At 36.5% G+C, this 72,089-nt stretch overlaps 2 protein-coding genes across 3 annotated transcripts; one reads left to right on the top strand and one right to left on the bottom strand.

Moving 5' to 3' along the window:
* The first annotated feature begins 27,930 nt into the window (after window positions 1-27,930).
* Window positions 27,931-33,096, top strand: LOC112717569 (zinc finger BED domain-containing protein RICESLEEPER 2-like). 2 transcript variants are annotated; one of them, XM_072204864.1, is made up of 4 exons: window positions 27,931-28,288; window positions 28,446-28,527; window positions 30,891-32,865; window positions 33,004-33,096. In XM_072204864.1, exons 3-4 carry the CDS (start codon window positions 30,897-30,899, stop codon window positions 33,069-33,071), a joined length of 2,037 nt encoding a protein of 678 aa, XP_072060965.1. In that variant the 5' UTR covers window positions 27,931-28,288; window positions 28,446-28,527; window positions 30,891-30,896; the 3' UTR covers window positions 33,072-33,096. The 2 variants fall into 2 exon arrangements, with proteins under 2 accessions (XP_072060965.1, XP_072060964.1); XM_072204863.1 differs by having other exon boundaries at window positions 27,931-28,308.
* A 2,000-nt stretch (window positions 33,097-35,096) lies between these two features.
* On the bottom strand, window positions 35,097-53,201 carry LOC112717568 (putative F-box protein At5g55150). The gene is made up of 2 exons (XM_025769562.1): window positions 53,109-53,201; window positions 35,097-36,158 (listed from the first exon to the last, which is right to left on the bottom strand). The coding sequence occupies exons 1-2, from the start codon at window positions 53,199-53,201 to the stop codon at window positions 35,097-35,099; spliced, it is 1,155 nt and encodes a 384-aa protein (XP_025625347.1).
* Between the last annotated feature and the right edge of the window lie 18,888 nt (window positions 53,202-72,089).

Below are 72,089 nucleotides of genomic sequence, written 5' to 3'. Positions count from 1 at the left end.
CTTGCTGTCATCCACGTTTGGCTCAATGATGTGCGGAAAACGATCCGACACAAAACTCACCGGCAAGTATACCGGGTCGCATCAAGTAATAATAACTCACGGGAGGGAGGTCGATCCCATAGGGATTGAAGAATTGAGCAATTTTAGTTTAGTGGTTGATTTAGTCAAGCGAATTAAGATTTGGTTGAGTGATTTGTAATTTGCAGAATTTAAATTGCATGGAAAGTAAAAGGAATGGGTAAATTGCATGAAATTAAAGAAAACTGAAATTTAAAGTGCTGAATCTTAAAGTGCAAAAAAATTAAATGGCAGAAACTTAGAACGCAAGAAATGTAAATTGCAGAATCTTAAATTGCAAGAAATATAAATGACTTGAATTATAAAGGGAACTGGGAATTGGATTTGCAGAAATTAAACAAGGAAAAGTAAATTGCAACAAAAAGAGAAATAGAAGATGACTTGGATTGAATCGGATCTTAGAACAGAAATGTAAATGAGATTGAAAAGCATTAAACAGGGAATGTAAAATTGGAATTCAGATCTCAGGCCCCAAGAGACTAGATAACCAAGTCTAGATCTCAACGCCTTCCTAGATCCAACAAAAACAATTGCAAAGTAAATGAGGAATTGTAAATTGCAAAGAAAGTAGAAGAAGAAGCAAATAACAGAAACGGAAATTCAATTATGCAGTAAAATGAAACAGAGAGATCTTAGGATGAGATTGAAACAGAATTCCTTCAATTCTCCAACCAAAGATCCAAGACAATTGTAATTGAAATTGAAAGCAAGAAAACTGAGAGGAAGGGAATTCAATTCTCCTTCCCCGAGACTTAGAAATTAAAATTCACTCAACACCCAAAAGCTCTCCGAAAACTCTCAATGAAAACTAAAGAAAAAAAAAGCTCCCCTAAAACTTCAAATCCTAAGCTATTTATACACTTTCTTCTAATGATCTTTAAGCCTTGAATTGGGCTTTGGCCTTGATGGAGTTGGGTTGATAGTGGCCTCCGTTGATTGCTCTTGGTGTTGGGAAGAAATCCACTTGTGAACCGGGCCATGTAACTTTCACGTTTGAGCCAACGTTTGAGGTCAAACGTTGACTCAAATGTTGCCTTGTGAACAATGATGCAGAGGCCCAAAATGCTGTCATCCACGTTTGGCTCAACGTTTGAGGTCAAACGTGAGCTCAAACGTGGATCTCCCCATGCCTTCTTTTTGGCCAACGTTTGAGGTCAAACGTTGGCGCAAACGTGGCTCAATTAGCTCATCAATCAGGGGTGTTCTTCCATGCTCCTTTTTACCAAAATGTAGCCAACGTTTGACCTCACGTTTGAGGTCAAACGTTGGCTCAAACGTCGCTACCAGAAGCTCAATCTTTCTTCTTTTAGGTGCCAACGTTTGCCTCAACGTTTGAGGTCAAACGTTGGCACAAACGTTGGGAACATTGCCAGTTTCGGAAGCTTGAACGTGCTGTCTACCCCATACTATTATATATTGTTGAAAAGCCCTGAATGTCTACTTTTCAATGCCGTTGGAAGCGCATCATTTGGAGCTCCACAGCTCGAGTTATACTCCATCGAAGGTGCAGAGCTCAGCTGGCCTTACTACAGGTTGGTGTCATGTTTGTTTATGCACTTTTCGGGGCAGTTTTCTCCCTCAATTTTTATATCCACCATGTAGTGCCATATATGCTTGGAAAACTCTCTATTCCTTTTTTACAATGCTTTTGGAATCACCTCATTTGGAGCTCTGTAGCTCAAGTTATTCTCGTTGGACGTATACCCCTTCAGGCTGTGGGGAGCAACGTTTCAAGCAACATTGGAGCACCAACTTTGGCTCCAACATTGCTTTCCTTTGCTTCCTTTCATGGCCTTCTTGTTGCCTCTTGCTTCAACCTTCCTTCAAGCCCTTTTGGTTACCTATCATCAATCAACAATTGCATCAAAGCTATGCTATAATCATGAGAGTTCTTCTTCTTCTTGATATATAAGCAATTATTGCACAAAAACTCATGAAAATGCATCAATTAATCCATGGTTGATTGAATCTAAGAAAACATGAATTTCAACCCAATTGGCTTACTTATGGCTTAAGAAAGTGCATAAAACTAAATGAAAACAAAGAAAAAGACTAGTTAAACTAGGCTAAGATGACTCGTCATCACTCAACGTTTGAGGTCAAACGTGAGCTCAAACGTGGATCTCCCCATGCCTTCTTTGTGGCCAACGTTTGGCCCAGCGTTTGAGGTCAAACGTTGGCGCAAACGTGGCTCAATTAGCTCATCGACCAGGGGTGATCTTCCATGCTCTTTCTTGCCAAAATGTAGCCAACATTTGCCTCAACGTTTGAGGTCAAACGTTGGCTCAAACGTCGCTGCCAAGAGTGTTATTTTTCTTCTTTGTGGCGCCAACGTTTGCCTCAACGTTTGAGGTCAAACGTTGGTGCAAACGTCCCCTCCAAGAGTGCCATTTTTCTTCTTTGTGGCGCCAACGTTTGCCTCAACATTTGAGGTCAAACGTTGGCGCAAACATCCCCTTCCAGGAGCTTCTTCTTCAGCCAACGTTTTCCTCAAAGTTTGAGGTCAAACGTTGGCTCAAACGTTGGTTCTACTCCAGGGCATTCTTCATCTTCTTGCAACCTCCTTCCAAGCTTTGTTTCACCTATCATCAATCAATCAAAAACATCAAAGCTATGCTTCAAATCATGAGATTGTTTCTCTTCCAAAATATATGACAATTATAGCACAATATCTCATGAAAATGCATCATTTTATACATGATTGATTGAGTTAAAGATAACATGAATTTCAACCCAATTGGCTTACTTATGGCTTAAGAAAGTGCATAAAACTAATTAAAAACAAAGAAAAAAGACTAGTAAAACTAGGCTAAGATGACTTGTCATCATAACACCAAACTTAAAATTTGCTTGTCCCCAAGCAAGAAGAGAATTATTGAGAAGAAAGAGTGAAAGAAGAAGAGAAGGCTAATGTTAGTAGAGGATTATTGGTAGCTCATGGGGTTTTATGCAGATATGTGACTACTCACTTCTTATTGACTTATAGGCCTAGAAATTTTCCTCTAAGCATCAAGCAACACACTGCTATGACCTCTCATTATTCTTTTGTCCTTGTTCACTAAAAAATTTTTCTTTATAAGCTTTAATTCAGTGTCATGTGTGGTGGACGAAATTGTGATCCATATTCTTTTGTACTTGTATGAAATTATTATTGTGGCACCAGTTGAATTCACAACTCCGTTCAACTAACCAGCAAGTGTACTGGGTCGTCCAAGTAATAAACCTTACGTGAGTAAGGGTCGATCCCACAGAGATTGTTGGTATGAAGCAAGCTATGGTCACCTTGTAAATCTCAGTTAGGCAGATTAAATTGGTTTATGGGTTTTCGAAAAATAGAAATAAGAAAATAAATAATAAAAAGGGATAGAGTACTTATGCAGATTCATTGGTGGGAATTTCAGATAAGCGAATGGAGATACTATATGGCTCAAGGACGCCTGCTCTCCCACTGCTTCAACTCAATCCTTCTTACTCCTTTCCATGGCAAGCTGTGTATAGGGGTTCACCATCAGCGGTGGCTACTTTCAATCCTCTCAGGAAAATGATCCTCTGCGGCTGTCACTCGCATGGCTAATCGTCTGGAGGCATCACCCATGGTTGATGGCTACATCCCATCCTCGCAGTGAAAACTACGCTCACGCGCTCTGTCACAGCACGGCTAATCACTGGTTGGTTCCCGCTCCTACTGGAATAGAATCCCTTGATTCTTTTGCGTCTGTCACTAACGCCCAGCACTTGCGAGTCTGAAGTACGTCACAGTCATTCATTACCGGAATCCTACTCGGAATACCACAGACAAGGTTAGACTTTTCGGATTCCCAGGATCCTACTCGGAATACCACAGACAAGGTGAGACTTTCCGGATCCTCATAAATGCCGCCATCTATCTAGCTTATACCACGAAGATTCTGTTTGGGAATCCAAGAGATACACATTCAAGCTCTGTTGCATGTAGAACGGAAGTGGTTGTCAATCACGTGCGTTCATAAGTGAGAATGATAATGAGGGTTACTTATCATCACATTCATCATGTTCTTGGGTACGAATGAATATCTTGGAATAAGAATAAGAGAGATTTGAATAAAAGAAAGTAGAATTGCATTAATACTTGAGGTACAGCAGAGCTCCACACCCTTAATCTATGGTGTGCAGAAACTCCACCGTTGAAAGTACATAAGTGAAAGAGGTTCAGGCATGGCCGAATGGCCAGCCCCCATGTGGTCACAAGACCGAATGATCAAAGACCTAAAGTGATCAAAGATCTAAAGTGATCAAAGATCTAAAGTGATCAAAGATATCTAATACAATAGATAAATGTTCTATTTATAATAAACTAGCTCCTAGGGTTTACATGAGTAAGTAATTGATGCATAAATCCACTTCCGGGGCCCACTTGGTGTATGTTTGGGCTGAGCTTGATCAATCCACGAGCTGAGGCTTCTCTTGGAGTTGAACTCCGAGTTATGACGTGTTTTGGGCGTTCAACTCCGGATCATGACGTTTTTCTGGCGTTTAACTCCAGATAGCAGCATGTACTTGGCGTTCAACGCCAAGTTACGTCGTCAATCTCCGAATAAAGTATGAACTATTATATATTGCTGGAAAGCTCTGGATGTCTACTTTCCAACGCCGTTGAGAGCGCGCCATTTGGAGTTCTGTAGCTCCAGAAAATTCATTTCGAGTGCAGGGAGGTCAGATTCCAACAGCATCAGCAGTCCTTTTGTCAGCCTTCTTCAGAGTTTTGCTCAAGTCCCTCAATTTCAGCCAGAATTTACCTGAAATCACAGAAAAACACACAAACTCATAGTAAAGTCCAGAAATGTGAATTTAAAATAAAAACTAATGAAAACATCCCTAAAAGTAGCTCAAACTTACTAAAAACTATATAAAAACAATGCCAAAAAGCGTATAAATTATCCGCTCATCAATGTGTAACAAGCTTCTTTTCTTTATTTGTGCTTGACACATTATTCACTTTAGACACTTGGCTCACATGCCTTCTTAGAACATTGATGCCTAGCACCTCTTTGGGTTACTAAATGTCTTGTAGCTAGGTTGCTCTTGATGGTGGATTTTCAGTTGATAATCCCAGGTTAGTTAACCCAAGTTACCAAGTGTTAATGCACTCCAAAGAACTTAATAATCCAAGCAGATCCTAGTACAAAGACACCACAGGCATATACTCTAAGGTTCAAGCTATTGGTGTCTAGCTTTATTTCTTCTTTCTTTTGTTCTTGTTGCTGCCATTTTTGGCTTTTCTCATTTCATTTTTCTTTTCTTTTCAGCCAAGGACCCTTTTTTATTCACTTGAGATTCATAGACAGTGAGCTACTTTCTACTTAAAAAGAAAACATTCTATTCCTTTTATTCACTAAAAGTGAGTCACTACACAATCACACATACATACCTCCACTTACTATTATTTGACTCTTAGCTAACAATGAACCATATTACTTCCTGTTTCAAACATTTCTTTTATTGAATTGAAAGGGCTTAAGGACAGAGCATGCATCAGTTAAGTAAAAGTAAACACACAAGCACACACTTAGACTAGCTTACTTATTTTAGGAAAGATAAACATAAAGTAACACTTAAAATAACCACTAAAGATGCAAAGAGTACTTTAAACAGATAGGATGCATGCTTTTTCTTATGGTGATGAACAAGGAGCGAATCCACCTTTCATTTGTCATGCTTTTTCTTTCTTCTTGCATTTGCTTGGGGGGTGGTGCCCTCTGTGTCCAAGCCTGTTGTCTGCTGACCCTTCCAGAATCCAGCTTTATTCATTGTTTCTTCTACTCGATCTTCAAGGCTCATAGCTTTGCTTACTTCTATTTCACTTTTCTTTTTGAAGAATTCATCATAGGTTGGAAATGCTGGATCCATGTTGTGCAGATGTTCTCCAATATAATTCAATTTGATTTGGCTATTTATGTTATAATCGGCTTGGACTTCATATCTTGCATCTTGAAGGGTTGTGAATTCTTTGAAAGCTCTCATATTTTCAGCTTGCATTTGTGCCAACTTCCCAAATGATTCGTGAGATTGAAAAGCATGCTCCTCTTGCATTACAAAGAATTTTGATTCAAACTCACTTTGTTGGTTCATCATTTTCAGCTGCCATTCCTCTTGCTCTTGTTGGTGCTTCATGTATTGTAGATGGTACTCCTCTTGCCTTTCTTGAATTCTTGTGTACTGTTGTGACAACCTTCCAATTGCTTCTTGCATCTGAGTCATATCCAGATTGTTATATGATGGAATGTGTTGCTGTTCCTCTTCCTCTTCTTGTGACTCTTCTTCCTCCATTGGTTCATCTCTTTGCCTTCTTCTTTGTGGCCTTCGGCTCTGCTGTGTTTCAGTAACCATCATCATTCTTTCGATGGTTATAGGCATGCCCGGGACCAACCATGTTGGGTTTTCATCTTCCATTGGCACTTTGGCTTTCATGCACAAATGCATAATGGTACTTGGGTAGTATAGCCAACCTTCGGCTGAATTCTTTTCTGCAATCCTTTGAATGTCATTTGCAATGATTTCATGAACCTTCACTTCTCCTCCCATTATTATACAATACAACATGATAGCTCTCTTCTTATTGACCTCAGAAGTGTTCACCGTGCCCAAGATTGATCTCTTCAATAGCTCATACCACCCTTTTGCTTCAGGGGTGAGGTCTCCTCTTCTCAAGTATTTGTACTTGTTTTTAGTGGTTCCTACCCACTCCGTGTTTACCACACAAATTTCACTAGCAATCTCATCATAGTCTTGCTCTTCATTTAGCCTTTGATGGTATCCTGGCTCATCAAAATGGGTTGCCCTTAGTTTCAACACTTTAATGATAGTGCTTGGGCTAAAATCTACTTCAGTTTCCCGTACATAACTCTTGTAAGTTGAAGCTTGATTCATTTCTATCCTTGGGGTGTTAGTGTAGAATTCCCATATAATGTTTGCATTGATCCTGGTAATTGGTGAAATGAGCTCTTCCCACCTCCTCTTTCTAATCTTGGCGTTCATTTCTTGGCAATCTTCATCCTCCAAGAGAAGTGGAACTTCTGGATATATCTTTTTATCTCTCATCCATCCCCATTGTGTTTGATGGTACCACGTTTTGAATCTCCATTGATCAAATTCAGGGACACTTTCTTCGTTCATGGGTTCTTTTCCTTTCCTCCGTTTGGTTCTTGAAGAAGAGGCCATACTTGGTCTTTTTGAGGTTATGGTTGTATGTGGAAGGAGGTTAAGGTTTCGGCATATTTTTGGAAGAAGAGATTTGTGAAGTTGAGAATATATGATGAGTAATGATAAAGGGAATGGAGGTTGGATAGTTAGAATGCAAGGAGTGTACAACTTCTTTGGTTATGTGCATGGCTAGGTGGTGTTTTGTAATCATTTATTTAAACAATGAAGGGCTAGGATGCAAGTGGATATCTTGTAAATCTAAGGTGTGCATGTAAAGTTGTATAAGGACAAAGCTTGCCTCCTCAAGGGTTTTCAACGTACTCTTCCCAAGGATGTGCAGAACCACCTCTTGAAGCATGTGATGCATTCTTGTCCTCATGCTATGTCCTTCCTTGTCTTGTCCCTTTCATTGAATATTCTCTTGACCACCTAACCATCACTACAAGACAGCAAGAATAACTATATTTAAATAAGGGCAAGAGAAAGAGAAAAGAAATAAATGTAAACTATCATTCCTTATGCTAGATCAACCGTGATTTCTTCATGCATTGCCACGGGTGACACCAAACTTAATGTTTGGTCCTATGGTCCAAGATATTACTTCTTTAAACCATTGTTCTTTTGAAATTCCTACTTTGTTTTTGGTTAAATCTTTCATAAGGAATGCTTTATTAGATTGCCTTCTAACAATTATAGTTATTGTTAAACCTCCATGATATTCAAAACCTAAAAGACCATTGACTTTCATGACTTGTTCCCGTAAATTATTTAGTGTAACCCGTGGGTACACCAAACTTAGAATTCAATCATATACCCTCCAATGTCATGAATAATTGTCAAGTTTGTCCACAAAATTCTGAAATCATATTGGTGCAACAAATATTATTTATATTGAAATATTAAAGACAAGAAAATTAAATCATGGGTTGCCTCCCATGGAGCGCTCGTTTACTGTCACTAGCTTGACATTGAACCCTTCTTTTATGGTGGTTGATAACTGTAGTGCCTCAGCTTGTCCCCTCTGACTGTGAGCTTCTTCTTTGTCCCTTGGTGCTCGATTTCCACATGCTCAAGAGAGAGCACTTTGTTCACTGTGTAGTAATCTTGTGCTTCTTGCTGTTGGTATACTAATTGTACCTTGTCATTTTTAGAGAATCCTTCAGTTGGGATTTTTTTTTCCTTCCACCCTTTGTGAGCCTTTTTCTTGTTTTTCTTCCTTTTTCTTGTTAACCTTTCTTCCTTGACAGCAGCTTTGGTTGTGGTACCTTCCTTCTTGTTTATCATCCTGATTCCTTTTTGAGTTCCTTCTCCTCTTTGCACATGCTCATTCTTCTGCTCCCCTGTGTTGTTGGTTGCTTGCCTTGGAAAACAGTCACTGACTACCTTGCTTCCTTCTTCACTAATTTGTGGTTCTGGAAACACTTTCAGGATAATGCTTTCCTCATGCATCATGAGAGTTAATTCTCCTTGCTCTACGTCTATGATAGCCCTAACAGTGGCCAAGAAAGGTCTCCCAAGTATGATGGAATCACTTTCATCCGTATCTGAATCTAAAACCACAAAGTCCGCATGATATATGAATTTGTCCACCTTGACTAGAAGGTTTTCAATCACACCCCTGAGATGTACTATTGACTGATCCACCAATTCTAATGACATCTGTATTGGTTTCACCTTCTCTATGCCAAGCTTTTTCACTAAAGAGGATGGGATCAGATTTATGCTTGCTCCTAAATCACACATCCCCTTGCCAATAAATAGACTTCCAATGGTGCAAGGTAAGAAGAAACTCCCTGGATCTTTCAACTTGGGAGGGAGTCCTTTTCTGATGAGTGCACTGCATTCTTCAGTGAGAAGTACAGTCTCCTTCTCCAGCCAGCTTCTTTTCTTGTTGATGAGTTCCTTCAAGAACTTGGCATATAAGGGCATCTGTTCCAATGCTTCAGCCAGGGGAATGTTGATTTCCAGCTTCTTGAAAGTTTCCAGGAATTTGCGGAAGTGTTGATCTTTGGTTTCTTGGTTGAACCTCTGTGGATATGGCAGTAGAGGGGTGAGGTTCTTCTCCTTTTTCTGTTGTCCTTGAATCGCTTATTCTTCTTCCTTATGTGTATTGATTGGCTGGTCTTCTTCTCCTTTGGGGTTCTCTGTGTTCTTGTTTGGCACCATATCTTGATCATTGGCTTCCTCTGCATCTATTGGCTTTTTGCTACTCTCCACCTGTTTCTTTGTAGTGTCATTGTTGCTCCCCAATGTTCTCCCACTCCTTAACTGTATCACCTTACACTCTTCCTTAGGATTTGGAATTGTGTCACTTGGCAGGGAGCTTGATGGTCTCTCTGTCGCGAAGTGTTTAGAGAGCTGGCCTATTTGTCTTTCCATGTTCTTGATGGAAGCTTCTTGATTTTTGGCCGTCATTTCTTGATGTTTCCACAGCTTGTCTATCAAGGTTTCCAGGTTAGTGATTCTTTGAGATTCTGGAGATGTTTGTGGTTGGTTGTGAGATGTGGGTGGTTGATGATAGGTATTTTGGTTGATGGATTGGTTATGGGTTGGATAATGGTTAGAGTTGGGGTAAGTGTTTTGTGGTTTTCTGAATGAATTTTGGTTGTTGTTTTGCTGGTTGTTCCTTGGGACATTTTGAGTTGTGTTTCTTTGCCATGGTTGTTGGCCTTGGTTATGGTTATCTCCCCATCTAAGGTTGGGGTGGTTCTTCCAGGAGGGGTTGTAGGTCTCACCATAAACTTCATTCTGACCAAAATTTTGGTTATGCATGTATTGCACTTGCTCCTGTTGTTGCTCTTCTTGGCTTTCTTCATTCTGCACCCATACAGTTGATGGTTGGCTTGTGTTCACAGCTGCTACTTGAAGGCTGTCAATTCTTCTGGCCATTTGTTCAAACTGTTGTTGAATTTGTTGTTGCATTATCTTGTTTTGAGCCAAAATGGAATCCACTCCTTCCAGTTCTAGTACCCCCTTTCTCTGTGATGGTTGGCGGGTTCTTTGATGAGCAAAGAAGTATTGATTGTTGGCCACCATGTCCACAAGATTCTGGGCTTCTTCAGCAGTTTTCATCAGTTGTAATGAACCTCCAGCAGAGTGATCTAATGCCTCTTGAGATTTCAACGTCAAGCCTTCATAGAAATTCTGCAGCACATCCCATTCATTGAACATTTCTGGGGGACACTTTCTGATTAGAGCTTTGTATCTCTCCCATGCTTCATACAAGGATTCGGCATCTAATTGGGTGAATGTCTGCACCTCAGTTTTCAGCCTGACGATCCTTTGGGGTGGGTAGAATTTGGCTAAAAATTTGGTCACCAAATCGTCCCAACTAGTGATGCTTCCTTTGGGAAAAGTTTCAAGCCATTGTGTAGCCTTATCCCTTAATGAAAATGGGAATAACAGGAGCTTGTATGTTTCAGGATTCACGCCATTGGATTTGACAGTGTCACAAATCCTTAAGAAAGTGGATAAATGCTGATTGGGATCTTCCAATGGGCTTCCTCCATAGGAACAATTGTTCTGGAAAAGTGTGATGAGTTGCGGTTTTAGCTCAAAGTTGTTTGCATTGACATTGGGAGTGAGGATGCTACTCCCACAGTGTCTTGGATTTGCAAATGTGTATGAGGCCAAAACCCTCCTCTGTGGCGGATTATTGTTGTTGTTAGCTGCTCCCCCTGGTGGATTGGGATTAGATGAATCTCCTTCCATTTCGTGATATTCTTCCTCAGATTCTTCCTCTCCAACGATACCTTTCCCTCTTTCAGCTCTTCTTATTCTTCTGAGAGTCCTCTGATAAGCTTCAGATAGAATGGGAATAGCTCTCCCTGTTCCTGACATACAAACAGGACAAGAGAAACACACAACCAGTGATACTTCACTCTATTGCTAGAATGAAGTTTTAGTTAGCTTAAGCAAAAATTCAAACAGTTAGTGGGTTAGTCAAAATTAAAGAAAAAGTGCTTGATCTAAACTACCACCATACTTAATCATTGTCAATCTATTCTATCCCCGGCAACGGCGCCAAAAACTTGATGTGCAGAAAACGATCCGACACAAAACTCACCGGCAAGTATACCGGGTAGCATCAAGTAATAATAACTCACGGGAGTGAGGTCGATCCCATAGGGATTGAAGGATTGAGCAATTTTAGTTTAGTGGTTGATTTAGTCAAGCAAATCAAGATTTGGTTGAGTGATTTGTGATTTGCAGAATTTAAATTGCATGGAAAGTAAAAGGAATGGGTAAATTGCATGAAATTAAAGAAAACTAAAATTTAAAGTGCTGAATCTTAAAGTGCAAGAAATTAAATGGCAGAAACTTAGAACACAAGAAATGTAAATTGCAAAATCTTAAATTGCAAGAAATGTAAATGACTTGAATTATAAAGGGAACTGGGAATTGGATTTGCAGAAATTAAACAAGGAAAAGTAAATCGCAACAAACAGAGAAATAGAAGATGACCTGGATTGAATAGGATCTTAGAACAGAAATGTAAATGAGATTGAAAAGCATTAAACAGGGAATGTAAAATTGGAATTCAGATCTCAGGACCCAAGAGACTAGATAACCAAGTCTAGATCTCAACGCCTTCCTAGATCCAACAAAAACAATTGCAAAGTAAATGAGGAATTGTAAATTGCAAAGAAAGTAGAAGAAGAAGCAAATAACAGAAACGGAAATTCAATTATGCAGTAAAATGAAACAGAGAGATCTCAGGATGAGATTGAAACAGAATTCCTTCAATTCTCCAACCAAAGATCCAAGACAATTGTAATTGAAATTGAAAGCAAGAAAACTGAGAGGAAGGGAATTCACTTCTCCTTCCCCGAGACTTAGAAATTAAAATTCACTCAACACCCAAAAGCTCTCCGAAAACGCTCAATGAAAACTAAAGAAAAAAAGCTCCCTAAAACTTCAAATCCTAAGCTATTTATACACTTTCTTTACATGATCATAGAGCCTTCAATTGGGCCTTGGCCTTGATGGAATTGGGTTGAATTAGGCCTCTGTTGCTTGCTCTTGGTGTTGGGAAGAAATCCACTTGTGAACCGGGCCATGTAACTTTCACGTTTGAGCCAACGTTGACTCAAACGTTGCCGTGTGAACAATTATGCAGAGCCCATTCTTGCTGTCATCCACGTTTGGCTCAACGTTTGAGGTCAAACGTGAGCTCAAACGTGGATCTCTCCATGCCTTCTTTGTGGCCAACGTTTGGCCCAGTGTTTGAGGTCAAACGTTGGCGCAAACGTGGCTCAATTAGCTCATCGACCAGGGGTGATCTTCCATGCTCTTTCTTGCCAAAATGTAGCCAACGTTTGCCTCAACGTTTGAGGTCAAACGTTGGCTCAAACGTCGCTGCCAAGAGTGTTATTTTTCTTCTTTGTGGCACCAACGTTTGCCTCAACGTTTGAGGTCAAACGTTGGCGCAAACGTCCCCTCCAAGAGTGCCATTTTTCTTCTTTGTGGCGCCAACGTTTGCCTCAACGTTTGAGGTCAAACGTTGGCGCAAACATCCCCTTCCAGGAGCTTCTTCTTCAGCCAACGTTTGCCTTAAAGTTTGAGGTCAAACGTTGGCTCAAACGTTGGTTCTACTCCAGGGCATTCTTCATCTTCTTGCAACCTCCTTCCAAGCTTTGTTTCACCTATCATCAATCAATCAAAAACATCAAAGCTATGCTTCAAATCATGAGATTGTTTCTCTTCCAAAATATATGACAATTATAGCACAATATCTCATGAAAATGCATCATTTTATACATGATTGATTGAGTCAAAGATAAAATGAATTTCAACCCAATTGGCTTACTTATGGCTTAAGAAAGTGCATAAAGCTAATTAAAAACAAAGAAAAAAGACTAGTAAAACTAGGCTAAGATGACTTGTCATCAATTCTTAAAAAAAAATTAGGATTTCAAAAGACAAAATTTATCATTTTTTTGAATTTTTAAATTTTATAAATTTATTTTTTTCTTTAAAATAGCAAAATAAAATAAAGTCCAGTAAATTTAGGAAGGCAAAAAAAAGATGAAAATTTTTTATTTTTAAATTTTGAAACTAAAAAAATTAGTTTTTTTAACAAGAAGTATAAAAATAAAGAATTTTAACAATACCCAATAATAAAAAAATTTAAAAAGTTTAAATTTTTAAAATTAATTTATTCTATATTTGTGAAAAAATAGCGTTACTTGGTGAATAAAAAAATATATTCTTTAAAAAATCAGGATTTCAAAAGACAAAATTTATCATTTTTCTGAATTTTTAAATTTTATAAATTTATTTTTTTATTTTAAATAGAATAATAACATAAAGTCTAGCAATATTAGGAAGACCAAAAAAAGAGGAAAAATTTTTATTTTAAAATTTTGAAACAGAAAATATTATTTTTTACCAAGAAGTAGAAAAATAAAGAATTTCAACAATATCCAATAATAAAAAGATTTAAGAAGTTTAACTTTTTAAATTAATTTATTCTATATTTGTGAAAAAATTGCATTATCTGGTGAATAAAAGAATATATTCTAGAAAAAAATTTAAGATTTCAAAAGACAAAATTTATCATTTTTTGAATTTTTAAATATAAAAATTTAATTTTTTATTTAAAATAGAAAAATGAAATAAAGTCTAGTAATATTAGGAAGGAAAAAAACGATGAAAATTTTTTATTTTTAAATTTTGAAACTAAAAAAATTATTTTTTTACCAGGAAGTAGAAAAATAAAGAATTTTAACAATACCCGATAATAAAAAAATTTAAAAAGATTAAAGTTTTAAAATAAATTTATTCTATATTTGTGAAAAAATAGCGTTACTCGATGAATAAAAAAATATATTCTTGAAAAAAATTAGGATTAGAAATGACAAAATTTATCATTTTTCTGAATTTTAAAATTTTATAAATTTATTTTTTTATTTAAAATATTATAATAAAATAAAGTCCAACAATATTAGGAAGACAAAAATAAGATGAAATCTTTTTATTTTTAAATTTTGAAACAGAAAAATTATTTTTATTACCAAGAAGTAGAAAAATAAAGAATTTCAAAAATATCCAATAATAGAAAAATTTAAGAAATTTAACTTTTTTAAATTAATTTATTCTATATTTGTGAAAAAATAGCATTATCTAGTGAATAAAAGAATACATTCTTTAAAAAAATCAGGATTTCAAAAGACCAAATTTATCATTTTTTTTTGAATTTTTAAATTTTATAAATTTATTTTTTTATTTAAAATAGATTAATAAAATAAAGTCCAGCAATATTAGGAAGACCAAAAAAAGAGGAAAAATTTTATTTTAAAATTTTGAAACAGAAAATATTATTTTTTTACCAAGAAGTAGAAAAATAAAAAATTTTAACAATATCCAATAATAAAAAAATTTAAGAAGTTCAACTTTTTAAATTAATTTATTTTATATTTGTGAAAAAATAGCATTATTTGGTGAATAAAAGAATATATTCTTGAAAAAAATTTAGGATTTCAAAAGACAAAATTTATCATTTTTTTGAATTTTAAAATTTAAAAATTTAATTTTTTATTTAAAATAGAAAAATAAAATAAAGTCCAGTAATATTAGGAAGGCAAAAAAAAGATGAAAAATTTTTATTTTTAAATTTTGAAACTAAAAAAATTATTTTTTTACTAGGAAGTAGAAAAATAAAGAATTTTAACAATACCCAATAATAAAAAAATTTAAAAAGTTTAAAATTTTAAAATTAATTTATTCTATATTTGTGAAAAAATAGCGTTACTCGATGAATAAAAAAATATATTCTTGAAAAAAATTAGGATTTCAAATGAATAAATTTATCATTTTTCTGAATTTTTAAATTTTATAAATTTATTTTTTTATTTAAATTAGAATAATAAAATAAAGTCCAACAATATTAGGAAGACAAAAAAAAGATGAAATCTTTTTATTTTTAAATTTTGAAGCAGAAAAATTATTTTTTTTACTAAGAAGTAGAAAAATAAAGAATTTCAAAAATATCCAATAATAAAAAATTTAAGAAATTAACTTTTTAAATTAATTTATTCTATATTTGTGAAAAAATAGCATTATCTGGTGAATAAAAGAATATATTCTCGAAAAAAAAATTTAGGATTTCAAAAGACAAAATTTATCATTTTTTTGAATTTTTAAATTTAAAAATTTAATTTTTTATTTAAAATAGAAAAATAAAATAAAGTCCAGCAATATTAGGCAGGCAAAAAAAAAGATGAAAATTTTTTATTTTTAAATTTCAAAACTAAAAAAATTATTTTTTTTACCAAGAAAAAGAAAATAAAGAATTTTAACAATACCCAATAATAAAAATATTTAAAAAGTTTAAATTTTTAAAATTAATTTATTCTATATTTGTAAAAAAATAGCGTTACTCGATGAATAAAAAATATATTCTTGAAAAAAAATTAGGATTTCAAATGACAAAATTTATCATTTTTCTGAATTTTTAAATTTTATAAATTTATTTTTTTATTTAAAATAGAACAATAATATAAAGTCCAACAATATTAGGAAGACAAAAAAAAGATGAAATCTTTTTATTTTTAAATTTTGAAACAGAAAATATTATTTTTTTACCAAGAAGTAGAAAAATAAAGAATTTCAAAAATATCGAAGAATAAAAAAATATTCTTGAAAAAAAATTTAGGATTTCGAAAGATAAAATTTTTCGTTTTTTTTAATTTTTAAACTTAAAAATTTAATTTTTTATTTAAAATAAAAAAATTAAATGAATCCAACAATATTAGGAAGACAAAAAAAAGATGAAAACTTTTTATTTTTAAATTTTGAAACCAAAAAATTACTTTTTTACCAAGAAGTATAAAAATAAAAAATTTCAACAATCCCCAATAATAAAAAATTTAAAAAGTTTAAATTTTTAAAATTAATTTATTCTATATTTGTGAAAAAATAGCATTCTCTGGTGAATAAAAGAATATACACTTGAAAAAAAATTTAGGATTTCAAATGACAAAATTTATCATTTTTTTGAATTTTTAAATTTAAAAATTTAATTTTTTATTTAAAATAGGAAAATAAAATAAAGTCCAGTAATATTAGGAAGGCAAAAAAGAAGATGAAAACTTTTTATTTTTTAAATTTTGAAACTAAAAAAAATTTATTTTTTTACCAAAAAGTAAAAAAATAAAGAATTTTAACAATACCTAATAATAAAAAAATTTAAAAAGTTTAAATTTTAAAATTAATTTATTTTATATTTGTGAAAAAATAGCGTTACTCGGTGAATAAAAAAAAATATATTCTTGAAAAAAAATTAGGATTTCAAAAGACAAAATTTATCATTTTTCTGAATTTTTAAATTTTATAAATTTATTTTTTATTTAAAATAGAATAATAAAATAAAGTTCAGCAATATTAGGAAGACCAAAAAAAAGAGAAAAAATTTTTATTTTCAAATTTTGAAACAGAAAATATTATTTTTTACCAAGAAGTAGAAAAATAAAGAATTTCAACAATATCCAATAATAAAAAATTTAAGAAGTTTAACTTTTTAAATTAATTTATTTTATATTTGTGAAAAAATAGCATTACCTGGTGAATAAAAGAATATATTCTCGAAAAAAAATTTAGGATTTCAAAAGACAAAATTTATCATTTTTTGAATTTTTAAATTTAAAAATTTAATTTTTTATTTAAAATAGAAAAATAAAATAAAGTCCAACAATATTAGGCAGACAAAAAAAAAAGATGAAAATTTTTTATTTTTAAATTTTAAAATTAAAAAAATTATTTTTTTACCAAGAAAAAGAAAATAAAGAATTTTAACAATACCCAATAATAAAAATATTTAAAAAGTTTAAATTTTTAAAATTAATTTATTCTATATTTGTAAAAAAATAGCGTTACTCGATGAATAAAAAATATATTCTTGAAAAAAAATTAGGATTTCAAATGACAAAATTTATCATTTTTCTAAATTTTTAAATTTTATAAATTTATTTTTTTATTTAAAATAGAACAATAATATAAAGTCCAACAATATTAGGAAGACAAAAAAAAGATGAAATCTTTTTATTTTTAAATTTTGAAACAAAAAATATTATTTTTTTACTAAGAAGTAGAAAAATAAAGAATTTCAAAAATATCGAAAAATAAAAAATATATTCTTGAAAAAAAATTTAGGATTTCAAAAGACAAAATTTTTCGTTTTTTTGAATTTTTAAACTTAAAAATTTAATTTTTTATTTAAAATAAAAAAATTAAATGAATCCAACAATATTAGGAAGACAAAAAAAAAGATGAAAACTTTTTATTTTTAAATTTTGAAACCAAAAAAATTACTTTTTTACCAAGAGGTAGAAAAATAAAAATTTCAACAATCCCCAATAATAAAAAAATTTAAAAAGTTTAAATTTTTAAAATTAATTTATTCTATATTTTTGAAAAAATAGCTTTCTCTGGTGAATAAAAGAATATATACTTGAAAAAAAATTTAGGATTTCAAATGACAAAATTTATCATTTTTTTGAATTTTTAAATTTAAAAATTTAATTTTTTATTTAAAATTGGAAAATAAAATAAAGTCCAGTAATATTAGGAAGACAAAAAAGAAGATGAAAACTTTTTGTTTATTAAATTTTGAAACTAAAAAAAATTATTTTTTTACCAAAAAGTAAAAAAATAAAGAATTTTAACAATACCTAATAATAAAAAAATTTAAAAAGTTTAAATTTTAAAATTAATTTATTTTATATTTGTGAAAAAATAGCGTTACTCGGTGAATAAAAAAATATATTCTTGAAAAAAAATTAGGATTTCAAAAGACAAAATTTATCATTTTTCTGAATTTTTAAATTTTATAAATTTATTTTTTATTTAAAATAGAATAATAAAATAAAGTTCAGCAATATTAGGAAGACCAAAAAAAAGAGAAAAAATTTTTATTTTCAAATTTTGAAACAGAAAATATTATTTTTTACCAAGAAGTAGAAAAATAAAGAATTTCAACAATATCCAATAATAAAAAATTTAAGAAGTTTAACTTTTTAAATTAATTTATTTTATATTTGTGAAAAAATAGCATTATTTGGTGAATAAAAGAATATATTCTTGAAAAAAATTTAGGATTTCAAAAGACAAAATTTATCATTTTTTTGAATTTTTAAATTTAAAAATTTAATTTTTTATTTAAAATAGATAAATAAAATAAAGTCCAGTAATATTAGGAAGGCAAAAAAAAGATGAAAATTTTTTATTTTTAATTTTGAAACTAAAAAAATTATTTTTTTACTAGGAAGTAGAAAAATAAAGAATTTTAACAATACCCAATAATAAAAAAATTTAAAAAGTTTAAAATTTTAAAATTAATTTATTCTATATTTGTGAAAAAATAGCGTTACTCGATGAATAAAAAAATATATTCTTGAAAAAAATTAGGTTTTCAAATGAATAAATTTATCATTTTTCTGAATTTTTAAATTTTATAAATTTATTTTTTTATTTAAAATAGAATAATAAAATAAAGTCCAACAATATTAGGAAGACAAAAAAAGGATGAAATCTTTTTATTTTTAAATTTTGAAGCAGAAAAAAATTTTTTTTACCAAGAAGTAGAAAAATAAAGAATTTCAAAAATATCCAATAATAGAAAAATTTAAGAAGTTTAACTTTTTTAAAATATTTTATTCTATATTTGTGAAAAAATAGCATTATCTGGTGAATAAAAGAATATATTCTCGAAAAAAAATTTAGGATTTCAAAAGACAAAATTTATCATTTTTTTGAATTTTTAAATTTAAAAATTTAATTTTTTATTTAAAATAGAAAAATAAAATAAAGTCCAGCAATATTAGGCAGACAAAAAAAAAGATGAAAATTTTTTATTTTTAAATTTTAAAACTAAAAAAATTATTTTTTTACCAAGAAAAAGAAAATAAAGAATTTTAACAATACCCAATAATAAAAATATTTAAAAAGTTTAAATTTTTAAAATTAATTTATTCTATATTTGTAAAAAAATAGCGTTACTCGATGAATAAAAAATATATTCTTGAAAAAAAATTAGGATTTCAAATGACAAAATTTATCATTTTTCTGAATTTTTAAATTTTATAAATTTTTTTTATTTAAAATAGAACAATAATATAAAGTCCAACAATATTAGGAAGACAAAAAAAAGATGAAATCTTTTTATTTTTAAATTTTGAAACAGAAAATATTATTTTTTAATAAGAAATAGAAAAATAAAGAATTTCAAAAATATCGAAAAATAAAAAATATATTCTTGAAAAAAAATTTAGGATTTCAAAAGACAAAATTTTTCGTTTTTTTGAATTTTTAAACTTAAAAATTTAATTTTTTATTTAAAATAAAAAAATTAAATGAATCCAACAATATTAGGAAGACAAAAAAAAAGATGAAAACTTTTTATTTTTAAATTTTGAAACCAAAAAAATTACATTTTTACAAAGAAGTAGAAAAATAAAAATTTTAACAATCCCCAATAATAAAAAAATTTAAAAAGTTTAAATTTTTAAAATTAATTTATTCTATATTTGTGAAAAATAGCTTTCTCTGGTGAATAAAAGAATATATACTTGAAAAAAAATTTAGGAATTCAAATGACAAAATTTATCATTTTTTTGAATTTTTAAATTTAAAAATTTAATTTTTTATTTAAAATAGAAAATAAAATAAAGTCCAGTAATATTAGGAAGGCAAAAAAGAAGATGAAAACTTTTTATTTATTAAATTTTGAAACTAAAAAAAATTATTTTTTTACCAAAAAGTAAGAAAATAAAGAATTTTAACAATACCTAATAATAAAAAAATTTAAAAAGTTTAACTTTTAAAATTAATTTATTTTATATTTGTGAAAAAATAGCGTTACTCGGTGAATAAAAAAATATATTCTTGAAAAAAAATTAGGATTTCAAAAGACAAAATTTATCATTTTTCTGAATTTTTAAATTTTATAAATTTATTTTTTATTTAAAATAGAATAATAAAATAAAGTTCAGCAATATTAGGAAGACCAAAAAAAAGAGGAAAAATTTTTATTTTCAAATTTTGGAACAGAAAATATTATTTTTTACCAAGAAGTAGAAAAATAAAGAATTTCAAAAATATCCAATAATAAAAAAATTTAAGAAAGTTTAACTTTTTTAAATTAATTTATTCTATATTTGTGAAAAAATAGCATTATCTGGTGAATAAAAGAATATATTCTTGAAAAAAATTTAGGATTTCAAAAGACAAAATTTATCATTTTTTTGAATTTTTAAATTTAAAATTTAATTTTTTATTTAAAATAGAAAAATAAAATAAAGTCCGGTAATATTAGGAAGGCAAAAAAAAAAGATGAAAACTTTTTATTTTTAAATTTTGAAACTAAAAAAATTATTTTTTTACCAAGAAGTATAAAAATAAAGAATTTTAACAATACCCAATAATAAAAAAATTTAAAAAGTTTAAAATTTTAAAATTAATTTATTCTATATTTGTGAAAAAATAGCATTATCTGGTGAATAAAAGAATATATTCTTGAAAAAAAATTTAGGATTTCAAAATACAAAATTTATCATTTTTTTTGAATTTTTAAATTTAAAAATTTAATTTTTTATTTAAAATAGAAAAATAAAATAAAGTCCAGTAATATTAGGAAGGCAAAAAAATAGGATGAAAACTCGATGTGTGGAAAACGATCCAACACAAAACTCACCGGCAAGTGTACCGGGTCGCATGAAGTAATAATAACTCACGTGAGTGAGGTCGATCCCACAGGAATTGAAGGATTGAGCAATTTTTGTTTAGTGGTTGATTTAGTCAAGCAAACAAGAGTTGATTTGAGTGGTTTGTAATTGACAGAAGCTAAATTGCATAAATTGTAAAGGGAGAGGGAATAAGTGCAGTAAATTAAAGAGGTAAAGAGGTAAAAGTGCTGAATCTTAAAGAACAAGTAAGGTAAATGACAGAAACTTAAAGTGCAAGAAATGTAAATTGCAGAAACTTAGAGCGCAAGAAATGTAAATTTCTTGAATGTAAAAGGGATTAGGAAGCTGGGATTGCAAAATTTAAACTAAGGAAAGTAAATTGCAACAAACAGACAAGTAAAAGATGAATTGAATTGATATAGATCTTAGACAGAAAAGTAGAGTTGCTTGAAGAAGCATTCAGCAAATGGGAATGCAGATCTCAGGGGTTAAGAGACTAGAAAACCAAGTCTAGATATCACTACCTTCCTTGATCCAATTCAGAAATCAATTGCAAGAGAATTAAAGATCAAATAGTAGAAGAAGTAAATTCAAATCTCAATTTCTCAAGTGGTGCAGTAAAACAAAAACAGAGAGAGATCTCAAGGTGAGATTGAGACAGAATTTCCTCAATTCTCAACACCCAAGACTCAAGCAAAGTATGTAGAAAAGAAGACAAGAAAACCAGAGGAAGAGAATTCAATTCTCGTTCCCAATTCTCCCAAAAACTCTAAATCTCAAGAACAACAATGAAAAGTAAAATTGAGCTCCCCACTGAAGTCCAGTAAAAATCTCTAAATAGAAAAGCTCTCCCAAAACTTAAATCCTAAGCTATTTATACACTCTCTTCAAATGATCATTAAGCCTTGAATTGGGCCTTTGGTCTTGATGGAATTGGGTTGACAATAACCTCCGTTGATTGCTCTTGGTCTTGAGAAGAAATCCGTTTGCACTTTGGACTTTGGGATCATTCACGTTTGAGTCAATGTTTGAGGCAAACGTTGACTCAAACGTCTTCGTGAAGGCTTTATGCAGAACGGCCATTTTGCTGTCAATCACGTTTGGGTTCACGTTTGAGGTCAAACGTGAGCTCAAACGTGATCTCCTCCAAGGCATTCTTTGGCCAACGTTTGGCCTCACGTTTGAGGCAAACGTTTGATGTGTGAAAAATGATCCAACACAAAACTCACCGGCAAGTGTACCGGGTCGCATCAAGTAATAATAACTCACTTAGAGTGAGGTCGATCCTACAGGGATTGATGGATCAAGCAACTTTAGTGGGTGATTAGTTTAGTCAAGCTAACATTGAGTGAATTGTGTGAAGTGTAACCAACAGAAAGGAAATTGCAAGGAATTTAAATTACAGGAAGTAAAGTGGCAGAATCTTAAAGAGCAAGAAATGTAAATTGTAGCAAATGTAAATAAGCAGAATGTAAATTGGACAAAAGCTTAAAGAGCAAGAAAAATAAATTGCAGCAAAATATAAAGGGGGACTGGGTGCTGGAAAGTAAAGGAAGCAGTAGATCAAAGCTTAGAGTAATTGCAGAGGAATTAAATTGTGCAGGAAATGTAAATCAAGCTCAGTATGAATGGAAAAGTGAAATTGCAGGAGAACAAAATTGGAGATTTGCAGGAAAAGTAAATTTGGATCTCAACAATTTCAAAATATAAAGTTGCAGAATGTAGAAGAGTAAATCAAGCTCAAAGGAAACTAAATTGTGAAAGTGCAGAAGAACAGAATTTTAGGAAAGGAAATTTGCATAAAGCTGAATTGATTTCTTTTGAAATGTAAAGAGTGCAGAAAATTTAAAAGTGTTTCAAAGGAAGCTCTCTATTCTACTCTACTCCTAATGCTCTCTAGCAGAGCCAGCCTTCTATCTAAAATGAAAATGATGCCTTATATAGGCTTTTTACAAAATAAAAATGAAAAATGAAAATAATATTTACAAAATGAAATTCCTAATCTAGCTTTTCTGTGTGCCTTTGAGTCTTGTGGGCTTTGCTTGCTTTGGAGTGGAATTGGATTGAAGATGGCCCCAATTGATCGTTCTTGGTCTTGAGAAGAAATCTGCATGCAAATTGGGCTCTGGAACATTCACGTTTGAGTCAACGTTTGGGTCAAACGTTGACTCAAACGTCTTCGTGTAGTTTATTCAGAACCAGCCAGCTGCTGTCACTGGCGTTTGACCTTACGTTTGAGGTCAAACGTGAACTCAAGCGTGGGCTTCCTCCAGGGCTTTCATCAGCCAACGTTTGACCTCACGTTTGAGGCAAACATTGGCGCAAACGTGAGCTCCTCCCAGGCAGCCATTCACCAGCCAACATTTGACCTCACGTTTGAGGCAAACGTTGGGGTTCAAGTCTTGGGACGCTTCTTTGTCCTCTTGTCATCGTTGCCAATTTCATGTCCACTATAAACTATTATATATGGTTGGAAAGCTCTAAATGTTAACTTTCCAACGCAACTGAAATCACCTCAATTGGACATCTACAACTCAAGTGATGCCCCTTTGAAGGGGACAGGGTCGCTGGCGTCGGTGTGCAACGTTTGAGGCGACGTTAGCACTCAAATGTGGTCGAAAACGCCAGATTCTGGAGGCTCAAACGCATTGTCCACCCCATACTATTATATATTGTTGGAAATCCCTGAATGTCTACTTTCCAATGTCATTGGGAGCGCGTAGTTTGGAGCTTCACAGCTCGAGTTATACTCTATCGAAGGTGCAGAGGTCAGCTGGCCTTACTACATGTTGACACCATGTTCATCTATGCACTTTTGGGGCAGTTTTCTCCCTCAGATTTAGTGTCCACCATGCAGTGCCATATATGCTTGGAAAGCTCTAGATGTCTACTTTCCAATGTCACTAGAATCATCTCATTTGGAGTTTTGTAGCTCAAGTTATTCTTGTTGGAATGTGAAGAGGTCACGATTGTAAATCCTCTTTGCTTAACTCATAGGCCTCTTTGAGTTTGTTTCCAACTCTTTTGCCACCATGGGAGTATGATTCTTCTTTTTAGTTCTTTTATTGCTTCTTCTTCTATTATTTCCTACAAATTTTATAAAATTAAAAGATCAAGGAAATGTACAATTTAAGCATAAAAGAATGCAATATTTAAGCACTAATTATCAATTACTTGTATGAAAAAGCATAGAAAAATGTGACATGGTAACATGTCATCAACGTTGGCACAAACGTGAGATCCTCCCAGGCATCAATTCATCATCCAATGTTTGACCTCACGTTTGAGGCAAATGTTGGCGCAAACGTTAGCTCCTCCTCCAGGGTATTCCTCTGCCAACGTTTGACCTCACGTTTGAGGCAAACGTTGGCGCAAACGTGGGCACCCTTCCAGGGCATTCTTCTGCTGTCACTCATGTTTGAGTTCACGTTTGAGGCAAACGTGAGCTCAAACGTGAATTCCTCCTTTCCAAGCCCTTTCTTTAACCTTCCTCCAAGCCTTTTGTTCACCTATCATCAATCAACAAATGCATCAAAGCTATGCTACAATCATGAGACTTCTTCTTTTTCTTGACATATAAGCAATTATAGCACAAAACCTCCTGAAAATGCATCAATTCACTCATGGTTGATTGAATCTAAGTACACATGAATTTCTACCCAAATGGCTTACTTGTAACTCAAGCAAGTGTATAAAACCAAATGAAAACAAAGAAAAAAAATAGTAAAACTAGGCTAAGATGCCATGGCATCACAACACCAAACTTAAATATTGCTTGTCCCCAAGCAAGTATTGAATTATTAAGAAGAAAGAATGAAATGGAAGGGAATGTTCATGTCAACAAAGTATTATTGGTAGTTCATGGGGTTTTGTGAAGATATGCAACAACTCACTTTTTATTGACCTTTAGGCATAGAAAGTCTCCTTCAAGCATCAATTAACACACTTCTATGACTTCTCATTATTTACTTGTCCTTGGTAATTACTTTTTTTTTATTTTCTTTTTCTGTAAGCTTTAGTTCAGTGTCATGTGTCCAGCAAATTCTTTTTTCTTTTACTTTATTTGTGCTTGACACATTATTCACTATAGATACTTGGCTCACATTTCTCTTAGAACATTGGTGCCCAGCACCTCTTTGGGTCACTAAATGTCTTGTAACTAGGTTGCTTTTGATACTGGACTTTCAGTTGATAATCCCGGGTTAGTTAACCCAAGTTACCAAGTGTTAAAGCACTCCATAGAACTTAATCATCCAAGCAGATCCTAGTACAAAGACACCACATGCATGTGTTCCAAGGTTCAAGCTATTGGTGTCTAGCTTTATTCTTTCTTTCTTTTGTTCTTGTTGCCACTCTTGGCTTTTCTTTTCTCTTTTCTTTGTTATTCTTTTCAACCAAGGACTTTTATTTGCTTGAGATTCATAGATAGGGAGCTACTTTCCACTTAGAAAGAGAACAATTTATTCCTTTTATTCACTATAAGTGTGCTATCACACAATCAAACATAAACACCACCACTTACTATTATTTTACTTCTAGCTAACAATGAACCATCTCACTTCATGTTTCAAACATTTCTTTTATTTAATTGAAAAGACTTAGGTGACAAAGCATGCATTTAGTTAAGTGAAAGTAAATACACACAAGCACACACTTAGGCTAGCCTACTTATTGCAAAGTGAAACAGATAAGATGCAAGAACTACTAAACTAAAATGACTACCAACTAAACAAGCATGCTCTTTCTTTATTGAGTGTGATAAGCAAGGAGCAAGTCCACCTTTCATTTGTCTTTCTTTTTCTTCTCACTTGCTTGTTTACTAGTGTTTCCCGTGTCTATGTCTGTTAGCTCTTGCCAGAACCTAGCTTTCTTCATTGTCTCTTCCACTCTGCCTTCAAGGAGTATTGCTTTGTCTACTTCTCTTTCACTCCCCCCTTGAAGTATTCATCATAAGTTGGAAATGCTGGTTCCATGTTGTGTAGATGATCCACAATATAGCTCAACTTGACTTGGCCATTCATGTTATAGTCAGCTTGAACTCCATACCTTGCCTCCTAAAGGGTTGTGAATTCCTTGAGAACTCTCATGTTCTCAGCTTGCAGTTGGGTCAACTGGTTAAATGATTCATGAAATTGGAAAGCTTGTTCCTGTTGCATCACTAAGGATCTTGACTCATAATCCGTTTGTTGACTTATCATCCTCAACTGAAGCTTCTCTTGTCTTTGTTGAGATCTCATGTATTGTGAATGGAATTCTTCCTGCTTCTCTTGAATCCTCATGTATTGTTGTGACAGCCTCTCAATTGCCTCTTGCATCCGAGCCATGTTCATATTGTTCTGTGGTTGGAATTGTTGCTGTTCCTCCTATTCTGCTTGTGGTTCTTCTTGTGGTTCTTCTCTTTTTCTCCCTTTTCGTGGCCTTCGACTTTGTTGTGCCTCTGTGACAATCATCATCCTCTCGAAGGTTACAGGTAGGCCTGGATTCAACCATGTTGGGTTTGCATCCTCCATTAGCACTTTAGCCTTCATGCATGGCCGCATAATGGTACTTGGGTAGTGTAGCCAAGCTTCAGCCGAATTCTTCTCTGCAATCCTTTGAATATCACTTGCAATGATCTCGTGAACCTTCACTTCTCCTCCCATTATTATACAATGTAACATGATAGCTCTTTTTTTGTTGACCTCTGAGTTGATCACTGTGCCTAAGATCGATCTCTTTAATAGCTCATACTAACATTTTGCTTCAGGGGTAAGATCTCCTCTTCTCAAGTATTTGTACTTGTTGTTAGCATCTCCTACCCAGTCCGTGTTCACCACACATATATCACTAGCAATTTTATCATAGTCTGGTTCTCCACCTTTGGTGGTACCCTGGCTCATCAAAATGGGTTGTCTTTAGTCTTAAGACTTTCATGATAGCATTTGGACTAAGGTAATTAGTAAGGTAATTAGTAAGATAGTTAGGATTTTTGGATTAATATTAATTATGCCCACTTGATTTACTCTTCGATGTTAAGGGTTGACTAGGTGAGATTAATACATCATAATTATCATAGTTGTGGTTATGGCAAGGAAGAAATTCCATAACTCATCCTAAGTCAAGGTTCCATTTATGTTTTGAACCACATTTTCCTCACTTTAAAGCTTTACTTGTTCATATTACATACATAGTTCTTTTATTCCTTTATTACTTTAATAATTACAATTTTGGATCGTTCTTTTATTTCTTTATTGCTTGCTTTCATCATTGAAAACCCCTTTTGTTCTTGCAACCAAAATTGTGCGCTCTTAGGCATTAGTTCCTAGGGAGACGACCCGAGGTTTAATTACTCTTGGTTTATATTTGATTTGAATTAAACTTTGATGTTGGGATTTAATTGCCGGTTTGGACTATACTATCAACGAAACACTTAATTTCAATTGAGAAATTCTAAACCGGCACAAATCTTAACCATCAATGACAAATTGGGAGTAATCCTTGTAATTATCATATTGTGTAGTGATCCTTAACCATCATCCCTTGCCAAGACTTTTTTTTACCATTTGAGTTTTCTTTCCCTTGTTAGTTAATTGAATTTTACTTTCTTATTGTTTACACTTTTTGTCAATTGCTATCTCATCTCCGATTTCCTTCATAGCCAATAATTCAGCACTTGATTGCAATTTTTAGGGAGAACGACCTAAGATTCTACTCCTGGTTATTGATTTGTATTGTGACAACCTTTTAAACTTTGATTGAGGGTTAATTGTTAGTTTAGACTATGCTTACAACTAGGGGTGGGCAAAAAAATCCAAAATTTGGATTTTAAACCAAATCCAAACCAAACCATTTAAAAAAAACCAGTTTTAAACCAAAAAAAAAATCCAAACCAAACCAAATTTATTTTATAATTTGGTTTTAAATCCAATCCATCTAAATGGTTTTAAATCCAGATCTAGATCCAGATCCAGATTAAAATCCAAATCTCAAAAAAACCTTAATTCTTCATTTCTGATTTGGTGAACCAGTTTTAGCTCGCACGAAATCACCAATCCTTTTCTCCTTCGCCCCGCAGCCGGCACCGCCGCACCGGAGCAGGCAACTGGCACTGCAGTTTCGTAGCTGCCACCACCACCACAAGCGCGTCGCGCCACTGCTCTGTTCCGCCATCCGCGGTTCCGCCGTCCGCCTTTTCTCGCCGTGACCCAGCTCTGTTCTTCTCCGTTCTCTGGGTACCCTCAAGGTGCCGTCCGCCTTTTCTCGCCGTGACCCAGCTCTGTTCTCCGTTCTCTGGGTACCCTCAAGGCGCCGTCCGCCTTTTCTCGCCGTGACCCAGCTCTGTTCTTCTCCGTTCTCTGGGTACCCTCAAGGTTAGATAGGTTTACCAAAGGTTTGATTCCATGTTCTTTTCTGTTCTGTTCCATTCCATCAATTTGAAAAACTGAACAAAGTTTGATTGCTTATGCTGTTATGCATATCAAGTGTTTGTGTTAATGCCATTTTTATTTTGGGGTTTTTTTTTTACAGCAAGGTTGTGTGGTTGTCCTTTGATCAAGTGTTGACGGTGATTTCTCAGAAGAACCATTCGCAGAGGCTCACCAAGCACCAGGTATTTGCCTTGCGTTTTGTTTAAATTTTTTAATTAGCTTTGAATTTTGTTCCTGTTCATTCATCATGCTACTCTGTTGTTGATACATTGCACCAGGTTTCTCCAACTTTAACTATGGTTCATTCACTTTATACACATGCTAGAAAACCACATGATTTTACCCTCTTATTCAACTTTAATTATTCAGCTCAACTAACATTGGATTCAATTTGTACTCTATCAGAACTTCAATCTTTTGTTTTTCTCTTTCTTGATGGGTTCAATTAAAGCTCAAAATTACATAATTTGTCTGCATATTACGTATAAAAAAGATTGTTCCCATTGCATTGATCCCAAACGTGCAATAACTAACTGAAATGAAACTGTTGGTGAAATCAAATCTCTAATTAAGCTAAGTTTGCTTTGTTATTATGTTCCATCAACTTTGAAGATAGAACTTCTTCTCTGCAATAATTAACATGGAGTTTCAGTCTCCTCCAATTCCAAAGCTCTACCTTCTTTTATGCTTATCTTTCATCCTCTTACTTTCTTCTTTTCACGCTCATGCTAGTGGTTACAACTTCAGATTCTGTGGTATATATATTTCGCATCTTAGCTAGTCTTGCATAATATTAGTATTTAGCAAATGTTGCATGTGTTAGATGTTATTATTAGAATAAGATTTGAACTCTCTCTTACTCTACTCCATGTATTATTTGATATATTAGTTAACAGGGGAATTTGTGGTAGTTATGAGTATGGTGATTATGGTAGTTATGAAAATTTAATAATACTTGAAAAATATAGTTAAAATTAAAGTTATATTTTTTTATTATTTGACAATATTTTTTAATTTGATCATTCTTTATTTCTTCAAATTTGAGGTACAAGACAGTGATTTAGTGATGTGTTGGCTATTTTGAGGTACAGGACAGTGATTTAGTGAATTTTGTTGATATGAAACAACTCAAAATGCTAATGTTTCTTTTTCCATTTTATTCTATAATTTTCTTTCTTTTGATTGGATATCTAGATCTGAGATTTGAAATTCTGTTTGCTCTGTAAATTCTGTTGAGTCTTCTTGTTGTTGCTGTGGCTGAACATGAAAATCAAAAGTGGTTGTTGTTGAGCAGTTTGTTGTTGAAGTTCCTGATGAACCTGAACCTTGATTTGCAAATTGTTTTTCATAAAATTTTGCCAAAGATAAAATTTACTATTTATATTTATATTTATAGTCATTGAAACTATCCTAATTGTAATTGGGCTTGACCAATATTTTTACTCGCAACACTTAACTAAATTATTTAGTTCATGCAGTAATAGCTAGTATTGTAATTCATAGATATAAAACAGTAGAGTACGTAGCAGTAGCACTACTTGAGTGATATAAAATAGTATTGTACCTTCATGCCTATATATGATATAACACTGCTTCTCTCTCTTGCTGGATTAATATAATAATATAATATGCTACTTATGGTTAAGCAGACGGAAAGTAAAATAAAGTAGATAAACGAAGAATATTAGATACACATAAGATTCCAAATGGTATTAAACTTTCTATATATGGCTAGATCATTATATCATATAAGTATGAAAAAGTAGTGCATTATCACTCAAGTAGCAGTAGCACTACTTTGACCAATCTGTTATATTAAATGCTTTATCTTTATTCAATATTTCCTTGGTTGCATTATCATGTCTACACAGAATATCAAACATCAATATGAGATTTAACATGTAAACAAATTGGTAACTTATCAATTCAGTTTGCTCTTTAGTAGTATGTATTTCTGCTTGTTGACATTTGAGATATTTGTTTTTGCCACTTGAATTATTCATTGTTCATCAATAATGAAACCTTGTAGCATGTTGATATAATTGTTATAGTGGTGTATATGTATGACATTCAACATTATTTTATTAGGTACTTTATAGTTTTAGGATTAGCTTTTAGATATATTTTTATTAAATGCAATTCTGAACTTTTAAGCTGAGGTGTGGAATATGATAGCAAATGAAGACTTAAATATAGGATAGCAAATGAAGACTTAACTTGCTAGCTTCTATTTTCTTTAAACCCCTTTCTGAATGTGTAACAGAAGATGGAAGCTATTGCACTCTAAAATTAATAGGTTAAAAAAAGGGGATGGCTGAGATTCATGAGTAGAACTAGATATAAAATAAAATGCAGGAAATCAGGGACTAATTGTCTAATTTAGTTTACTAAACATATTCTGATGCTTGAGTGACTACTTTTTATAGGGATAAGGTAAAGTTAATGTTGAAGTTTTATTGGCTGCTGTTTCTTTGGATTAGTTTGTGTTAATTTTAGCATATTTGGCATCAAATTTTGAGTTACGTACACCTTGCTTTATATGCAGAGCAAGATGAATGAAAACAGTAATATTGAAGCAGCAGGGATGTCCGCTAGCACTCAACCATCTTCTCCACCGTCAAGTGTTCGTAAGAATCGGTCAGCTGTCTGGGATCATTTTGATGTAGAGAATGCTATCGAGAAGAAGGCTAAATGCAAATATTGTGGTAGCTTAATACAATATGGGAATGGAACTAGCTCAATGGGTGGTCATTTGAGAAGATGCAAGCAAAATCCTAATAATGATTCGAACAAAAGAAGAAAAACGATGACCACACCGACTATAGATGAGCGTGGTGTTTTAAATTCACCCAGTGCTTCCAAATTTGACCAAGAGGAGGCTCGAAGGGCACTTGTGGAAATGTTTATTGGGGAAGAGCTACCATTTCGCTTCGTTGAAAGCCCGAAATTCCGAAAATTTGTGCATGCTCTACAAGCAAGATTCAAAGTTCCTTCACGGACTACATTAGCACGTGACATTGGAGCTCTTTATGCTGAAGAAAAGATGAAGTTGCAAGATTTTCTTTCGACAAATTGTGGTAGAGTATGTCTAACCACTGACACTTGGACTTCAATTCAAAATTTTACTTATATGAGTTTGACAGCACACTTTGTTGATTTGGATTGGAAATTACATAAAAAAATACTTAAGTTTTGTCAAGTGACAAGTCATTCAGGAGAGGTTATAGGAGCAACAATTGAATCTTGTTTAAATAATTGGAATTTGAATCGGGTCTTTAGTGTGACAGTTGATAATGCCTCGTCTAACGATGTTGCAATTAAATATCTGAAGCAGCGATTGAATTCTTGGAATAGCATTATTTTGAATGGTGAATTTATTCATATGAGGTATTGTGCACATATTATAAACTTAATTGTAAAAGAGGGGTTGAAAGAGATTGATGAATCAGTCTTGAGAATTCGTAGTGCAGTAAAGTATGTTAGATCTTCTCCATCTAGAGCTAGTAGGTTTCAAAAGTGTGTTGAACTAGAAAAAATCCAATATAAAGGCTTGCCTTGCATGGATGTTGAGACTAGGTGGAACTCTACTTATCAAATGTTAGAGGTAGCTTTGAAGCATCGCAAAGCATTTGAGTTGCTTGCTTTGAAAGATAATGCCTATATAGGAGAGATGAATGGAGGAAAAGGGAAAGGTGTTCCTTCTGATTCAGACTGGGAGTATGCTGAGTCCATTGTACCATTTTTGCGAGTGTTCAGTGATGCCACTATACGTGTTTCTGGTACCTTATATGTTACCAGTGATATGTATATGAAGGAAGTATTTGCAATTGGACGATTTATTCGTCATTCTTGTGATTCTGTTGATTTTAGTACTATGTCAATGGCAGAAAGGATGAGGGTTAAGTATGAGAAGTATTGGGGCAATCCTGATTCAGTGAATATGTTGTTATTGATTGCTATCGTACTTAATCCAATGCAAAAGATTGAGTATGTCAATTATTTCTTGGATTACTTCTTTGGAGAAGAAAAAGGAGGCGAATTGAAGTCAAAGTTGTCCAAGTGCATAAAGTTACTTTATCAGCAATACCAAAGTTCTGAGGAAGCAAGTGAAGCTGATACGCAAGATGTTCAAGCCAACAACATTAATACCGATCTTCATGGCATGGGCTTTTTTCTGCAAGCAACCGGTCGCAGAACAAATACAAGATCTGAACTTGATAGATATTTACAAGAAGAATGTGAGCCATACTCCCATAAGTTCGATATACTAAACTGGTGGAAGGTCAACTCAACCCGATTTCCAATTCTTGGAAATATGGCTCGTGAGGTATTGGCTATACCTGTTTCTACGGTAGCTTCGGAGTCAGCATTTAGTACTGGAGGAAGAGTCCTTGATCCATACCGTAGTTCTTTAACACCTAGAATGGTAGAAGCCTTAGTCTGCACAGGAGATTGGCTTAAGGAAGATCTTTTCTCTGCTTTAGATGATGATGGTGAAGTTCTTCAACAAGTTGATCAAGGTATAAAATTTGTTTCTTATTTTTTCTCATTTTATTTTATTTTGTTTTTGTTATCTTTCTATTTTAGAATTTAGGTATTAGTTACCAATTAAAAGTTGTTGAATATAGACTTGATAATTAATTTGATTTCCTTTGTAGATATATTTTCCTCTAATGATGGTGCTTGTTCTATGGCGGCATCAATTGATAATCTTGATGATGACTAGGTATGCTTAATATTCTCATTTGGTTTAATACTTTCATTCAAAGATTTATTTTAAAAAATGACAAAGGTATATTTTGTTATTTGCAGATATATTTTTCTCAAAGGTTGTGGTTGTTTGATGATTTTGTTGGTAACTTGGCATCTTTGATATTTTGTTAGAGAGATATTTTGGTGGTATTCTTTTGATGTCTTGAGAATGATTAAATGTTATATAGATTAGCTATTGTCATTAGATTTATAAAGAACCAAATTCTAGTTGTAAGAACCTATACACTTTAAAATGACTTTAGTATTAATTTTACTTTTTAAAAACATTATGGTTTAAAAATTGAATTTCTAAAAACTGATTTTAAAAGTGGATTTTTTGTAAAAATATCTTGTTTAAAAATTGAATTTTTAAAAACTAGTTTTAAAATTGGATTTTTGGTTGAAGAAACTGGTTTTAAAACTGGATTTTCAAAAACTGGTTTTAAAACTGGATTTTGAGTTAAAAAATCTGGTTTTAAAACTGGATTTTATAAAAAAAACTGGATTTTAGATTTGGATTTAAAAAAAACCGAATTTAAAACCGGTTTACAAATAAAACCGGATTTAAAACCGGTTTGTAAATAAAACCGGTTTTAAAATTTAAAACCAGTTTAGAACCGGTTTTTGTTTTTCCAAACCGGTTTAAAATCGGTTTTGCTCTTCAATCCAGTTCTGGTTTGGTTTTCTAAACCATAAAACTGGTTCTGAAGTGGATCCAGTTTGGATTTTTAAAAATCCAAACCATGCCCACCCCTACTTACAACGAAGTTTTTTTGTTGTTGAGAAATTCTAGACCGACATCAATCCTCTATCAATTAATCGACACCAGTAAACTGTGAACCCGGTTAAATCGATCTCCTATTTTTAACTAAAATAGATCAAATAATATTATAATATTATTCAAACATCTCTAATATTAATATAATAATAATATTATATTACTATTTCTCTTCTCTTATAAATTGAATCTGCCTCGTCAAACTAAATCGAGTTTGGCTCGTCAAATATAATACTTTATATAATCAATAATTTAGAAAATTTAAAAAATATTATTACAAAGCAATCTAAAAGAAATAAGTTAACAAAATGTTTATCAAACTTCTTCATTCCATCATTGATAAGTAAAGATATGTAAACAAAAATAAGAACACATATCAGATAAAAAAATATTTTCCTTCTATAACAAATTGATGAGATAAAAAAACATTTTTTTTACATCAAATTGATAAGAAAAAAAATAGAACTATTTTTTAAGTGAAAAGTTTGGAATGAATTAAATGGATAGATGAATTACTGAAAATATAAATTAAATAAGCAAACTGAAGAGAGGAAAAATGTAAGTAGAAGTTATGCGTGAAATGGAATGAAATTTGCAACTGCAGTAAATGATGGCAATACAACACGATGGAGGCGATGCAATTGAGGGTGTTGAAGGAGAAACACATAAAAGTGTACATGAAAAATAAAATTGGTAGATTTTTCTAAAATGTTACAAAAGAAAAAAAAAAACTTTAATATAATTAAACAAAACATTAAGATGGTGAAAAATGTAAAGAAATTGATGTTCACTTAATCCATTTTTTGATTTATTAGCAATTTATTTTTTTGTTCATAGATGTGTTATCATGGTTATAAGAGTAACAAAACTGATTTTATTTTAGTGGGAGATTATTTGATTTTTTAAAATAAATTTTATGACTAATTTGTCCTTATAATTTGCTATATAAAATAATTTGTTGGAAGATAAATATAGTCCAAAAAAATTAGAAACCAAAAGTCATAGTCAACTCTTTGTATTAATTTTATATATTATTATACATAAGTTAACTTTGTATATCACACAAGCTTGTATACTCTTAATTTTAAAGAAAGGCATAAACATGCCTTGACCAAAGAATAAATTAAAAGATTCAATGATGAAGAGTCTGCAAAATGATCTAAACACAATACTTTGTAAAAACAAAAATTAAGAGTCTAAGATCAGAAAAGAAAAACAAAGTCAAGGAAGTATCCAAACAGGAGGATAAAAAAAGTTAACATCTGATAACACTTCTTGGCAACTCCCATCTTTTAAATTGAAGATGCCAATGTTATGATAATAAGTCTCTACTAACGATTGCTCTTCAACCAAGCTATCTGTAAAGTAGATTTGATTTCCTTTGGAATTTAAAAGATTGCCAGCGAACATTTGAACAGAAGCGTTAAATCCAATTACCAGTATATAATTTCCCAAACTACTAATCCTTGACCATGCATTTGAATTTTCCTTCAATTCATAAATATCGAATTTAGTAGTCTTGTAGGAACGTTCCTCTTCCTCACAAATCAAATTAATAAGATGTCTTACCACCATCAATAAACTTCTATCAGCAGTCACAATCAGATATTTTTGATTAATGTCTTTTGTAGTAACAGTATCAAAGGGAGTTGAGGGTTTAAAAATTGTTACCATGGGACCTGCTTTTGTCATTGTATCAAATCTGTATAGCTGCCCATCATATTCTATTGCAAATATCCACCGTTGAAAAAATATGACATCTTGAAAATATGGACGAGCCCTTGTTGGTAATTTCAGCCATCTCTTATTACTTGGCTTGTAAAAGGCCAATCTAGAAGATCCATATAAAGCCACCGCCATAAAATTAATGTCATCGGGAGCTGAATTTATAATAACCTTCCAAATTAGAAATTTATTTGCAAGGATGGTTTTCTCGGTAATCATGTAGTGTCCATGAAAGTAAAAACTACATTGATCTTCGTTATGAATTACATCCGGCAGATCTGAGATTGGAGGAAGATCCAAGAAAACTTTTGTCAATGGATTTAACATTCTTATGGTGCCTTCGTACATGGATACAATTATTAACCATCCATAACAAGAACCACGGATAAGTTGGTATTGTAATTCGGGAAGTGTGAGATGGTAAATCCCCTTCTCTTCAAGAATTTCTTTGTGAGTATCAACTTTGAAAGCTTCGTTAGTAGCAACACCGCCGCCAATAGGTAACAGCAGCCATGGAGCTTTGTTGCCATTGAGGATCTTCGGAAGGTTGAAGTTCCACTGTTTACAAACCAATCGAAGTTGAAGATAGTCATCGTATAAATGGAACCCCTTTGCTCACCAAAGAACTGGATGACTTGTCTAGGCAGAAACTGCCTCAAAAGAGACAGGATCCTGGGAAGTTTTCAATACCTTGTACCATAGGCACCATGACCTTCAAGAAGGCCTTGTGTGACTTAGGGTCAAGTGTAAACCTCATGCCTCTCTCTGTAATGGAGAAGCTAGGGATCTCTGAGGTGCAAGCTGCAAAAATCTCACTAGAGATGGCAGACAATTCAAGAAAACAAGCCTATGGACTTGTAGAGGATGTTCTGGTTAAAGTTGAAGACCATTACATCCCTACTGATTTTATAGTCCTAGAGACTGGGAAGTGCATGGATGAATCCATCATCCTTGGCAGACCCTTCCTAGCCACAACAAGGGCTGTGATTGATGTTGATAGAGGAGAGTTGATCATTCAAGTGAATGAAGAATCCTTGGTGTTTAAGGCTCAAGGATATCCCTCTGTCATCATGGAGAGGAAGCATGAAGAGCTTCTCTCAAAACAGAGCCAAACAGAGCCCCCACAGTCAAACTCTAAGTTTGGTGTTGGAAGGCCACAACCAACTTCTAAGTTTGGTGTTGAACCCCCACATTCAAACTCTAAGTTTGGTGTTGGGAGGTTCCAACATAGCTCTGAGCATTTCTGAGGCTCCATGAGAGTCCTCTGTCAAGCTAATGACATTAAAGAAGCGCTTGTTGGGAGGCAACCCAATGTTATATTTTATCTGTTTTCTTTTGTTATTTTATATTTTTTGTAGGTTGATGATCATGAGAAGTCACAAAATCAATGAAAAGAGCAAAAACAGAATGAAAAACAGGAAGAAAAATAGCACACCCTGGAGGACGCACCTACTGGCGTTTAAACGCCAGTAAGGTTAGCAGATGGGCGTTTAACGCCCAGTCTGGCACCATTCTGGGCGTTTAACGCCAGAAAGGGGCACCAGACTGGCGTTAAACGCCAGAAAAGGGCAAGAAGCTGGCGTTAAACGCCAGAAATGGGCACTAGCCCGGCGTTTAACGCCAGAAAGGGCTAAAAACGCAATTTTGCTTGCCATTTGGTGCAGGGATGACTTTTCCTTGACACCTCAGGATCTGTGGACCCCACAGGATCCCCACCTACCCCACCACTCTCTCTCTTCTTCACCCATTCACCAATCACCTCAACACCTCTTCCCCAAAAGCCCTTCACCTATCAAATCCCATCTTTCTCTTCACCACTCACATCCATCCTTCATAAAACCCCACCTACCTCACCATTCAAATTCAAACCACTTTCCCACCCAAACCCACCCATACATGACCGAACCCTACCCTTCCCCCACTCCTATATAAACCCTCCTTCACTCCTTCATTTTCACACAACATACACACCACTTCTCCCCTTCTTGGCCGAAAACAAAAGCCATTCCTCTCTCCTTCATTTCTTCTTCTTCTACTTTCTTCTTTCTTAATTTGCTCGAGGACGAGCAAACCTTTTAAGTTTGGTGTGGTAAAAGCATTGCTTTTTGTTTTTCCATAACCATTTATGGTATCCAAGGCCGGAGAAACCTCTAGAAAGAGGAAAGGGAAGGCAAAAGCTTCCACCTCCGAGTCATGGGAGATGGAGAGATTCATCTCAAGGGTGCATCAAGACCACTTCTATGAAGTTGTGGCCTTGAAGAAGGTGATCCCCGAGGTCCCTTTTTCACTCAAAAAGAGTGAATATCCGGAGATCCGACATGAGATCCAAAGAAGAGGTTGGGAAGTCCTTACCAACCCCATTCAACAAGTCAGAATCTTGATGGTTCAAGAGTTCTATGCCAATGCATGGATCACCAAGAACCATGATCAAAGTGTGAACCCGGATCCAAAGAATTATCTTACTATGGTTCGGGGGAAATACTTGGATTTTAGTCCGGAAAGTGTAAGGTTGGCATTCAATTTGCCCATGATGCAAGGAGATGAACATCCTTACACTAGAAGGGTCAACTTTGATCAAAGGTTGGACCAAGTCCTCACAGTCATATGTGAAGAGGGCGCCCAATGGAAGAGAGATTCAAGAGGGAAGCCGGTTCAATTGAGAAGGCATGACCTCAAGCCTGTGGCTAGAGGATGGTTAGAGTTTATTCAACGCTCAATCATTCCCACTAGCAACCGGTCCGAAGTTACCATAGACCGGGCTATCATGATTCATAGCATCATGATTGGAGAAGAAATAGAAGTTCATGAGGTTATAGCTCAAGAACTCTATAAGGTGGCAGACAAGTCCTCTACCTTGGCAAGGTTAGCCTTTCCTCATCTCATTTGTCACCTCTGTTATTCAGTTGGAGTTGACATAGAGGAAGACATCCCTATTGATGAGGACAAGCCCATCACTAAGAAGAGGATGGAGCACACAAGAGACCCCACTCATCATGAGATCCCTGAGATACCTCAAGGGATGCACTTTCCTCCACAAAACTATTGGGAGCAACTAAACACCTCCCTTGGAGAATTGAGTTCCAACATGGGACAACTAAGGGTGGAGCATCAAGAACACTCCATCATCCTCCATGAAATTAGAGAAGATCAAAGAATCATGAGAGAGGAGCATCAAAGACAAGGAAGAGACATTGAGGAGCTCAAGCACTCCATAGGATCTTCAAGAGGAAGAAAGAGCCGCCATCACTAAGGTGGACCCGTTCCTTAATTTCCTTGTTCTTTATTTTCCTGTTTTTCGAATTTTAGTGCTTATGTTTATCCATGTTTGTGTCTTGTGATCATTAGTGTCTTAGTGTCTATGCCTAAAAGTTATGAATGTCCTATGAATCCATCACCTTTCTTAAATGAAAAATGTTCTTAATTGAAAAAGAGAAGAATTGCATGAATTTTGAATTTTATAACAGTTTAATTATTTTGATGTGGTGGCATTACTTTTGTCTTCTGAATGTATGCTTAAACAGTGCATATGTCTTTTGAATTTGTGGTTCATGAATGTTGGCTCTTGAAAGAATGATGAAAAAGGAGACATGTTACTGAGGATCTGAAAAATCATTAAAATGATTCTTGAAGCAAGAAAAAGTAGTGAAAATATATATATATATATATATATATATATATATATTTTCGAAAAAAAAATGAGAAAAAAGAAAAAAATTCGAAAAAAATAGAGAAAAGAAAAGAAATAAAGTTGTGATCCAAGGAAAAAAGAGTGTGCTTAAGAACCCTGGACATCTCTAATTGGGGACTCTAGCAAAGCTGAGTCACAATCTGAAAAGGTTCACCCAATTATGTGTCTGTGGCATGTATGTATCCGGTGGTAATACTGGAAGACAGAGTGCTTTGGGCCACGGCCAAGACTCAATAAGTAGCTATGTTCAAGAATCATCATACTTAACTAGGAGAATCAATAACACTATCTGGATTTTGAGTTCCTAAAGAAGCCAATCATTCTGAATTTCAAAGGATAGAGTGAGATGCCAAAACTATTCAGAGGCAAAAAGCTAAAAGCCCCGCTCATCTAATTAATACTGATCTTCATAGATGTTTTTGGAATTCATTGCATATTCTATTCTTTTTATCTTATTTGATTTTCAGTTGCTTGAGGACAAGCAACAATTTAAGTTTGGTGTTGTGATGAGCGGATAATTTATACGCTTTTTGGCATTGTTTTTAGTATGTTTTTAGTATGATCTAGTTAGTTTTTAGTATATTTTTATTAGTTTTTAGTTAAAATTCACTTTTCTGGACTTTACTATGAGTTTGTGTGTTTTTCTGTGATTTCAGGTATTTTCTGGCTGAAATTGAGGGACCTGAGCAAAAATCTGATTCAGAGACTAAAAAGGACTGCAGATGCTGTTGGATTCTGACCTCCCTGCACTACAGAAGCCCAATTGGCGCGCTCTCAATGGCGTTGGAAAGTAGACATCCTGGGCTTTCCAGAAATATATGATAGTCCATACTTTGCCCAAGATTTGATGGCCCAAACCGGCGTTCAAAGTCACCCTCAGAAATCCCAGCGTTAAACGCCGGAACTGGCACCAAAATGGGAGTTAAACGCCCAAACTGGCATAAAAGCTGGCGTTTAACTCCAAGAAGAGTCTCTACACGAAAATGCTTCATTGCTCAGCCCAAGCACACACCAAGTGGGCCCGGAAGTGGATTTTTATGTCTTTTACTCATCTCTGTACACCCTAGGCTACTAGTTTCCTATAAGTAGGACCTTTTACTATTGTATTGAGATATCTGGGTAGTTATCTTTGTTTTGATGCTATCTTAGATCATTGGGAGGCTGGCCATTCGGCCATGCCTAGACCTTGTTCTTATGTATTTTCAACGGTGGAGTTTCTACACACCATAGATTAAGGTGTGGAGCTCTGCTGTACCTCGAGTATTAATGCAATTACTATTGTTCTTCTATTCAATTCCGCTTGTTCTTGTTCTAAGATATCACTTGTTCTTCAACTTGATGAATGTGATGATCCGTGACACTCATCATCATTCTCACCTATGAACGTGTGACTGACAACCACCTCCGTTCTACCTTCGATTGGGTGAATATCTCTTGGATTCCTGATACACGATGCATGGTTGATCGCCTGACAACCGAGTGCTCGCCTGACAAACGAGCCAGCCATTCCGTGAGATCAGAGTCTTCGTGGTATAGGCTAGAACTGATGGCGGCATTCAAGAGAATCCGGAAGGTCTAACCTTGTCTGTGGTATTCTGAGTAGGATTCAATGATTGAATGACTGTGACGTGCTTCAAACTCCTGAGGGCGGGGTGTTAGTGACGGACGCAAAAGAATCACTGGATTCTATTCCGGCCTGATCGAGAACCGACAGATGGATAGCCGTGCCGTGACAGGGTGCGTTGAACATTTCCACTGAGAGGATGGGAGGTAGCCACTGACAACGGTGAAACCCTTGCTTGAGCTTGCCATGGAAAGGAGGAAGAAGGATTGGATGAAGACAGTAGGAAAGCAGAGAGACGGAAGGGAAGGCATCTTCATACGCTTATCTGAAATTCCTACCAATGAATTACATAAGTATCTCTATCTTTATCTTTATGTTTTATGCGTTTATCACTATACCCATTTGAGTTTGCCTGACTAAGATTTACAAGATGACCATAGCTTGCTTCATACCAACAATCTCTGTGGGATCGACCCTTACTCGCGTAAGGTTTATTACTTGGACGACCCAGTACACTTGCTGGTTAGTTGTGCGAAGTTGTGTTTATGCCATGGTATTGAACACCAAGTTTTTGGATTCATTACCGGGGATTATTTGATTTATGAAAAGTATTGATCACAATTTCGTGCACCAGCACGCCCAGGGTCTGGCATGCCACGCCCTTGCTGCATGCTTAGCTAAGCTCCTCTGGAAAGTTACACTAGCGTGGCATGCCCAGGGTCTGGCGTGCCACGCCCCTTGTGAATGAGTGGTTCCTCTGTTTGGCGTGCCACGCCACAAACTCAAGTGGCACACCTTAATGCTTCTTTGCCCTCTGGATGATACTGGCATGCCATGCCTGGTCGCTTAAGTGGCACGCCTAAGTGAAGAATAGTGGGTGGCGTGCCACACCTTCGATACCAAGTGGCACGCCCTATGTAATTGGCCTTCTTCATCCTCTCTGGAAACTTATACTAGCGTGCCACGCCTGAAGATTGGCGTGCCACGCCTGAAGATTGGCGTGCCACGCCCATGATCTTGTCTTGTTCCAGTAGTTGGCGTGCCACGCCTTGGCCTTCAAGTGGCACGCCATAGTGAGATATTTGGGTTGCCGTGCCACTCCTTCGATACCAAGTGGCACGCCCAGTCTATAGTTGCCTTCAGCTCCTTCTCTGAATTAGTGTACCAGCGTGCCACACCTGGTTGCTTAAGTGGCATGCCCATGCAATTGTGGACTTCTTCAAGCTTGGCGTGCCACGCTTGGGCCCTCAAGTGGCACGCCCAAGTGACTTTTTGGAGCTGGCGTGCCACGCCTTCGACACCAAGTGGTACGCCATAGTAGAGGTTCTTCTTGTTGGTGAGTTGGCGTGCCACTTGGTGTACCATAATATTCATCAAATAATACATGAATTATACTGATCAAATGAGATTTATGCTCTTTTATGGTCTTCTTTATGCAAGAAAGAAGGGTAGATGATGCAAGTCATCACAACACCAAACTTAAGCTTTGCTTGTCCCAAGCAAATCAATGTGAGTAGGCCTTTATATCTTGAGGCCTTGGCTTCGAATGATTGCAATATAACTAAGAGTAAAACTGAGTGTTCACACATGCATGAATGTTTTTAATGTCATGAAAAGCTCTTGGATCCTTGAGGGTTCTCTTAGGTATAGGCTTCAGGGGTCCTTTCTATTGATTGTCACCTTGAAGTAGTAAGATTTGTTTTGCTTTCTTGACCATGACTCTAAGTGTTTTGTCTCAAGACAATCCTTTAATTAGGCTTTCAATTAGCACTCCCAAATCAGTTGGTTTCAGGGTACTAGGTGTTGAGACACCCCTAAGAATTTACTTGCCCAGGTCTCTTCTTGACACATCTTCACAACAAGCATCTACTAAGATCTTTAATTCTTTTTGAGCTTTTTAATGTTTCTTTTTCATCTCAGTAGTTGATGCTCAGAGCCTTGGGCCTTTATTGCTTACTACCCCTTGGTTCTATGGATATTCAAGGAGCACCCACTAGTCTTCCTTTATTATACCTTCTAGGACTAGTTGCTCTTCTATGACTCAATTTCTTTTTAGTTCATCCAAGGTTCTACACTTAGTTTCTTACTTCTTAGTCTGTTTGATGATCTCTCTTGGCCTTGGTCTCTCTTAATGTTTTTGCACAACTCACAATGACTCTTGTGGAGACAAGTTCTACTTTTATTTAAGTTGAAATGAAGACTTGAAATAAATGACATTTTCTTTCTTGTAAAATAAAAACTTCAAACAGGAATTAAAACTAAGCATAAAACATAAACTATCCTAGCATGATTATTCAAAAAGTAAATAAAGCAAAAGCTTAAACATAATTTAGAAATTGGAAAGTGTCAACCATGGGACTCAACAACCTTGAGTAGCTTCATCTTCAGTTCATTGGCCCTTTCCCTTTGTCCTTCTTCTTGGGAGGTGAGGAGCCACCTTCATCTGGCTTGGAGGAACCTTCTTGTGCTTTGGTTTCCTTGGGCTTGGGTGGTGGACGAAATTGTGATACAAGAGTTCTAGGCACTGTTAGAGAAGCCTTTTCTTTCCACAACTCCGTTCAACTTAACCAGCAAGTGTACTGGGTCATCCAAGTAATACCTTACGTGAGTAAGGGTCGATCCCACAGAGATTGTTGGTATGAAGCAAGCTATGGTCACCTTGTAAATCTCAGTTATGCAGATTAAATTGGTTTATGATGAGTTCGAAAATTAATAATAAATAGAAAATAAAAGGGATAGAAATACTTATGTAAAGCAATGGTGGGAATTTCAGATAAGTGTGTGAAGATGCTGTGTTCCTCTCGTATCTCTATTTTCTTATTACATTCATCCAATCTTTCCTACTCCTTTCCATGGCAAGCTGTATGTAGGGCATCACCGTTGTCAATGGCTACATCCCATCCTCTCAGTGAAAACGTTCCTATGCTCTATCACAGCACGGCTAATCATCTGTCGGTTATCAATCAGGTTGGAATAGAATCCCTTGATTCTTTTGCGCTTGTCATCACGCCCAGCCTTCAGGAGTTTGAAGCTCGTCACAGTCATTCAATCCCAGAATCCTACTCGGAATACCATAGACAAGGTTTAGACTTTCCGGATCCTCATGAATGCCACCATCTATCTAGCTTATACCACGAAGATTCTGTTGGGGAATCTAAGAGATATGCGCCCGGCCTAAGGTAGAACGGAAGTGGTTGTCAATCACGCACGTTCATAGGTGAGAATGATGATGAGTGTCATGGATCATCACATTCATCAAGTTGAAGTGCAACGTATATCTTGGAATAAGAATAGAAGAGAATTGAATAGAAAGTAATAATAATTGTATTGAAACTTGAGGTACAGCAAAGCTCCACACCCTTAATATATGGTGTACAGAAACTCCACTGTTGAAAATACATAAGTATAAGGTTCAGGCATGGCCGAATGGCCAGCCCCTTGAATGTGATCAATAGCCTCCTAAGATGAAGAATAAAACAAAACTGAGACCAAAGATGTCTAATACAATAGTAACTTATCCTATTTATACTAGACTAGCTACTAGGGTTTACATGAGTAAGTATTTGATGCATAAATTCACTTCCGGGGCCCACTTGGTGTATGTTTGGGCTGAGCTTGATCTATCCATGAGCTGAGGCTTTTCTTGGAGTTGAACTCCAAGTTATAACGTGTTTTGGGCGTTCAACTCCGGATCATGACGTTTTTCTGGCGTTTAACTCCAGACAGCAACATGTACTTGGCGTTCAACGCCAAGTTACGTCGTCAATTTCTGAATAAAGTATGGACTATTATATATTGCTGGAAAGCTCTGGATGTCTACTTTCCAAAGCCGTTGAGAGCGCGCCAATTGGAGTTCTGTAGCTCCAGAATTTCGAGTGCAGGGAGGTCAGATTCCAACAGCATCAGTAGTCCTTTTGTCAGCCTTTTTCAGAGTTTTGCTCAAATCCCTCAATTTCAGCCAGAAATTACCTGAAATCACAGAAAAACACACAAACTCATAGTAAAGTCCAGAAATGTGAATTTAACATAAAAACTAATAAAAACATCCCTAAAAGTAGCTTGAACTTACTAAAAACTACCTAAAAACAATGCCAAAAAGCGTATAAATTATCCGCTCATCACAACACCAAACTTAAATTGTTGCTTGTCCCCAAGCAACTGAAAATCAATTAGGATAAAAAGAAGAGAATATACTATAAATTTCAAAATATCAATGAATATTAATTATAATTAGATGAGCGGGACTTGTAGCTTTTTGCTTCTGAACAGTTTTGGCATCTCACTTTTTCCTTTGAAGTTTAGAATGATTGGCTTCTCTAGGAACTTAGAATTTTGGATAGTGTTATTGACTTTCCTAGTTAAGCATGTTGATTCTTGAACACAGCTACTTATGAGTCTTGGCCGTGGCCCTAAGCACTTTGTTTTCCAGTATTACCACCGGATACATAAATGCCACAGACACATGACTAGGTGAACCTTTTTAGATTGTGACTTAGCTTTGCTAGAGTCCCAGTTAGAGGTGTCCAGAGCTCTTAAGCATACTCTTTTTGCTTTGGATCACGACTTTAACCACTCAGTCTCAAGTTTTTCACTTGGGCCTTCATGACACAAGCACATGGTTAGGGACAGCTTGATTTAGCCGCTTAGGCCTGAATTTTATTTCCTTGGCCCTCCTATCCATTGATGCTCAAAGCCTTGGATCCTTTTTACCCTTGCCTTTTGGTTTTAAGGGCTATTGGCTTTTTCTGCTTGCTTTTTCTTTTTCTATATTTTTTTGCCATTTTTTTTTGCACAAGCTTTTGCTTTTCACTGCTTTTTCTTGCTTCAAGAATCAATTTCATGATTTTTCAGATCATCAATAACATTTCTCTTTGTTCATCATTCTTTCAAGAGCCAACAATCTTAACATTCATAAACAACAAGATCAAAAATATGCACTGTTCAATCATTCATTCAGAAAACAAAAAGTATTGTCACCACATCAATGTAATTAAATTAAATTCAAGGATAAATTCGAAATTCATGTACTTCTTGTTCTTTTGAATTAAAACATTTTTCATTTAAGAGAGGTGAAGGATTAATGGAATTTATTCATAGCTTTAAGACATGGTTACCACATACTAATGATCATGAAGTAGAGACACAAAACATAGATAAACACAACATTAAAAACCGAAAAACAGAAAGAAATAAGAACAAGGAATGAATCCACCTTAGTGGCGTCTTCTTCTTGAAGGACCAACAATGTCCTTAAGCTCTTCTATGTCCCTTCCTTGCCTTTGTTGCTCCTCCCTCATTGCTCTTTGATCTTCTCTTATTTCTTGGAGAATGATGGAGTGCTCATGATGTTCTACCCTTAATTGTTCCACATTGTGGCTCAAATCTTCTAAGGAGGTGTTGAGTTGCTCCCAATAGTTGTTAGGAGGAAAGTGCATCCCTTGAGGAATCTCAGGGATTTGTTGATGATGAGCTTCCTCATGCATCTCTTGAGAACCGTGAAGGGTCTCTCTTACTTGCTCCATCCTCTTCTTGGTGATGGGCTTATCCTCTTCAATGGAGATGTCTCCTTCTATGATAACTCCAGCTGAGTAACATAGATGGCAAATAAGGTGAGGAAAAGCTAGCCGTGCCATGGTGGAGGACTTGTCAGCTATTTTGTAGATTTCATTGGAGATAACCTCATGAACTTCTACTTCCTCTCCAATCATGATGCTATGAATCATGATGGCCCGATCCACAGTAACTTCAGATCGGTTGCTAGTAGGAATGATGGAGCGTTGAATGAACTCCAACCATCCTCTAGCCACAGGCTTGAGGTCCAGTCTTCTTAGTTGAACTGGCTTGCCTCTGGAGTCTATTCTCCATTGAACTCCTTCTACACATATGTCCATTAGGACTTGGTCCAACCTTTGATTAAAGTTGACCCTTCTAGTGTAGGGGCGTTCATCTTCTTGCATCATGGGCAAGTGAAACGCCAACCTCACATTTTCCGGACTAAAATCTAAGTATTTCCCCTGAACCATTGTGAGATAATTCTTTGGATTCGGGTTCATACTTTGATCATGGTTCCTACTGATCCATGCATTGGCATAGAACTCTTGAACCATTTAAGATTCCAACTTGTTGCATGGGGTTGGTTTAGACTTCCCAACCTCTTCTTCGGATTTCATGTCGGATCTCCGGATACTCATTTTTCTTGAGCTTGAAAGGGACCTCAGGGATCACCTTCTTCTTTGCCACAACATCATAGAAGTGGTCTTGATGGCTTTTGGAGATGAATCTTTCCATCTCCCATGACTCAGAGGTGGAAGCTTTTGTCTTCTCTTTTCCTTTTCCGGCCTTAGGTGCCATTGATGGTAGTGGAAAACAAAAAAAAGATTGTGCTTTGACCACACACCAAACTTAAAATATTGCTCGTCCTCGAGCAATAGAAGAAAGAAGAGAAGAAGAAGAAGAAGAAGAAGAAGAAGAAGAGAATATGGTAGAGAGGAAGAGATGTAGGTTCGGCCTAGGTGAAGAAGAAGGGGTTGTGTTGTGTGAAAATGAAGTAGAATGGAAGGGTATATATAGGGAGAGGGGGTAGTGTATGTTCGGCCATTTAGGGTGGGAATGGGTAGGAAAATGGTTTTGAATTTTGGAAGGTAGGTGGGGTTTATGGGGAAGAGTGGATGGATTTGAATGGTGAAGGGGGTGATTGGGAAGAGGAATTGAGGTGATTGGTAAAGAGTGTTGGGAAGTGTGACATGGGGAATACAAATCACAAAAATAGGATTAGGAGGTAAGGTGGGAATATAGTAGGTGGGGATCCTGTGGGGTCCACAGATCTTGAGGTGTCAAGGAATTCCATCCCTGCACCAAATAGGCATGTAAAATGCCTTTGCACTGGCGTTTAAACACCGTGTGGTGCGCATTCTGGGCGTTCAACGCCCATGTAAAGCATGTTTCTGGCGTTGAACGCCAGTTTCATGCTTGTTACTGGCGTTCAGCGCCAGCTTTTCTTCTCTAGGCACATTCCTGGCGTTCAGCGCCAGAATGTTACTTGTATCTGGCGTTCAGCGCCAGGTTGATGCTCTGTTCTGGCGTTGAACGCCAGCCAGATGCATCTTACTGGCGTTGAACGCCAGCCTGTGCGTCCTCCAGGGTGTGATTTTTTTTCTTCTGCTGTTTTTGATTCTGTTTTTAATTTTTATGATTTTTTCGTGACTCCTCATGATCATGTACCTAATAAAACACAAAATAACAATAAAATAATATATAATAAAAATTAGATAAAATTGGGTTGCCTCCCAACAAGCGCTTCTTTAATGTCAATAGCTTGACAGTGGCTCTCATGGAGCCACAAGGTGATCAGGTCAATGTTGTATAGTCCCAACACCAAACTTAGAGTTTGGATATGGGATCTTAACACCAAACTTAGAGTTTGGTTGTGGCCTCACAACACCAAACTTAGAGTTTGACTGTGGGTGCTCTTCTTGACTCTGAACTGAGAGAAGCTCTTCATGCTTACTCTCTTTTGTCACAGAGGGATGGCCATGTGCCTTAAACACAAGGTAGTCCCCATTCAATTGAAGGACTAATTCACCTCTGTTGACATCTATCACAGCTCCTGCTGTGGCTAGGAAAGGTCTTCCAAGGATGATGCATTCATCCTCTTCCTTCGTAGTGTCTAAGATTATGAAATCAGCAGGGATGTAAAGGCCTTCAACCTTTACTAACACGTCCTCCACTATTCCATAAGCTTGTCTCAATGACTTGTCTGCCAATTGTAATGAGAACAAGGCAGGTTGTACCTCAATGATCCCCAGCTTCTCCATTACAGAGAGTGGCATAAGATTTATCCCTGACCCCAGATCACATAGAGCCTTTTCAAAGGTCATGGTGCCTATGGTACAAGGTATTAAGAACTTGCCAGGATCTTGTTTCTTTTGAGGTAGAGTTTGCTGAATCCAGGTATCTAAGTCATTAATGAGCAAAGGAGGTTCACTTTCCCAAGTCTCATTACCAAACAACTTGGCATTCAGCTTTATGATAGCTCCTAAATATTGAGCAACTTGCTCTCCAGTCACATCTTCATCCTCTTCAGAGGAAGAATAGTCTTCAGAGCTCATGAATGGCAGAAGGAGATTTAATGGAATCTCTATGGTCTCTATATGAGCCTCAGATACCTTTAGATCCTTAATAGGAAACTCCTTCTTGCTTGAAGGACGTCCTAGGAGATCTTCCTCACTAGGATTTTCGTCCTCCTCTTCCCTTGTGCATTCGGCCACATTGATCACATCAATGGCCTTGCACTCTCCTTTTGGATTCTCTTCTGTATTGCTTGGGAGAATACTGGGAGGAGTTTCAATGACTTTCTTACTCAGCTGGCCCACTTGTGCCTCCAGATTTCTGATGGAGGATCTTGTTTCATTCATGAAACTGAAAGTGGCCTTTGACAGATCAGAGACTAGATTGGCTAAATTAGAAGTGTTTTGTTCAGAATTCTCTGTCTGTTGTTGAGAAGATGATGGATATGGCTTGCTATTGTTCAGCCTATTGCGTCCACCATTGTTAAAGCCTTGTTGAGGCTTTGTTGATCCTTCCATGAGAAATTTGGATGATTTCTCCATGATGAGTTATAGGTGTTTCCATAAGGTTCACCCATGTAACTAACCTCTGCCATGGGAGGGTTCTCAGGATCATAAGCTTCTTCAGAAGCTGCCTCTTTAGTATTGTTGGATGCATGTTGCCATCCATTCAGACTTTGAGAGATCATGTTGACTTGCTGAGTCAACACTTTGTTCTGAGCCAATATGGCATTCAGAGCATCAATTTCAAGAACTCCTTTCTTCTGAGGTATCCCATTATTCACGGAATTCCTTTCAGAGGTGTACATGAATTGGTTGTTTGCAATCATGTCAATGAGTTCTTGAGCTTCTGCAGGTGTTTTCTTTAGGTGAATGGATCCACCTGCAGAATGGTCCAATGACATTTTCGAAAATTCAGATAGACCATAATAGAAGATATCTAATATGGTCCATTCTGAAAACATGTCAGATGGACATCTTTTGGTCAGCTGCTTGTATCTTTCCCAAGCTTCATAGAGGGATTCACCATCTTTTTGTTTGAAGGTTTGAACATCCACTCTTAGCTTGCTCAACTTTTGAGGAGGAAAGAATTTATCCAAGAAGGCAGTGACCAGCTTATCCCAGGAGTCCAGGCTATCCTTAGGTTGTGAATCTAACCATATTCTAGCTCTGTCTCTTACAGCAAAAGGGAAAAGCATGAGTCTGTAGCCTTCAGGATCAACTCCATTCGTCTTTACAGTCTCACAGATCAGCAAGAACTCAGTTAAAAACTGGTAAGGATCTTCAGATGGAAGTCCATAAAACTTGCAGTTTTGTTGCATTAAGGCAACTAACTGAGGTTTCAGCTCAAAGTTATTGGCTCCAATGGCAGGAATGGAGATGATTCTTCCATCAAACTTGGACGTTGGCTTTGTGAAGTCACCAAGCATTCTCCTTGCATTATTATTATTTTCGGCTGCCATCTCCTTCTCTTGTTCGAAAATTTCTGAAAGGTTGTTTCTGGATTGTTGTAATTTAGCTTCTCTTAATTTTCTCTTCAGAGTCCTTTCAGGTTCTGGATCAATTTCAACAAGAGTGCCTTTATCCTTGTTCCTGCTCATATGAAAGAGAGAAAAAAACAAGAAAAGAAAGAGGAATCCTCTATGTCACAGTATAGAGATTCCTTTATGTTAGTAGAAAAAGAAAAGAGAGAAGAAAGTAGAAGAGGGGATTCAGATATTAGGTGGAGAGGGGTGAAGAGAAGTGTTAGTAATTAAATAATTAAATAGAATAAGAATAGAGAGGGAGAATTTCGAAAACAATTTTGAAAAAAAAAGGTTAGTAATTTTCGAAAATTGGAGATAAGATAAGATTAAAATTAAAATTTAAAACAATTAAAAAGAATTTTTGAAAAAGAGAGAAGTATTTTCGAAAATTAGAGAGGGATAGGTAGTTATTTGGTTTTGAAAAAGATAGGAAATAAACAAAAAGTTAGTTAGTTGATTGAAAAAGATATTAAAATCAAATTTTGAAAAGATAAGAAGATAAGAGGTTAGATAAGATATTTTGAAATCAAATTTTGAAAAAGATAAATTTTTTTTTTGAAAAAGATAAGATAAAAGATAAAAAGATTTAATTCAAAAATTTGAAATTACTTACTTCACTAACAAGAAACTACAAGATAAGATTCTAGAACTTAAAGATTGAACCTTTCTTAACAAGAAAGTAACAAACTTCAAATTTTTGAATCAATCACATTAATTGTTAGTGAGTTTTCGAAAATGTGATATTAAGATAAGGAAAAGATTTTGAAAATAATTTGAAAAAGAATTTTTGAAATTTTCGAAAAAATAAAGAAAATGAAAAAGATATAATTTTTGAAAAAGATTTTGAAAAGATAAGATTTTTAAAGTTGAAATTTTGACTTGACTTGTAAGAAATAACTAATTTTTAAAAATTTTTGACCAAGTCAACCCAAAATTTCGAAAATTTGGAGGGAAATAAGGAAAAGATATTTTTTTTATTTTTGAAATTTTTAAGATGAGAGAGAAAAACACAATCATGACCCAAAACATGAAAATTTTGGATGAAAACACTTAATGCATGCAAGAACACTATGAATGTCAAGATGAACACCAAGAACACTTTGAAGATCATGATGAACATCAAGAACATAATTTAAAAAAAAAAAATTTTGATGCAAAGAAAACATGCAAGACACCAAGCTTAGAAATCTTTAATGCATGGACTCTAACAACCAAAACATGCACATGAAAAACAACAAACAACACAAAACAAGAAATCATCAAGATTAAACAAGAAGACTTGTCAAGAACAACTTGAAGATCATGAAGAACACTATGAATGCATGGAATTTTCGAAAAAATGCAAGAAAAAATTTTAAAAGCATTCAATTGACACCAAACTTAAAAATTAACACAAGACTCAAACAAGAAACACAAAATATTTTTTATTTTTATGATTTTCTAATTTTTTTGTATTTTTATTTTAATTTTTTCGAAAAACATGGTTAGAAAAACGAAAAAGACAAGAAAAATTTTGAAAACGATTTTTGAAAAGAAAATTACCTAATCTGAGCAACAAGATGAACCGTCAGTTGTCCATACTCGAACAATCCCCGGCAACGGCGCCAAAAACTTGGTGGACGAAATTGTGATACAAGAGTTCTAGGCACTGTTAGAGAAGCTTTTTCTTTCCACAACTCCGTTCAACTTAACCAGCAAGTGTACTGGGTCATCCAAGTAATACCTTACGTGAGTAAGGGTCGATCCTACAGAGATTGTTGGTATGAAGCAACCTATGGTCACCTTGTAAATCTCAGTTAGGCAGATTAAATTGGTTTATGATGAGTTCGAAAATTAATAATAAATAGAAAATAAAAGGGATAGAAATACTTATGTAAAGCAATGGTGGGAATTTCAGATAAGTGTGTGAAGATGCTGTGCTCCTCTCGTATCTCTATTTTCTTATTACATTCATCCAATCCTTCCTACTCCTTTCCATGGCAAGCTGTATGTAGGGCATCACCGTTGTCAATGGCTACATCCCATCCTCTCAGTGAAAACGTTCCTATGCTCTGTCACAGCACGGCTAATCATCTGTCGGTTCTCAATCAGGTTGGAATAGAATCCCTTGATTCTTTTGCGCTTGTCATCACGCCCAGCCTTCAGGAGTTTGAAGCTCGTCACAGTCATTCAATCCCAGAATCCTACTCGGAATACCATAGACAAGGTTTAGACTTTCCAGATCCTCATGAATGCCGCCATCTATCTAGCTTATACCACGAAGATTCTGTTGGGGAATCTAATAGATATGCGCCCGGCCTAAGGTAGAACGGAAGTGGTTGTCAATCACGCACGTTCATAGGTGAGAATGATGATGAGTGTCATGGATCATCACATTCATCAAGTTGAAGTGCAACGTATATCTTGGAATAAGAATAGAAGAGAATTGAATAGAAAGTAATAATAATTGTATTGAAACTTGAGGTACAGCAGAGCTCCACACCCTTAATCTATGGTGTGCAGAAACTCCCTGAGTTGATTGACATCTTCCCTCAAGTGGTGTAAGTCTCCCTTCATTTGGTGTACATCTCCTTGCAATTGCTCCCAATTGAATCCCTCTAGAAATTGTTGATATTAGTAGTGTGGTGGTGGTTGAAGTGCCAGGAAGTGAGGTTGCTCTTCTACCTCTTCCTCTTCTTGTTGTTGTGGTGGTTCATGAGCATGAGCTCTCCTTTCTCTGGCCCTGTTGAGTGGGTGGACAGCCACCACTTTGGCCATCTTTTTTGCAGTTATGAACTTGTCTTGCTTCACAAGCACTTCATCAATGATCTTCTCAACTCCAGCTTTATCACATAGCCTCTGTATAATGCTGGGGAATGCCAACCTTGTGTTGTCACTGGTGCTTTTCAGTACTTTGTTGATGTTGTTGGCGATCATCTCTCCCACATTAATGTTTTCTCCTCTCATGATGCTGTAGATGAGCACAGCTCTCTCTTTGGTCACCTCTGAAGTGTTGGATGTGGGGATTAGGGACTTCCTCACAAACTCTAGCCACCCCCTAGCTTGGGGGTTCAAATCTCTTCTCTTCAATTGGTTGGGTATCCCATCCTTATCATTTATCCAACGCACATTCAGCACACAAATTTTAGTCAGAATCTCATCAAACCCAGGGTCTGGCTGCTGCATTCTTTCTTCATAACTCTGAGTGGAGTTTGTCCTTTTCACCATTAGCATTCTTTCTATGCTAGAGGGGCTGTAGTCAATGGACTTTCCCCTTACATAGCTAATGTAGCCATATTGTTGCCCTGGTTGAGGTACTGCGTTGTCATAGAATTCCCTCACCAAGCTCTCTACCACTTTTCTTGGTGGGTTGCATAGAAGTGACCAACCCCTGTTGTTGATCTCAATGTTGATCTCAATATGCTCTTTCCTCCCTAGTTGAAACCCAACTTCTGGAATGATTTCCCTCTCACCCACCCAACCATAGAATTGATTTTGGTTGAATTCAGAGAGGAACTTATATTCATTAAAAGAGCTTGAGGATTCAGAGGCTGGTTCCTTGGTTCTTCTTTTCTTTGAGGCTGAGCTTTTTGGTGGTGCCATTAGGTTGGGAGAGTGAGTATTGAAAGAAAATGGGGGTTGCAAGAAAGAGCAAGCAAAACAAGGTTTTGCTCCAACACCAAACTTAGGACTTGATTGTCCCAATCAAGAAGAAAGAAAGAAATGAGGGGATGAGAGATAGTAGAAGATGAAAAGAAAAGTGATAGTAAGGGGTGTGGGTGTTGTTGAAGTGGGAGAGGAGAAGGGGGGAAAGCTTTTATAGTGGGTGAATGGTGTGGTTTGAAGGGTGGGAAATAAAGAGGGTTAAATATTTTTCTACTTTGTGGAGTGGCGCCTAGCGTGGGAAGAGGCGCTAACTCTTTTCTCACTGTGTCTTCTGCGTGTGTTAAGTTCCAAAGTGCAAGTACACTTTGACTTCCTTGTTTTGTGAGTTTTTTACCATGTGGGCCCCATCTTCTCTCCTGAAATTGAAACTAAACCATTATTAATGACAAAAGAATCCCTTCACATTCCTTCTCATCAAGGATAAATTGGATTACAACTGATGGGTGTCCCTTGGGACACCAAACTTAATTCTTTGGCATCTTAATAAATTGGTTTTATCATTGTGTTTTTAATGTGTTCATAAGAGTGGAATAACATCAATCTTTTCATTTTCTTTTAATTCCAACTCCTCTAAACTCATTAAATCACATTCATGTTCTTGCCCAAAGCATTAAGTGCTTTCAAATTGGGTGACTTGGGCTGCTATGTGATCATTGGTGGTAGCCACACCAAACTTAATCTCTGGGCCTACTCTTAAAAATCAAACTATTAGTTGTTTGTAAGCCTAGATTAAGTGGTGAGAGGCCACACCAAACTTAGCACTTTAGCTAGTTCTCAGCCCTTTCACTCATCACTAGTTATGCATTCATCAAGTTGCAATTTCCAGATAGAAAGAAATAAAAGTTTGTAAAGAAAATATAGCTACTAATGCTAATATCAAATCTTCTAATCTACAATTGTAAAAATTACTGAGAATTGAACTATTTAAAGCAACATAATTTAAACTACTTCTAAGAAAAGCAATTAAATAAAAAAGGATAAAGTGTTGGGGTGCTTCCCAACTAGCGCTTCTTTATTGTCATTAGCTTGACATTCCTTCATCTTTAGATGAGCTTGTAGCTCACCCTCTGCTCCTGCAAGGAGCCTTCCAAGTAGTGTTTGAGTCTATGGCCATTAACAGAAAAGGTTCTCTGAGTCTTGTCCTCCATGGTGAAAGGTCCTGATCATTTAGACTTAAGTTTTCCAGGGAAGAACTTGAGTCTTGAGTTGTAGAGTAACACCTTCTGTCCTTCAGTGAACTCCCTTCTTGCTATCCTTTGGTCATGCCACATTTTTGTGTTCTCTTTGTAGATTTTTGCATTCTCATATGCTTAATTTCTAAATTCTTCCAGCTCATTGAGTTGCATTAATCTCTTTTCTCCAGCAGCTTGTTCATCATAGTTTAACATTTTTAGAGTCCAAAATGCTCTATGCTCAAGTTCAACTGGTAAGTGACAAGCCTTTCCATATACCAACTGGTATGGAGACATCCCAATGGGAGTCTTATAGGCTGTTCTGTAAGCCCACAGTGCATCATCTAGCCTCTTAGACCAATCCTTTCTTGAGCTTCCAACAGTTTTTTCAAGGATTCTTTTTAGCTCTCTGTTGGAGATTTCAGCTTGCCCGTTGGTCTGTGGGTGGTATGGAATTGCCACTTTGTGCTTTACTCCATATCCGAGGAGGAGTGTATCGAGTTGTTTGTTGTAGAAGTGTGTCCCTCCATCACTAATGAGAGCTCTGGGAACTCCAAATCTGCTGAAGATATTCCTTCTCAAGAAGCCTATCACAATCTTATTGTCATTTGTTGCAGTGGCTATGGCTTTTACCCACCTTGAGACATAATCAACAGCCACCAATATGTAGCTATTTGAGTAGGAGGTTGGGAAGGGTCCCATGAAATCAATCCCCCATACATTAATAGCTCTAGCTCTAGTATGTATTGCTGTGGCATCTCATTCCTCTTGGTTAGATTACTAGCTCTTTGACATTCATCACACCTTGACACCATTTCCTTGGCATCCTTAAACATTGTTGGCCAATAGAATCCGGATTGAAGCACTTTTGCTGCTGTCCTTTCTCAATTGAAGTGACCTCCATATGCTTACCCATGGCACTGCCATAACACTTCCTTCCCTTCTTCATGGGATATACACCTTCTTAGGACTCCATCAGCACACCTTTTGAACAAATAGGGGTCATCCCAGATGTAGTGTTTGGCATCCTTGATTAGCTTCCTCCTCATATGCCTATTGATGTTAGTTGGCAGCTCCCCAATAGCCTTGAAGTTGGCTGTGTCTGCAAACCAAGGGGCTACTTGAATCATCATCAATTGTTCATCAGGGAAGCTTTCATTTACTGCTACTTGCTGCATTTCTTCTTCTTGTGGGATTCTTGAAAGGTGGTCAACTACCTTGTTCTCTGCTCCGCTCCTATCTTTAATCTCAATATCAAATTCCTGGAGCAGCAAGATCCACCTTATTAGTCTGGGCTTAGATTCTTGTTTGGTAAGCAAGTATTTGAGTGCTGCATGATCAGTGAACACAATTACTTTTGAGCCAATAAGATATGATCTAAACTTATCAAAAGCAAAAACTATGGCTAAAAGTTCTTTCTCCGTGGTGGTATAGTTTCTTTGATTCTCATTAAGGACTTTGCTAGCATAGTAAATAACATGTACCAGCTTGTCCTTCCTCTATCCTTCTTCCAAGGGTTACCTGAAACTGTAGGTCAATTTCAGACGAGATCGTCTGTGCTGGTCGGAGCTGTTGTGTCCGACTTGTTGGACTTGGTGATGATGTTGATCCTTCGTCCCCGGAGGGTGGGGGGTACCTGCAAGGGACTCCGATGCTTAAGTTAGCAAAGGTATTAACCAGGTATTGAGTAGAATCAGAGTATGAGTTATACCTGGGTACTCCAGTGTATTTATAGTAGTGTAGAGTGACCTTTTCGGATAAGATAAGTTAGTTATCTTATCTTATCTTATCTTATCTCTGAGTTGGGTCCTCGTATCTGCAAGGGAACCGCCCTTATCTCTATAGGCTTGGGCTGCCCTTGGATTTGGGCCGTGTTCCTCTATCTGGGCCCTCTATTGGGCTTTCCTATCGATTTGGCCGAGCTCTTTGAGAAGAGGTCAGATGGTCGGACCTGAAGAGGTCGGTCGCCTTGCTGCTAAACATCCCGGGTCGGATAGCTCGACCCTGGGTATGAACAGTGCCCCTGCTCGAGCTCGGTCTTTACCTTGGGGTCGAGTCTTAGTCTTAGAACTTCGATCCTTTTTGAATGAAGCCGAACTCAAGCATTTTTTCGACTTCTTTTTTGTAGGGTGTTATTCCTTCTCTTGAATGTGAAACGTTTTCTTAAAAGCGCGCGCTCTTTGCATTAGCGCTCTAGCTTTAGAAACGTGCGAGGGTTTAATACCCTCATTAATTGGTTTTTAATGCCCCATTTCTCTTGGTTCTTTTATTTTGAATTTTGTATCCAAGAGACAGTTTTCTCTTTTCTGTAACTTCCCCTCTTTTTCTCCTGCTCCTGCATTTTCATTTTTTCTCTGTGATGCTTTGTTTTGGTACTTTGTTGGTGCTCTGCTTCGAGGTTTTCGTCGCTCTGTCTTTTGGCTTTTCTTCAAAGCTTTTCTCCTTTCTCCAGGTTGGTTCTACTTTCTGCTTCTTTACTTCTTTCGCCGCTTTTTCCTTTGATCCTCTGGTGAAGCTTTGATTTTGTTTGAATGCATGCTGGAAAGTTTGATTCTTTTCGCGTCATTTGGCTGCTATGATGCATGTTTCTGGTATTCCTCCTGATGATTAGGGTTTTCTAGGGTTTTGCATGTTTGACTGTCCTTGCTTTATGGAATAATGGCATCGTTTAATTCTTCAGAAAAAAGGTTGCATTTTTTGTCGTTTGCTTGAACTGCTACGTTGTTGCTCCTTTGACGACTTTGTAAAAAGGGGGTTGCTTTTCTTTGTTGGGAGATGATATGGGTCTTCACTCTGTTATTGCCTCCAAAGGATGCCCCTGGACCTTGGGTTGTGTCCTGGGGTTTTCCTTTTAACCTGCTGTACTGCGCTGGATTTATGCTGTCCGAGTCGTTTTGATTTCGTCTGGGATATTTTTACCTTTTTAGTAATCCAATCTTTTTCTTGTTTGTAGGACTAGTTGGCCATGTCTTCCCGAAAAAATATTGTCGAGGCATCTCCTAAGGTTTCCGAAGGAATGTCTGATTGGCTGGATTCTCTTGTCTTGCTGTGTGTTTCTTTAGCTGATTCTGAATTTTGTGTGACGCTTAGAAGGCATCATCGTGTCTGTAGCAGTGAGGATCAGGAGAGCAATTACGAGTTAGTAGCACCTGATTCTTGTGATAGAGTTTGATTCCCAGTCCTAGGGAGCGTCCCTTCTTCTATGCTTATGACTTATTTTTCATCCAGATGAACATCACCTTTCCTTTTACCTCTTTTGAAATTGACCTGTTATGGTCTTGTAACATAGCCCCTTCGCAGCTCCATCCGAATTCATGGGATTTCATTAAGATTTTTCAGCTTGTTTGTCGAGAATTTGCTGTTACACCTTCTCAAACTCTTTTTCTATATCTCTTTGTGTTGACCAAGCCTGGGACTACCAAGAAGAAGGCTTCTTGGATTTTCTTTAGGTCTGCCCAGAGACATAAGGTTTTCTCCATGTACGATGAATCTTTCCGGGATTTTAAGAATTACTTCTTTAAGGTCCAGGTTGTTAAGGGAGTCCGGCCTTTCTTTCTAGACAAAAATAACGAACCCTGCTTTCCCTTAGAGTGGCAGAAGAACATAGTGGTATCCTGATATACTTGGGAGATGTTGGACGAGGTCAAGCAGGCCTTTGTGAATGTTTTGGAGGATATTTGGGGGGAACCTTCTCATTTGGATACTAAAAAATCTTTGGGAGACCCATCCCTTATTCGAACTGCTTTGGGTATTGCTTTGATATATTTTATTTCTTGTTTTTCTTCTGGTTTTGTAAAACTGTTGGTTTTCCTTTCAGAGATAGACAAGAACAATGATGCGATGAAGGCTTTCAAAAAAGCGAGGAAGGCTACTGCCGCTCAGAACATCTCGTCCCGGGCGGATGGGGAAGGGTCCTCTCAGGTTTCATTGAAGCCGTTCGTGCCGAGCTCTCCTGGCCCGAGAAGGATGGTCCCTACTCCCCGAGTTCATTTGGTGGATCCTCCACAGTCTTCTACTGCTGTTGGGGTTTCTTCTACGGCTGCTCCTTCTTCCAAAAGACCTCGGACCGTTGAACCCTTCAACCTGGATGCGCCTGACTTTGATCCTATTGGATTTGTCGACCAGCAGATCGGTCCCTATGGTTCCCTCTCTATGGATGATGTTTCTCTCCTCCAACACTTAGATTTTACAACTCGAAGCAGCATCAAAATGGCCCATATGGGTGTTGCTCTGTACCGAACTGCTCAAAACCTTCCCCTTCATGCTACCAAGGCCTTTATGGAGGAAGCTAAGCGGGAGTTTGACAGAATGGCGGATTTGAAGGAGGAGCTCCAAGTGAGAGTGACCAGGCTGGAGAAGGACTTGGAGAATGAAAAGGCTAGTTCCATTGCCTTGGCTGCTTCTGTGCAGTTGGCTGAAGACACAGCGTTGAGGCATAAAGATAGCTATGTTACGAACTACCGAGAGGTGATGCGTCTCAGGAAAGCGTTGGAGTCGGCCCAGGTTGATTATGCCGACCTCCAGGGTCACCTTGTGGGCAGTGTGACTGCTGCTTATGAGAACCTGAAGGAACAGGTCCGGGTTCTTGCCCCCGATGTCGACCTTACTCTCTTCAGCCTGGACAATGTTGTAAGGGATGATAAGATTGTCCCTGACGACCCTGATGATGATGACGTTGAACCTCCTCCTGTACCGGCCACCGAAGCTCCTGTTATGTCGACTTCTTCAGTTCCTTCAGCCGGGGTGGAGTATGATCCTGACCGCTGATGCGTGAGTATCTTGTCTATCTTTTCCTAGTGAATTTACATCTAATTTGTTGAGTTTAATTAAAAATTAATTATACTTTAGCCACTATGGATGCTATTTTGAGTTTTGTGCAATTTTATTTATTTTAGGTAGCATTCGGATGGAATTGATGAAGTTTCTGCAGAGAAAGAGAAGAAGCCAAGGAGATGACCAGCGAATACCGACGCGGACGCATGGCTCACGCGACCGCGCGGAATAGAGGAAATCGCAATGACGCGATCGCGTGCCTGACGCGAACGCGTGGACTGGAATCTGTACAAATGACGCGAACGCGTGGACGACGCGGACGTGTCACATAAGCGATCTGCAAAATTGACAGAAAATGCTGAGGGCGATTTCTGGGCTGTTTTAACTCAGTTTTCAGCCCATAAAACACATATTAGAAGCTGCAGAATGGACAGAACAAGTGGTCCCCACCCATTAACTAAAGATCTGTTAATTAATTCAAATTTAAATTCAAATCTTAAATTAGGAAAAGATATTATTTTAATTTTTAGTTTTAGATATTAGATTTTTAAATTTATTAGGATTAGTTATAAAAGGGAGAAACTTTCCTTCCTTTAGAGAGGTCCAGGGGAGGATTCCACTTCATCCCATCAGGGGAACATAATTGACAATCCTAATTTTCTTTCTTTTCTATGAGCAACTAAACCTCCACTGTTAAACTTTCGACCCTTACTCACGTAAGGTATTACTTGGTATGACCCGGTGCACTTGCCGATTAGTAAGTGTGGTTGTAAATACCGCATCAAGTTTTTGGCGCCGTTGTTGGGGATTGAATGTGATTAACAACTATTAGTTGATTGATTGTTTAAATTAAGCGTTTTTAATTTTAATTTTATTTAAATATTATTTTATTAATTTTCAAAAAAAAAAAATAAAAAAATAAAATTTCCTTGTTTTCGTTAGCGCCCCCTATCCCCGTTTCTTTATTGTTTTACTTCCTTTTAATTTTTTTATTTTATTTATTTAAATCTCGTTATTTTTATTTTATTTTTATTTTCCTTTTCAGTTTCATTTTTTCTCCGTTTTATTTTGTTTCTTTTTTTTGTTATTTTTTTTACTTTATATATTCTATTAGTTTTATTTTATTTTTATCTATAAAAAAATAAAAAATAAAAAATAAAAAAATATTTATATATATATATATATATATTTACAATAGTACTAATATTTTTTTTAATTTCTGAAATTAAGTTTGGTGTTTCCTATTTAGTTTTATTTTAATTTTTTTTATTTTAATTTTTAGAATTCTGTTCTGTCTTCTTTCCTTTCCTATTTACCACATGGTGCGTTTAATCCTTTTTGGTGTTTTGTGCTAAGGAAAAATAATGGAGAGAGATCATATGGGTTACTACTCACACCTGAGTAGTGATTCATATCATTATGAATGGGAGAACTATCCAAATTTTAGTTGGCAAGGTCAAAACCAAAGAAACTTCAGTGCTCCATGTTCCAACTACCAAGAACCACCACCTCTCTATCCATATCAAGAACCATCCTCTTTTTACACTTATCAAGAACCATTACCTCCTCCTTATTCATTTCAAATACCATCAGATCTTGAGCTTCTCATGAAAGAATTCTTACAGGATATAAAGACAAGTGTCAAAAATATAGAGAAGCATGTGCAGTCGATTATCAAGTCACAGGAAGAGGAGCAAGCAAATTTCTTCCCAAGAAATATAATACAAGATCCTATAGAAGAAAGTGAGGAAATTAATCAAAAGAGTTCATACTCCAGTGAACTAGAGAACTTTCCATCCTCACACATGGAAGAAGAGGAAGATGCAAAAACAAAGGAGGAAGATACACCCACAAAGGAGGAAGATGCACAACCTCCCATGCCCTTGGTAAGCAATGAGGAAGAGATTGAATTAGAAGACAGCTACCAAGAGGAAGAGGTTGAAATTGAGGAAGCCTGCAAAGAAGTGGACGAATTCAAAGAAGAACACAAGGGACTGGAGCTTGCAAGACCTCTCCCGAAGCTATCACCATCCAATACAACATTCAAGTGGGTAAAATTTTTATCTTTAACCTTTACATTCCCACTTGAATATGGGCTACTGGAGACGGATGGTCAACTTAGAGCTCTTTGTGGCATTAAGAGTAAGAGGAAGATGGTTAGTGGTAAGAGTTGTCAAGCAAGGTTCAACATGGTTGCATGCTCTGAATTGAAGTGCAAGAATTGGTGTAGAGCTCAATTGAATGGGTCTAGAAGGTTGTTTGGATGTCTCTGTGAGAATTCAGATCAATTGCCACCTGGTGGAAACAATGGTGATACACAAGAAGACGGGTGTAAAATCAAGGTTTGGGACCCTGGAATTCATTCCCACAATCAACACTCTTGGGGCCTTTTCACTTGCTTCAAAGGCTTTATGTGCCTAGTTTGGGATCCCGGTAGCCATTGGAATTACAAACATTGGTGGAGATTCCTGGATCAGTACAAGCACAAGCTACCATGACAAGAAGCTCACAACATGTCCAACTTAAGGACTTTAACTAAAAGTGCTTGGTGGAAGACAACCCACCGTGGTATGATCGTTCTTTTTCATTCTTAGTTGTTTTTCATAGTAGTAGTTTTTACTTAGTTGATTTTTATTAAGTTCTTACTAATTTTCTGATCATGCAGCTATTTTATCACAGGAATCGAACACCTCAAGCTAAAAAAAAAAGCACCTGCGCGAAAGCGTCGCTGACGCGTACGCGTCATCCAGGGGTGCAAGAAAAATAAAAAGTTACAGAGAGTTGCACGGGAGTGGCGCCAGAATGAAGTCTTTCGCACAAACAAGCCCACGCGGACGCATGGCCCACGCGTTCGTGTCGTTTTTGATTTTCGCCATCCACGCGTCCGCGTCACTCATGTGAACGCGTGACCTGCAGAATCGACGTAAAAGAGTGTTTGGACAGAGAGTTGTGCTGGCTTGGGGAAAGAAGTGTGCTAAAAGCACAAATTTGGTCACGCGAACGCGTACTCCACGCGAACGCGTACTCCACGCGTCCGCGTCATTTTTTTCAATATCGGCCATCCACGCGATCGCATCCCCCACACGTTCGCGTCACTTCAATAGCGCGCTAATCGCGCGATCGCGTGACTCACGCGTCCGCGCTGCTTGCACCGCACACCTCCACCAGTTTGCCGCCAGTTTTTAATTTTTTTTATTATTCTCTCTCCCAAATCCTACATCTCTCTTATTCCTTTATCCTTTTATTCTTATTTCAGTATAATAATTGTTTCTTTCTAATTTCAGTTCTTCTTTGCTTGAGGACAAGCAAACCTTTAAGTTTGGTGTTGACGCTTCGCTTAGAAGTTTTCTGTTTATTCCTATGGCACCAAAAGGGAGGCAAATCATCTTCACTGAGGAGCACAACCTGAAGAATAAACGACTGCTAGGATAACTAAGGTGGTTGAGTTCCTTTCATTTTTTATTCCTCCCCTCTTTGTCTATGTTATGTTCCGATTTTCTGCTATTTTTTTGTTTGTTGCATGATCCTTTATTAGTTAGAATCCTAGGACTAGTTTAGTTTTCCCTATTGCTTTAATTCTGAAAAGATGTCTCATGTATTACTCACTGAGCTTAAATTCAAATAAAAAATACAGGAGTGAAATATTGCATGTGAAAGTGGGTCTATATTGCAGAATAGTCTTATTTACTTAGATGTGGTGGTATTTTCTGTGATTCTGAATGCATGACATGAACAGTGCATATTTTTGATAGTGAAGTTTATGAATGTTAAAATTGTTGGCTCTTGAAAGAATGATGAAAACAGAGAAATGTTATTGATAATCTAAAAAATCATAAAATTGATTCTTGAAGCAAGAAAAAGCAGTGAAAAAAAAACAAAGCTTGCAAAAAAAATGAAAAAAAAAAGAAAAAAAGAAAAAAAAAGAAAAAGTAAGCAGAAAAAGCCAATAACCCTTTAAACTAAAAGGCAAAGGGTAAAAAGGATCCAAGACTTTGAGCATTAATGGATAGGAGGGCCCAAAGGGATAAAATCTTGGCCTAAGCGGCTAAATCAAGCTGTCCCTAACCATGTGCTTGTGGCGTGAAGGTGTCAAGTGAAAAGCTTGAGACTGAGCGGTTAAAGTCGTGATCCAAAGCAAAAAGAGTGTGCTTAAGAACTCTGGGCACCTCTAACTGGGGACTCTAGCAAAGCTGAGTCACAATCTGAAAAGGTTCACCCAGTTATGTATCTGTGGCATTTATGTATCCGGTGGTAATACTGGAAAACAAAATGCTTAGGGTCACAGCCAAGACTCATAAAGTAGCTGTGTTCAAGAATCAACATACTGAACTAGGAGAATCAATAACACTATCTGAATTCTGAGTTCCTAGGGATGCCAATCATTCTGAACTTCAAAGGATAAAGTGAGATGCCAAAACTATTCAGGATTACAGTTGTAAACCCCACCATAAGAAGAGACATGGGCTTAATCGAACTCTCATTCTCATGCAAATTCACATCCTAAGCTTATATTAGTTTTGACTGCTTGAGGACAAGCAACAATTTAAGTTTGGTGTTGTGATGCGTGAGCATCTTGTCTATCTTTTCCTAGTGAATTTGCATCTAATTTGTTGAGTTTAATTAAAAATTAATTATATTTTAGCCACTATGGATGCTATTTTGAGTTTTGTGCAATTTTATTTATTTTAGGTAGCATTCGGATGGAATTGATGAAGTTTCTGTAGAGAAAGAGAAGAAGCCAAGGAGATGACCAGCGAATACCAACGCGGACGCATGGCTCACGCGACCGCGCAGAATAGAGAAAATCGCAATGATGCGATCACGTGCCTAACGCGAACGCGTGGACTGGAATCTGCACAAATGATGCGAACGCATGGACGATGCGGACGCGTCACATGAGCGATCTGCAGAATTGACAGAAAACACTGAGGGCTATTTCTGGGCTGTTTTAACTTAGTTTTCAGCCTATAAAACATAGATTAGAAGCTGCAGAATGGACAGAACAAGTTGTCCCTACCCATCAACTAAAGATCTGTTAATTAATTCAAATTTAAATTCAAATCTTAAATTAGGAAAAGATATTATTTTAATTTTTAGTTTTAGATATTAGATTTTTAAATTTATTAGGATTAGTTATAAAAGGGAGAAACTTTCCTTCCTTTAGAGAGGTCCAGGGGAGGATTCCACTTCATCCCATCAGGGGAACATAATTGACAATCCTAATTTTCTTTCTTTTCTATGAGCAACTAAACCTCCACTGTTAAGGTTAGGAGCTCTGTCTATTTCTATGGATTAATTTTATTACTTTTTCTATTTTAATTTATGTATGGATTTATAATTTAAGAATTATTTTCGCTCTTTATTTTATGAATTTGGGTGGAACAGAAGTATGACCCTCTTTCTATTTGAGTTCTTGTAAAACTTGGAAAAGCTCTTTACTTGAACAATAGCTTGAAAACGTATTCTCTTAAATTTTAATTATTTGTACTTAATAGGATACGTGACATATAATCCTTTTATTTTTGGGTAATTAGAGTTTTTGTGGTATATAAATTGAAATTTGATCATCACCCTCTAATTGGAATTAATTGACCAAGGAATTGGCTGTTGATGAATTTTAGAGGAGACTAGGAAAGTCTAAGGAATTAGGGTCTAGTCACATAGAGTTTGCCATAAATTAAATCCTACATGATTAAAATAGTTAGTAAGAAAAATTAATCCAGAAAAATAGATAACTCTAAAACCTTAACTGTTTCTCAATATTTTATTCTCAACTTATTCACCTGCCTGTCTTCAAACATCTAAATTTATTAATTAATGCTTTTGAACTTTCAAACACTCTTTTCTGTTTGTCTAACTAATCCTATCAAACGCTATTGTTGCTTAATCCATCAATCCTTGTGGGATCGCCCCTTACTCACGTAAGGTATTACTTGGTACGACCCGGTGCACTTGCTGGTTAGTAAGTGAGGCTGTAAATACCGCATCAACTGCCAAATCTTGAACCGAAAGGATGGAATAGTGGATGCATTGCCTCTCCAAACTCGTCCTCCTTCACCCCGTGCTGATGCCGCTACTGGGGGACCACCAAGCTCTTTTTAATTATTGTTGATATATTTTGGTATAGCCCGGCCTGTGGGCTTTTGAACTTTTTTATCTTGTAGATAATGTTTCTAACTCTGCTACCTTTTAGTTGCTTGTTTAGCAACTCTTTTTTGAAAAACAAAGTAATCTCCGTGCTCTTGGGGCTGACCTTGGTAGCCTCTTGGGTTTGTTATTATTCCGACTTGTGTTTTTACGACATGCTGGTCTGCATTTGCCTGATACTTTCTTTTCTGATCTCTTTGGATTGGACCTTTTGTTTTATGCTTGTAGCCTAGCTTCTCTGAGGTTGAGTCCAACTTGTATGTTGGTTTCTCTCCTTGACCCGAAGTTATCTCTAGCAATCCTCTTTGTTTGGACTTTTGTGAGATCTCTGTTAGGATTTACTTTTTGAGGTTTTCGGGAGGCCGACTTCGCTATGCTGGTCCTCTTTGAGTTGCTTTTAGTAATCCTCTTTTTGGAACTTTGTCAGGTCTCTTTTAGAGATTACTTTTGTAACTTGTCTGTGTGAGACCGATTTCATCATGTCGGGCCCTCCTAAGTTATTTCTGTAATCCTCTCTCTTGGACCTTGTTCAGGTCTCTTTCAGGGATTACTTTTATAACTTTTGTGTAGTGGGCCGACTTCGTCGTGTCGGGCTCTTCTAAGTTATTTCTGTAATCCTCTTTCTTGGAACTTGTTCAGGTCTCTTTCAGGGATTACTTTTATAACCTTTGTGTAGTGGGCCGACTTCGTCGTGTCGGGCTCTTCTAAGTTATTTCTGTAATCTTCTTTCTTGGACCCTGTTTAGGTCTCTTTCAGGGATTACTTTTATAACTTTTGTATAGTGGGCCGACTTCGTCGTGTCGGGCTCTTCTAAGTTATTTCTGTAATCCTCTTTCTTGGACCTTGTTTAGGTCTCTTTCAGGGATTACTTTTATAACTTTTGTGTAGTGAGCCGACTTCGTTGTGTCGGGCTCTTCTAAGTTATTTCTGTAATCCTCTTTCTTGGACCTTGTTTAGGTCTCTTTCAGGGATTACTTTTATAGCTTTTATGTAGTGGGCCGACTTCGTCTTGTTGGGCTCTTCTAAGTTATTTCTATAATCCTCTTTCTTGGACCTTGTTTAGGTCTCTTTCAGGGATTACTTTTATAACTTTTGTGTAGTGGGCCGACTTCGTCATGCTGGGCTCTTCTAAGTTATTTCTGTAATCCTCTTTCTTGGACCTTGTTCAGGTCTCTTTCAGGGATTACCTTTATAACTTTTGCGTAGTGGGGCGAAGTGGGTCGACTTCGCCATGTCGGGCCCTTCTAAGTTATAGTAATCCTCTTTAATAGGGTTGGTCAGACCTCTTTCCAGGGATTTACTGATAACTTTGGTTAGTGCGACTGGTCCGACCTTTTATGTCGGTCAGTCTTTAAGTTATTTTGTAGCAATCCATTTTGTTAAGACCTTGTCAGGTTCTTTCTATGGATCACTTTCAATAACTTCTTGCATTAATCTGTTTTCACCTTTGCCGATTTTGTAGAAATTGGGTTTTAATCCTCGTTTGTTCGACCTATGATGAATTTGGTTTTCATCTTTGTTGGTCTTTGTCGTGATCGTGCAGTGAATTCGACTTTCACTTTTTGCCGATCTGTAGCTTTGTAATCGGGCGATGAATGTTTTAGATTAATGCGGCTTGAGAACTTGTAGAAAATCTGGACAAATTTTATTCAAAAGAAAATACAAATATATACATGTGGGAGTTTTTTCTCTAAGTCGGGTGATTAATGGATCTTGGCTTGGCGCCTCATTAAAAAACCTTTTCAGGAAAAAGAGTGCGCCTCATCCTAAGATCCTTTATCACCCCTAACTATAGTACCTTCTTAGGTTGCAAGCGTACCATGACCTGGGAAACTCTCGCCCATCAAGTTCGGACAGTCTATATCAGCCTTTTCCGAGTACCTCTATGACTCGGTAAGGTCCTTTCCAATTTGCTGCCAGCTTTCCTTCTCCAGGTCGAGTTGTTCCGGTGTCATTTCGGATTAGGACGAGGTCATTTTTAGCGAAAGCCCACTGTATCACCTTTTGATTGTATCTCGAAGCCATTCATCGTTTTAGTGCCTCTTCCCTGATCCGAGCTCTTTCTTGAACTTCCGGGAGTAGGTCGAGTTCTTCCCTTTGAAGTTGGGAGTTGGCTTCCTCATTATAGTGGATTACTCTGTGCGACCTTTCTTCAATCTCTACTGGGATCATAGCCTCCGTTCCGTATGCTAATCGGAAAGGTGATTCCTTCGTGGTGGAATGTGGTGTTGTTCAATATGCCCATAGGACTTGTGGGAGCTCTTCAGCCCAGGCTCCCTTTGCGTCCTGTAGTCTCCGTTTCAACCCGGCCAATATGACTTTTTTAGCTGCTTCGGCTTGTCCATTAGCTTGGGGATGTTCTACGGAAGTGAATTGTTGTTTTATATTCAAGTCGGCTACCAATTTTCTGAAGCCTGCGTCAGTGAATTGGGTGCCATTGTCTTTGGTTATGGAGTAAGGGACCCCAAACCTTGTGACGATGTTCCTATATAGGAACTTCCGACTTCTTTGAGCCGTGGCATTGGCTAGAGGTTCTGCCTCGATCCATTTTGTGAAATAGTCCACCCCTACTATGAGGAACTTAACCTGTCCCGACCCCTGCGAGAAGGGTCCGAGAAGGTCGAGTCCCCATTTTGCGAATGGCCAAGGTGAGGTTACGCTGATGAGTTCCTCTGGTGGGGCGATGTGAAAATTGGCATGCTTCTGACATGGTGGACATGTCTTTACGAACTCACTGGCTTCCTTTTGTAGAGTTGGCCAATAAAATCCTGCTCAGAGTACTTTTTTGGTAAGTGCTTGCGCTTTGAGATGATTGCCACAAATGCCGCTGTGTACTTCTTCTAGAACTTCTTTTGTGTTGGAAGTCGGTACACACTTTAACAATGGTATTGAAATCCCTCTCTTGTATAGAGTATTGTTTATGATGGTGTAGTATTGTGCCTCCCGTTTAAGCCTCTTTGCCTCCTTTGCTGCTGTGGGGAGTGTTCCTGCTTTGAGGTAGTTGATTATAGGAGACATCCATCCTTGATCCTGATCTGTTATGGCTAGGATATTTTCTTTTTTCGAGATTGATGGGTTCTGTAGGGTTTCTTGGATGAGGCTTCTATTGTTGCCCCCTGGTTTGGTGCTAGCTAATTTTGAGAGCGCGTCTGCTCGGGTATTCTGTTCCCGGGGTATGTGGTGGACTTCATATTCCCCGAATTGCCCGAGCTGTTCCTTGGTTTTGTCCAAGTACTTTTTCATGGTGGGGTCTTTAGCTTGGTAGCTCCCGGTTATTTGTGAAGTGACTACTTGTGAGTCACTGAAGATGATAAGTTTTTGAGCTCCAACCTCGCCAGCCAGCTTCAAATCAGCTAGTAGTGCCTCATATTCCGCTTGGTTGTTTGAGGCCGGAAACCCAAATTTGAGGGAGAGTTCGATTTGAGTTCCTTGGTCACTTTCAATTATCACACCCGCACTACTTCCAGTTTTGTTTGAGGAGCCGTCGACGTAGAGATTCTATTTTGTGGGAATTTCCAATGTGTCTGTAAATTCTGCAATGAAGTCGGCCAGGTATTGTGATTTGATGGCAGTCCGAGCTTCGTATTGAAGGTCAAATTCAGACAACTCGACTGCCCACTGCAAGATTCTGCCTGCTAGGTCTGTTTTCTACAAAATCCCTTTTATAAGCTGATTGGTCCAAACCCTAATGGTGTGAGCTTGGAAGTATGGCCGAAGTCGTCGGGATGTTAGAATGAGAGCGTAGGCAAACTTCTCTATTTTTTCATAGTTCAACTCGGATCCCTGTAGTGCCTTACTGATGAAATATACGGGTTGTTGTCCGCTGTCGTCTTCTTGAACTAGTGCTGAAGCTACTGCTCGATTTCCTACCGCGAGGTACAATATGAGTGGTTCTCCTTCCTGTGGGCGAGTTAGGATAGGTGGTTGTCCCAGGAATCTCTTGAAATCTTGGAAGGCTTGTTCGCACTCCGTTGTCCATTCAAACTTCTGACCCTTCCTCAGAGTAGTGTAGAAGGGGAGAGACCTTATTGCCGATCCGGCTAGAAATCTAGACAAGGCTGCCAATCTCCCGTTTAGTTGTTGTACCTCTTTGACACAAGTCGGACTTTTCATGTCGAGTATGGCCCGGCATTTATCCGGATTTGCCTCGATTCCTCTTTGTGTGAGCATAAAACCCAGGAATTTGCTGGCTTCTACTGCGAAGGTGCATTTTGTGGGATTGAGTCGCATGCCGTGCTTCCTTATAGTGTCGAATACCTTGGTCAGGTCGCACAGTAGCATTTCTTCATTTTGCGTCTTTATTAACATGTCATCTACGTAGACTTCCATGATTTTTCCAATATGATCCAAAAAGACCTTATTCATCAGTCTCTGATACGTAGCTCCCACGTTTTTGAGGCCAAAGGGCATGACGATGTAGCAGTAGTTTGCTTTTGGGGTTAAGAAGGAATTTTTCTCTTGATCGGGTGGATACATTGGGATTTGATTGTATCCTGAATATGCGTCCATAAACGAGAGGTATTTATATCCGGAGGAGGCATCTACCAGAGCGTCAATACTTGGGAGTGGATAAGGATCCTTTGGACAGGCTTTGTTGAGGTCAGTGTAGTCGGTGCACATTCGCCACTTCCTATTCGATTTTCTCACCAAGACGACGTTAGTTAGCCATAATGGGTATTTGACTTCTCTTATGAACCCTGCCTCCAGTAGATCTTGTACCTGCTCTTCCATAGCTTGGGATCGTTCTGGTCCGAGCTTTCTTTGTCTCTGTTGTACTGGCCGAGCTCCCGGGTAGACTGCCAACTTGTGGCACATTAATTTAGGGTCTATGCCCGGCATGTTTGCGGCCTTCCATGCAAAGAGATCAACATTATCTCGTAGAAACTATGCGAGTGATTCTTTCATGTTTCCTTTTAGGATTGTGCTAATGTTGGTTGTTTTGTCCGGGGTGTCTCCGATCTGGATCTTCTCTACTTCGCCTTCGGGTTGTGGGCGGAGGTTTTCTCGCCTCTGAACTCCACCAAGTTCAATTGTGTGGAATTCTTCTCCTCCCCCTCTAAGGTTTAGACTTTCGTTATAACTGCGGCACGCCGTCCTCTGGTCTGCTTTTACTGTAGCTATCCCTTCCGTAGTCGAAAATTTCATGCATAGATGAGGAGTTGAGACTATTGCACCGAGCTGATTCAGTATTGTCCGTCCTATTAGGGCGTTGTAGGTTGAACTCACGTCAACCACGATGTAGTCTATCTTGAGTGTTCTTGACTGATTTCCTTTTTCGAAGGTTATGTGCAGCGAGATATATCCAAGTGGCTGAACCGGGGTATCTCCCAGTCCGAACAGGTTGTTCGGGTATGCTTTAAGTTCTTTTTCTTCCAGGCCAAGCTTGTCAAAGGCAGTTTTGAACAAGATGTCGGCGGAGCTCCCTTGGTCTATCAATGTGCGGTGGAGATTTTCATTTGCCAGTATAATGGCGATGACCATGGAATCGTCGTGTCTTGAGATGATACCGGATGCATCTTCTCTAGTGAAAGTAATTGCGGGGATGTTGGGTACTTCCTCCTTTCCTTCAACGTGATATATCTCTTTGAGATATCTTTTGTGAGATGATTTGGAGATTCCTCCTCCCGCAAATCCGCCATGTATCATGTGGACGTGTCTTTCTGGTGCGCGGGGTGATTGCTCTGTTCGCCCTGCATCCTCATCCCTTCTTCTTTTTCTTTTTCTTTGTTCTTCATCTCGAGTGACTGGGTACCGATCTAATTTTTCTTCTCTTACTAGCTTTTCTATGATATTCTTTAAGTCAAAACATTCATTGGTGGAATGCCCGCAAACTCGATGGTATTCACAGTACTCGGTCCGATTTCCTCCTCCTCTTTTGCCTTTTAGTGGTCGAGCTGGGGATATTTTT

Source organism: Arachis hypogaea, chromosome 10 (genome assembly GCF_003086295.3).
Source record: "Arachis hypogaea cultivar Tifrunner chromosome 10, arahy.Tifrunner.gnm2.J5K5, whole genome shotgun sequence".
NCBI classification, from domain to species: Eukaryota; Viridiplantae; Streptophyta; class Magnoliopsida; order Fabales; family Fabaceae; genus Arachis; species Arachis hypogaea.
Note: the sequence above shows the minus strand (reverse complement) of the source record. Positions and strands in the feature narration are given on the sequence as shown.

Bases quoted from the DNA above. Each gene is read 5' to 3' on its own strand.
- LOC112717568 (XM_025769562.1), bottom strand. From the start codon at position 53,201: ATGGCCAAAGTGGTGGCTGTCCACCCACTCAACAGGGCCAGAGAAAGG. The intron at 36,159-53,108 runs GTAGAAGAGCAA...GTTTGTAAACAG, and splicing joins AACAACAAGAAGAGGAAGAG to TGGAACTTCAACCTTCCGAA.
- LOC112717569 (XM_072204864.1), top strand. From the start codon at position 30,897: ATGAATGAAAACAGTAATATTGAAGCAGCAGGGATGTCCGCTAGCACT. The intron at 32,866-33,003 runs GTATAAAATTTG...TTTCCTTTGTAG, and splicing joins TCTTCAACAAGTTGATCAAG to ATATATTTTCCTCTAATGAT.